A 72,089-nucleotide genomic window follows, 5' to 3' on the forward strand; every position below is an offset into this window, starting at 1 on the left:
CGAAGAGAATGACAGAAATTACAATAACACACCGTGTCAGCACACTTTCAGGACACTGGTATCTATTTAATTTTTATTAATCCACATTTCTCTCACTTGTCAAAGAAATGAATGGGTTAAATATTGCATAATGTCCCCTCTACAGGTTCAAACTCTTTATTCCCCTTTTCAATCTATTGACCCACCACCAGCCCTAAGACTGAAAGCCTTCATTAAAATCTCACACATGGTTGCAGAAAGGGGGCTTTTTCTCATACCCAGAATTCAAATTTTTTTTTAACGTTTATTTATTTTTGAGACAGGGAGAGACAGAGCATGAACAGGGGAGGGGCAGAGAGAGAGGGAGACACAGAATCTGAAACAGGCTCCAGGCTCTGAGCTGTCAGCACAGAGCCCGACGCAGGGCTTGAACTCACGGACCGCGAGATCATGACCTGAGCCGAAGTCGGACGCTTAACCGACTGAGCCACCCAGGCGCCCCTCTCATACCCAGAATTCAAAGACTCAGGAGGAAAGAGTATCAGGGTTTCTTTCCTAACCTTCAAACCTAGCCTTAAAATTATACATGACCAGCTACTGTGCTAGATGTGAATGAGAATATAAATAAATACATAATACCTCAGAGACAATGTTTTAAGTAGCAAGACAAAATAGAAATATTTACAAGAAGACTGATGCAAGATTCCAATACCAACTTACATAGGTGCTACACACACACAGGGTATCAATAGTGTGGTTGTTCATTCATGGGGACAGTAAAGTAATTGAAGTTTTTAGGGCACTGACCTTTGTTTTCAGGAAGAGATACACATAAATAGAGCAGTAATGAGGCAAAGGGCATTTTAGATGGTTGATTTCACTGAAGAAAATCCAAACAGGTTAGACTCCATTCGCAAAATTAGCTAGTATTTTCAATCTGTGTGTTGTGGTGTTGTTTTTTTTTTTTTTTTTTTTTTTTTTAATTTCTTAAAATCTCACCACTCTTCCCTAGAGGTTAGACTGATTACATAGTCCTCTCCACCAGAGCATCCAGGCAGAGCTGTCATGGACGCCTCCCTCCCACTCCACCTCCTCCACTTTGGAAAGAACTGCCTGTGTATTCCCTGGGTGACAGAAAGGATGGCTGAGATGTCACCCATGACAGGCCTAAGTGGATAGTTTCGGACATCAGTCGCTAATACTGATTTCAGCGTCCCACAATTTGATTGCCTGGATGATTAATGGGATTCTCATGACAGTTTTGTAGCACATTTCTTCTTTTTTTCTTTCACTTTAATAAAAATGGGATTACCCATTGTTAGCATGCTGGGTCTGAAGAGGTAGTCAAGTTGACGACCAAAAAAAAAAAAAAAAACACCCACAGGTGAAACATTTTGAAAAAGGGGAAGGCAGAAAAGCCTGAATCAGCTTCATTTTTTAAGGTGCCAAAGTATAGGGTTCTTCCACTGCTTTGTCTAAGGCCTTTAATTACCTGTCTGCATATGGATTCTGAATGGCTCTGTGCATCAGCCTTCTTTTCTACGAAATGAGGCTAATAATACAGATGTAGCCCAGAGCAAAGCTGTAAGGATTAATTAATAAACCATGATTGTTAAGCCCACTGCAAACACAAAGCGTGGTATGAAGATACTTGGTTAGGAAGTAACAAAGTGAGGGCTCCAAGTACTGGGCAGGGATGCTGCAAGCTTAGAGTCCTAACCACTTCTCCTTTAGAGCACTCAGGTCAATGCAGCCTTCTTTGTTCCTTCACCATGGGATTCTCTCCCTAAGCCCAGACCAGGAGTGCCTCCCCTCAGAGGCTCAATATGCTCACATGCTTCTCTATTCTTCCATCTGCACCTGCTGTTTCTCTGTATTTTGGTTCATCTCAGTTGCTAGCTTTTATTCCACCTTTCTTATATTGATATTCCTCTCCCAACGGTTTCAGAAGAGAAAATCTGCTTTCTACACTAGGAAGAATTCTGCAATCATGCTCCTCACCTAGTCAGGTGACAGGACTTGAGGGGGTTTCTCTCCTACCTCCCTTGTGGCCTGTGTATGTATGTGTGGTCTCTCGTTCACTCTCTCACTTACACACACACACACACACACACAGGAGCCTGTGGTGAGATTACAAAGATTAACGGGGTAACCTGAGAGACGAGAGAATACCTTCCCTGGGAAGTCATTAATTTGACTCAATCACAAATTTAATCCAATTAAAACAAGTATTTATCATGCAGGTTTTTCCGAAAAGCAGCCACAGTGCAGTACAAGGCAATAAGCCAAGTCCCTTGTCTTCAAGAGAGATACGTACATAGTAACCCCAACATAAGCAGAGCCATGGTGCTTTAAACAATATATAACCAAAAAGAATGAAAGATTTCAGGTTGGTAAAAAGAAGGATGGGTAGATGGAAAGAACCCATCTTTCCATCTTTCACTCCTGTGAAAGGAGTGAAAAATATAGGTCTACAGAGAAACTGGTCTGTTACCATCAGGATACTAAATGCTTCCATATTAAGTTATCCATTTTAAAATTTCTCTATGGGGTAATATTTTTCCAGATGCTAAAACTGGCAATCAGGCAGGTAATTTTCCCAAGTTGTCACTGTAAGTGGTACAGCATGAAGTGAAGACCATAGTCACCATATAAAATCTGGGAGTTCTAAACACTCTACTCCTTGCAATTATGTAAGAAATGCCACATTACATAAATAGCCATATACAGTACAAATCTTTGAGTGGATTGAGGTGAATACCTTTAGATTAAGTACATTAACTTCATATATGTAGTTGTGTGGTCACAATGGTTACTTGGAAACATGTTGTAAGAATAGTGCGACATGAATCAGAGTCATAATACATATCAGAACAAGTAGTTTAGTATGGCAGCATCCACAAACCAACAATAAAGGCAAGTGGCAAAGTCTCAGTGAAAAACCTTGACCTGTCACTGAAAGCCATTGTCAACATCTAAATGTCAGAACACAACTTTTAAAAGGATTTGAAACTAGAATGTATTAGGAGAATCAGTACAACATAGACAATTTATAAGGTAGGACTCAAAGGTAAAGACAACCTGTTATAAGATATAAGGTCAAGATGTTTGTTTTTAAAGTATTGTTTAGTTAGCTTAATTTTCCATTAAATGTCAAATCATCAGCCTACTATCTATTTTATAGCAGACAGGGCATCTGAGGTTCTTACCAGCTGTGATTTTCCCTAAGGGTTTAATGGGTTTGTATATTTGTACAAAGTAATATTATCATTATCATAAATGTTTTCTAATTATTTCTTGGTATTAATGAAAGCATGTTGTATTATCGATGGATTAAGTACAATATTTATAAAACAGTGATAGGATTAAAGGGAAATAAATATGTATATCTTTCTGCATGTGTAAACAATAAATATTAATTCCCATCATCAATTTTGTGCAAACTGACTTAGTACATACTAATAACTTACTAAATACTTTGGTTAACTATTGTGTATTTGGAGTATAGCTATAGTGTTTGCTTATCTGTAAGGTGAAGGACTAGGGTCAATCAGGTAGGGCCTGAGGCCTGCAGGAAGGACAAGGATCCAGAAAATGGGCCCAAGAATGCTGAATTTTCAGGAAATAAGCAAGATGTACCTAATAAGCTTTAAGATGAAAGGAACATAAACTTTTATCAAGAACAAAAATAAAGATGGGTGCCTGGGTGACTCAGTTGGTAAAGTGTCTGACTCAATCTTAGCTCTTGATCTCGGGTCATGAGTTCAAGCCACACACTGGGCTCCTCACTGGGCATGAAGCCTACTTTAAACAACAACAACAACAACAACAACAACAACAACAACAACAACCACCACCTTCTATCAAAAATAAAAGGAAAAAAAAAACAAAAAGAAGCCTCATGGGGGGTCATAAATCCACACAGTAAACACTTGTGTACACACATATACATAATTTATATTGCAGTGGCTCTCTAGCAACATTCTTTTGATTTTTGATGGGTGTAGGTTTTTTTCTCTGTCCCATTTGTTGTGTAAGCTCCCTGAAGACAGCAATAAAGCACCCACGTGACAAAGTGTAAAACAACCACGATTTGAAGATAGAAGAATGTGGCTTGGAATTTGGACTCTCCAACTCTGCTGAGAGGTATTGGGAGACAGTAATGGTGTGTGTCATTAGCTCATTGTCTTGCCATCATTTTCAATAACTAGGTCAATCTTTTACTGCAACCCAGGACTTGGTTTTGATATAAATGCAAAGCAATTTCTCCTCCCAAACTGAAAAGTATAATACATTTTAAGGCTATGATATGAACCATTCAAGAAACATGTGTCTGCTGATGAGATTTTAAAGAAATTACATCAGTCAACTGATGGAAGTCACTTAAGCAAATAGATTCATAAGACACAACTGAAGTGATGATACAGTTTTAAATCGCAATACTATTTTCAGTCGGCATAGAAAGTTTTTTCTTTGGATTAATGTATTTTAAGTTGAGGGATAACAAGTTGTGAATTGAGAAAATAGGAAAGCTCTCATCTTTCCATTCTAGTCTATGAATAAATAGGAGTGTGAGTAGCATAAACTTCTGAATTTCTCATTTGATTAACTTCATCAATTTGATTTCTATTTTAAATAAGGCTGTTTCTAACATACTATCCCCTTTTCCTAAGGGCAAAATTATTGTCAATAACACTCATGGTTCATTATTCTAGTCCTAATAGATTTGTCAAGAACAGAATAACATCAGATAAGGAAAAATAATTTACAGAATTAAATTGGGGAAGTCTTAGCCTCAGTATCACGGTTGATTTTTACCAGAAAGTAATCCAAATAGTGTGGACTTTTCAGAAGTTTGCCAGGGTGACAGGTGGCTGTGTAATGAAATGCACAGATGTTATGAGTACAGGAGGCATCTCTGGGTCACCCCCACAAGTCTGAGCCCTCACCTCAGGCCTCCCTAATGTGCAAGCAGCCTTTTCAAACCATCACATATCCCAGAGGATCCAGAATGCCCGTGATCTCAAGTTTGCTAAAGCATCTGTAGTTACTATATTGCACCAGAGCTAGCTTAATGAAAACTGATATGTTGCCAGAACAACATGACAATAAATACTGTTTCTTAACGTAAATGATTTGTTAAAGCCTGTCCGAGCAAGAAATGACCACACAGTGTATTTTTGTAATCACTTATGCTTTTTGCTGTTTCTAGGAAATATAGTTCAGGTTAGCGTCCTATTTCTCTTAAGTAATTTTAGGCCCTGTACATGTTTCCAATCTAATTCAGTCCACAGAACTTACTTCTAATCAGCTTATTTGTGTTCCATAGTGCCTTTATTCTCCATTTGAGTGACTAAGCACACAGAATTCCTGCTTAACAGGTACCCAGGCAACAGGAGTGATGAAAACAGGCACAAATCAAATTCAAGAGGCAGAAAATAGAGCAATCTGGGCTGCAGAAGATAGTCAGATAATCTGTGTGCAAGTTGCTTTTGAAAACTTTACTCAACACCAGACTCAACCTATAAATTTAATCATGATTGGTCAAATTTAGAGAAAAATAGTTAGACTTTACCATCTAGAGGCTGGGTCCTTTATTCCCCAAATTTAAGGAAATCTTAGCCACCTGAGAGTCCATGTTAGCTTCACAGGGATCAATATTAGGAAAGGAATAGGATCATAAAAATAAATTACTATAAAGATCTCTAAATAGATCTGCAAATATATTATTGTATTAAAACAACACACTGAAAAAAATGCCCATACAGCTGCTGTAGAATAGTGGTTCTCTGAGTGTAGTCCTCTAACTGGTACCATCAGCATCACCTGGAACTTGTTAGAAGTGAAAATTCTTGGACTCCACCTCACGCTTATTTAATCTAAAGCACAAGGGATGGAGCCCAGTAAACCATGCTTGAATGAGGAGCATCACAGAGGCACATTTATCCCAGACTATTTTCACATAGTAATCAATCAAACCTAAGGTTCACTGGAAAATTAAACTATAATGTTCTCGTCCTTGATCATATTTGATTAAAATAATACAGTTATTTTCTCCACTACAATATTTAAACATTTTATTGACATTAATATTTAGAAAAGCAAAGATTTGGAGTCAGTGGTTTAATTGTGATTACAATGGTAGCAAAATATTTTTCTGAAGTTTATTTATCTATTTTGAGAGACAGAGAGAGAAAGAGAGCGTGAGCAAGCAAGCAGGAGCAAGGGAGGAGCAGAGAGGGAGGAAGAGCGAATCCTAAGCAGGCTCTGCACTGTCAGCACAGAGACAGATACAGGGCTCGAGCTCACAAACTGTGAGATCACGACCTGAGCTGAAATCCAGAGTTGGTCGTTTAACCAACTGAGCCACCCAGGCACACTGGTAGCAAATATTTTAAATAGCAAGCATATAAGGCAGGAGCTTTAATGTTTCTATGTAGCTAAGCCAAAACCACCATATCTTTGTTTTTACATGTATATCCAGTTTTATATCAAAGAACAGAATAAAAATTACAATGTCAAGATTTTGCAATAACAGATTAACTATCCAGGAATATTGAGGGTCTGGTGTGACTTGATAATAAAATAGGGTGTCATTGTTTTTATAAGTCTCCAGTGGAGTTGAGGTGGAAAGCTACAAGGCAGAATAATGTTCTCACTTCTCTTGGGTGTTTTAATTCTTCAGAGCTGCTGAAAACTAGCGTAGAGGCCTCCTGACACTTGCACATTCCCTCCATCTTTCTCTTCTAATTGCCCTTGGCCAAATGAATAACCACTGGGGCATAAAAAGGAGTCCCACCCTCTCCAAGAATGAATGATTTCCAAATCATAGATAACTGTATTCTGAATTTCACAGTGCTGGAGCAGAAAATTGCAGAAGGTGGAAAGTGCAGGATGAAAAGGGTTCATTCAGAAGCTGACAGCTGGTAAAGAGCAGAGATGAGACAATCAGGAACAAGCTAGTCAGATTTGGGAGTAAAGGGTGTAGAGAAATAGGCAAGCAATATCAAGGTAGTCAGGGTTGGTGAGGTCAGGAGCCAAGGGAAATGAAAACTGGGAAGGACAAGCACTGATAAAGGAGGGAGAAACTAATGCCACTTCCTTTAAATTCCACTCTAAGTATATTCTCAAGATTCTAAGTTTAGGTCACTTATAAGATTCTGGTAAGTTAATGAATTTATACTGTAATTCATGTATTAACCTTTATGATTCATGGTACTACCTGGTATGAAGCATTTGGCTACTTTATACCTTTTAGAATACTGGTGTTTACCTGGAACTCATTTTAGCTAGATCACTTGTCTTCCTCCTCCTATCCAGGATGCAAATGAAAGAGGTCAGCTCATAACTTTGGGCCTGAAGGGAAAGACACACTGGTTTGCTGTGGACAAGATTATGAGTTGCCATACCGAAGAATCTTAATGGTATGGTCTCTTCTTCCTTCCCCTACACATCCTGGATAACCTGGAAGGAGTCCAGGCCATCAGGGCTGGCTCTGCTTAGCCCTCTGTCAAAACAGTATAGTCTTGTGATAAGCAATAGATCAGCTATCCAATGGGCAATCTCATCTAGTTATCTTGATGACCAAAACAAGGACGCATTTAGTTCTTTTAGTTACTAAGATCACAAAATCAGATTACTCGTTCTAGAAGTGATAGATAGATTCTGTGATTCCCTAAATCAACTTAATAACAAATATGGGGGAAAGGACAACACAAAACTTACCATTTTAACTATTTTTAAGTATAACATTCAATCAAATATGGCGTGCGCGTGTGTGTGTGTGTGTGTATATATGTATATATATATATATATATATATGTATTTATCATATATTATATATTATATATATTAAGTGTATTTTAAGTGTATTTATATATACATATACATTTTAAGTATACCATTCAATTAAATATGATGAGTGTGTGTGTATATATATACACACATATACACATATATAAACCATATGTGTATACCATATGTATTTTTATATATATGTATACCATATATATTTTTTTATACATATAACTAAACCAAATAGTTGCAGCAATGTAACCCTAATCCAGCCCTAGAACACAATCAGATTGAAGGCAGCCTCAGATATGACCCTTTACGGGACCAGATCCAGAAAGAAAACTCCAGAGATGATAAGCACTTTGCCCAAAGGTCTCACAAACACTAGACCCAAGGCTCCTCAATCTCAGGCCAATCCTCCTTCCTTTTTAACCAACCTGAGTCAGGATAACACAAAATTAAGCTATATGGCAATTATCTGATAAATTTGATGGATGTGTGAGAACAAACAGGGATAATTATGGCCAGAAAATCCAATTTAGGTCCTCAATTACCTAGACTGTCTACATTGACCAAATAAACTGGATAATGGCCAAAAATGCACTCTACATTGTGTTGTACACCCGGAGCCTAAGAAGCATTTCATTGTGCTTTTGTGATTAATAGGAAGACCCACACCACTGAGAGAACTATAAAGTACAAATCTAAATGGATGCCTCTTACATCAATGAAACATATTTGAAAGTTATCCCAAATCTTTTATTTATTGGTAAGTGGAGTGAAAATGCTATAGGAACTAAACATATACACATTATAGAATTTCTCTGAGGTAATCACACTGCTTCTGTCCAGGTCCTTTGTTTCATCAAACATATTATTCCTCCAAATGAGTCAACTATAATTAGGCCAAAGTTGTAAAATGAAAAGAGGACAAAGCCCTCATACTAAAAGCCTTATTCTTGACTTCATTCTAAAAATTATGTAGGTCTCAGTTGTAAACTTAAAATAAACATCAGACTTAGGATGTTTGGTAATGAATGGAAAGCATTAAAGGAAAGGGGCTTTCAGGCAATCCTTGCAAAAACTTTCCTACAAGATTTCATGTGTTGTTTTTTTTAATGTTTATTTATTTTTGAGAGAGAGACACAGAGTGTGAGCAGGGGAGGGACAGAGAGAGAGAGGGAGACACAGAATCTGAAATAGGCTCCAGGCTCTGAGCTGTCAACACAGAGCCCAACGCAGGGCTCAGACTCACAAACCATGAGATCATGACCTGAGCCAAAGTCAACACTCAATTGATGGAGCCACCCAGGTGCCCAAGACTTCATGTTTTAAAGTAAAAATTATGCTACTCAAATTTAGAGTGGTTTTCCCATGCAGTTTCAACAAGAATAGTGTATTTCAAAATTAAGGTGTTTCTGTTTTTAAAAATAATTAGATTCAGAATGTCTTATGCCAGTATCAGGATCAGAAATGACTATGTGTCATGATTAAAGGCTGAGAAGATGGGCCCAGGGTAAGATTAATTAAAAAGCAAGACACAGCATGGTATGAAGGAGAGCCTATTGTAAGGGGAATCAAAAATTGGGTTCTAACTCCCTATCTAGCTATTTGAGTCACCTTCTCTCTGGACTTCAGTTCCCTTATCTCTAAATGAGAAGGTTGACTGGATCAGTTTCCTGCTCCACCTCTGACTTTAAGCCAGGGATCAGCAAACTAAAGATGATAAGCAAAATGTATTCCCCCACTGGCTTTTGTAAATAGTTTAATTGGAACACAGCCACACTCAATCATTTACATATTGTCTGTGGCAGCTTTCATGCTTCAAAAGCAGAGCTGGATAATTGCAACAGAATCTGTATGGCCCACAAAGCCTAAAAGACTTACTCTCTAGCCCTTTACATAAAAAGTTGGCTGACCCTTGCTCTAAGCCATTGACCAGTTTCTGACAAAAGAGAACACCTTGGCATCACTGCTTAACCAAAGTCTAGCTTTTAATGGATTCTAACAATTTCATAGGACACTCATAGATTTTCACTAATCCTGTGCCCAATGCCATGCCAAGTAACAGTTCTTGAGGGATGATACTTCACTGTCCTTTTTCAGTCATTCTGGTCATTGATGTTCTGGTCCTTCACTATAACTTCAATAATAAGCGATGGCAATTAGTAGGGGCACCATCTGGAGGTTTTGCTGATCATTGATAGGGCTGGTGAAGATGGCTTCAGTTTATTCAAAATGGTCCAGTTCCCCCGTTTCAGTGTCAAGCAAAATCCCTTCTCTGTCTCAGAAAGGAGGGCGAGCCAAGAGATTGATACTAGATGAGGAAAAGACGAAAAGCTGTTGAAAGTCTGTAAAACTGAAAAAGAGAATTGAAGACAGGAGCCGTGGAGCTCATGTATCTTTCATCTTTTTGAGAAGCACAATTGATGTTGAAGCTAAAAATCTATACCCAAATTAGTAGGTACAGGATTGCCTCAGACTGAAATTACATAAATGCCTTAAAACTCAAGTGATGCAAGGGAAGGAAACTCATATATGCTCCTTATTATCCAATATTCCTCCTCACCAAACCTCACTATTAATGTGAAGACCTCTCAGAGCGAGAGAGACCTCTAGGGCAACCTTATCTGTATGCTATACTTCTCTGTCATCCAAGGACTCTGCTAGCTATTCATGCACACAGCCATTTCAGAGTTTGCTTCCTCAATGATCTTTCTACGCGCCAAGATACTAAGACCCTGGGAATACTTCCCCTGCAAAACTCAAGCAGTTGGCATAGATATTCAAGAGCGAAATCTCCACTAAATTGTTACTTGTACAATTTTTTTTTAAGAAACTCAATAGAAGCTGCATACCATCTTAAAACATACCCTCATTTCTGGTGCTCTCAAAGCCAACATAAAAAACAAATGGGGTCAAAAATGTCTCCCTTTAAATTAGTATTCAGCTCACTTAGAACTGTATGCAGCTATATTAAAGAATATCTGTTGTTATCTTTTGAGTCATCACTAGTAACCTGGTGCAAATATATTATCTCATTTAATCCTCAAAATATCTTTGTCGAAGTCAGAATCATTAATTCCACTTGACGGAAAAGGAAACTAAAGGCTGAATGAGTTAAGGGACTGGTCAACTGTCACACAACTATTAAACGATATAATAGGTGGTTGAGTCTGAATCCAGTCTATATTCTTTCCTCAAATCCACACTGTCTTCCACTGATGATTTCTTCTGTCCAAAAAGGTTTACTCTAGTTCCTGAGCTGTAATGCTAACTGGGGACAAAGGTACGGAGCACCTCGGCCTCACCATTCAGCAATCATTCATACTCAGTAAGATCCAGAAGGCAATATCCCAAGGCCCTAACCCCAGTACTCTTTGCCCGCTGCTTGCTTTTGCCCAGGAGCTAGGTCTGGATGTCTGGCTCAGCTTTCTACTTAGTTCAGAGGTCTTCCATGCATCTCAGTTCATTCAGTTGAGTCTATATAATCTACTCAGCTCATGTTATTCTTCATCTCCCCCATACTAAAAACAAGCCATGGGGCAAATATCAACGTCTCAGCCCTTAGGTGGAACCTGGCCATAACTAAGGAAGTGCTCGTAAGTGCAGAGATGACACCTACATGGATGAGATACTGGCAGGGCCTCCCCATCCATCAGGTTTCAAGCTGAGATGGCAGCACCTACATGAATCGTGTCCATGCTAAGGTTTAAATCTTGCATGTACATTAAGGACTTAGGGAGTACAAGACTTAGCAAGCAGACACCTCCCTGCCTTTACTTCATCTCCTCCTGGCCAAGCCGCTCACTTTCCCAGGAAGTTTCTCTCTGGTATCTAATCAAGGTCTAGATTGATCTGTCAAAACTAGGTGTTCTGTTCTAGTTCACTAGAACTAGGCTTGTGAGCTCAGTAACCCAGGAGATGTGGATAACTATGCCTTGGTGAAGGGACTTCTGCACACTTGGTCAAGGCAGGCAGCCACCCCAAACCCAGACTGCTGTGGGACTATAGGCCCAAGCTGCTGAATGCATCTGACTAGAAAGTGAATTGAGATTCAAGGGAAAGGAAGAACTGCTGAGTTTGGACCTTTAACAGATTGTGATTTTATATAAGCGCTCTGTTATTTGTCAAAGGGTCTGTTTTCTCTGGCTAAACTGAAATGGGATATGAAAAATCTTTGCTTAAAAAATTTGCATGTTTCCTCTACAAAGCGTATTTCAATCCTTCATTCTAGGATGTTTCTTTATAACTTGGCATAATTTGCTACAGCTCATCATAAATGCTTCTAACATCCCACAGGAAGGACGCAAAGGAGATGCTGGAAATTGTGGAAGAGCTGTGGGGTGATTCTCCTTTCCTTCCCACCAGACTAAGTCTCTTTCCTAGGTCTTTAAAGTAGATACAGCAACAGTAAATAAAAAAATAATAATAATAGGAAAAGATCACCTATTGTTGGCTGTCAACTCCACCTGCTCATATTAGAAGACAAGTTCTAAGTTTGGATCATAAATTGTAAATCCCTGTAGTATAAACTCTTAAATGAATTAAGAAACTTCCAAACATGTGAAAAGCATGAATCTATTCCCTTAAATATTAATAAAACTGAATTTTTCAATCATGATCCTTCAAATATATTAATTTTCTTCTGAACATATTGATTCTTTCACTCTGCATTAGAGCCATTTGTAAACACAGTATCTCACTTATTAGACTGTTGGGTACTTGAGTATAGAATCCATGTCAGATATAGTACCTATATCTGCAGTGTTTGATACATAATAGGTTCTAAAGGGGGGGGGAATTATGAGTGCTCATGATATTTGTATTTAGCCTTTCATGGTAGAGCTGTCATTTAGGGAATGGCTGTCCATCCAGGTACTACATTCTCAAATATATCCTGAATCAACTTTTATTGTATTAAGCCACTGACATAGATGTGTCTATTTGCTATTTCATTTAAAGTAACACTAATACAGTGAACACACAATTAATTAACTGGCTAATACCTGAATATTAATATCAGATATTTAAAATTTCTGATTATTCAAATAAAAGAATGGTGACAGAATCAGATTTATCATGAAGCCAATAAGGCTTAAATTTCAGGGTCCTTCACTAGCACAGCACTGTTCCAAGATCCTGGGGAAATCCCTGCCAATATGTTCAGTTTTTATAAGTGTTTCAAAAGAAAGTTTTTGGTATTTTTTTTTTAGGAAAAGACCCTGAAATTATAAAGGCCTCAGGGTCCACAAAAACAGACTTCAGCTCTGGCTCAAGATAAAAGAACATGGTGGTATACAATGCATAAAGTATGAAATTTGTACTTGTAATGCACAAAGTATGAAATTTGTACTTGTAATGCACAGAAAGTCGATCTCTTCCACTGAAGTTGACTCTTTTATTAATAACAATGTCACATAATTTAAAGTAGACTGCAATTTATTGTCACATTTTCTCTCATTAGTTTTTCTATGATGCCTTATGCAGAGAGAATTGCCTCATTAATAACTTTGACCAATTGCTTTTGCAAGATGTTGATTATTTTTTCCCTTTGCATTTGACAAAGCTTAGAAATAGGGCAAAATGTCTTTCTTATTATAGTGTTAAGTTAGTTTTAATAATTAGTCAACTATGGATGTTTTAAACATTTCCAATAAATTCATCTTTGGGCGTAGATAGACACTGCATCATACCCAACTTAAAACACACACACACACACACACACACACACACACACACACACACACACATATGCACTCACACACACACGGTTATGAAATGCTCAAAAAAGGGAAAAAGTAATCAAACAATGTTTAATTTAATTCAGCTTTCACATATTTAATATTTTGGTGATTGAGATTATAATCAGAAGGGAGAAATGGTTTAGAAATGGAACAACTCATGCCTGTGGGTAGGAGTTTGAGTTTTGAAGGTGAGCACATACAATGGAATATTTTGCCTGAATCTTTGGTTCTAAACATTTGTGTTTGCTGTATTAAGAAAAGTTTTTCCTAGCAAATTTCTTGAATTTGTTATTATTCAATTTGATTTGCTTCTTCCTTTATCTCTGCCTACACTTCTTTCAGACAATCTATAAGGAGAAAGAAAAAAACCATATTTTGCTTCTTTTTGACACAGGCTTTAGTCATTTGTTACCATATTATTGCATATTCACTTATGATATCAGAATAAAAAATTAGATTACTATTTAGGAACAAAATTAATCTTGGAATTTTTAAAAGCAGAATTCTTATTACAGGAAATTCAGGACAGCAAAACAAAAACAAATCAAGGAACCAAAGATTAATTCATGGTTGTTTCTAAGACAACATTCATGCAAGTATTTAAATGCACATAGTAAAAATTGAAGATCGCTCTATGGTTTCTGAAATGAAAGAGTTCCCATAAAAACCAGGAAGCATTCATAGATGTATTCAGAGTACACATTTTAAAGACGGTTTTTTTCAGGAATTGCACAGTAGTGTTGTACTATCCATACATAAGCAACATGGGCAGCAGCTGTAACTTGTTTTCATCCCAAAGAACTCGTTTTAACAGCTGAACATTAAAACATTGAACTTGGCACTGAGGAATCCACACTTACTTTTATTTCCAAGAAATTTCAAGTAAGCTATTACAGAATAAATAATTTGAATCTCTACATTGTGCATCTATGAGTGAAGGTTTTTAATGCTCATACCCATGAAGTACATTTTTATTATGAGTCCAGCACCATTATCTAAATAACAGAAAATATTTCCCCTAAATCTAATTTTGACTCCCTTTCTTTTAGCATAGGCTGTTTGATCATTCAATAATTAACTTTCATCTCAAAGGTGTCTCTTCTTTAATTCTTTACAAGAATACTAAGATACCCTAATTTCACTGGCAGCTTTCAGTTACGTAAACCATTGGATTAAGACCTTAAATGCAATTTGATATTTTCCCTAACTACTTATGAACAGAAGCCAATTGGTGACCATGAACTGTAACATTTACAAGTGCCGCTAGCCTTTTACTGCCCATAGACTCCCCATATCCCTGTAGCCCAGAGATATATCAATTGAAACAGCCAGACAGCGGTCAAGATTGCTTCATAGGCCCCCTGTCTGTAGCACACATTTGTTCTGCGTTCATGAATTTGATGTATAGCTCTGGAATCAAAGACGCACATTCATCATAGAAGAAGCCAGTGTTTTATCTAGGAGCTCTAAGTTTGCTGATAAGTACAAAGAAAAGAACAGCACCCGAGAGAAGAAGGGAAAGAAGAAAGATGGCGAGCTAGCAGTGGGTAAAACTGAACAAAGGATTATGGACTACTACACAGGAGTAATTCATCCAGAATCTGGACTACAACTGTGTTATCTTTCATTATCAAACCTCTCTTTCCCCTCCTTAGAGGCCTACTTGCATGACCTTACAGATAGTAGGTACTCAATCAATATTCACCACCACTAGGTCACACCAACCACCTGTGTCCTTCTCACTTGGGGAATGTGGTGAGAAGAAGGAATGGGTATAAGTGGTCCACATAGGAGAGGCTCTTCCTCTCCACACTGATCTGATTATCTTTCTTGGTGCCCTATCTTCCCTTGGTCCAGACTTTAGTATTTAGCTCAGGCCCATTGAAGTGTCCAGAAAAATTTATTTCCTTTACAGCCCCTGAACAAAACCAGTATTCATTTTCCAAGATGGAATCACAAGAGAAATATGAAAGCTAACTGCACGTAGTATAAATAAACATGGTATGGGAACATGAGAGCAGAACACAACGGCCTGACACAGACGAGAGAGACAATCCAGCATAACAAATAGTAAGTTGTGCTTTGCCCGTGGCATTTTCTGGCTCCATCAATAATTATATAATACAACAGTCACTGATTTCTCAGCCCTGGATCAATAATGGGTTTCACATCCCCTCCAGAGCTGGTTGTTGACCAAGGTGCTTGCTCAGACCCCCACCCCATCCATGGCAAAAATCAATTCTTGCCTAACTGCTTGTGTGCTTGGAATGCGAGCGTCGGAGCAATGTTGAGTTTAATAGCAACTGCAGAATTCACAATGATTTCATATCTGGCTACATAAGCCCGTTCAACTCAACAAGTAGTTTCAAAGGAAAGTCCTCAGCCCAAAAGATAGAATACAGTAGAACCTCATAAACATAGCAGCAACCTCAAGTATGTAGCACACTCATAGGCCCAGAGCACACTGTGGCTAGACGCCAGAAGTTTTATCTGTCCCATGATTAGCCTATCTCATATATTCTATCAGATGAGCTTGTAATGTAGCATTCTACATACTTAGCACAACAGGATGGTAGTGCCACAGTAGTATCTGGGATGCATCCTCTGACTTCTGGTCCCAAAATATTCCACCACATCCCATAGGACATCAAAAGTCAATTACACCACATGATAAAATGTATTTCTCAAAATGTAAAGAAGCTCCATTTCTTTATGCCTACTAATGTATTTTTAAGCACGGGTATACATGAAGAGCAACACTAGTTGTGTATACTCAACATCGAAAAGAGAGATGTAGTAATCATTTTAATCTCATCAAGACAGATGGTCCAACTTGATAATAGAGATGCCAAAGTAGATTTTCAAAATTCAATTACTCGCTTTGGTTGTCTGCCTTGATTTGGTTAACTAGACAATAGCCCTAACTCGTCAAGTCCTAAAATGGTAGCTTATGAATGAGAGGAAAATTGTGAAATGGTTCATTTTAGCTCTTATTCACACTTCTCTGCAGGGCATCCTGGCATGAAGATGTTAGAGAAACGCATCATACACATTAAGAACCTTCGTTTTTCAGTTAAAAAACAAATAAATAAAACCAAAAGAGAATGCGGTGGTAATCCAGGGTCATGAGCAGCCTCAGCATCTCATGGCACAGGGCCTGTATGCTATTCATGGTCCAAGACCTTCTGCTAAGCTGACAAATGTATTCGTGGGTTCTAGAACCATGCCACCAAATTACCCATTCCTGCCCCCTCCCTCCCATTTTTCAAAAGATTTCCCCTTTGTACTTATGAAAATAACTTAAAGAATAAGCCTGATAAATGTATTCACAATATGGGGTTTTCAGGGCAATATCTTCTGATCTTTTCTCCCCTCTCCAACCTCCCCGTCCCCCAAACACTTTCTACCTATAGGTTTATCCTCAACCAGTTAATAGCAACTCCCTTCTTTGAATTCCTCAGACTAAAATCTTTGGACTTCTATTTGACTTCTTCCTTGCCTTAACGGCACATGTAATCCATCATGAAATACTGCCAGCTCTACCTTCAGCAGACATCCGGAACCTGACCATCTCTCACTACTTTCACTCTGGCCCAAGTTACCATCATAACCTACCCCTATCATTGCAACAGTTTCCTCACTATGATTACTGAGGGTGTCAGTGCCTCTACTTTTGCCACTCTCATCCTCCCCCCGCAGGTCATTCTCACCACCACAGCCAAAATCATTCCTTTAAAGCCCCCAAAATGAATATGCCACTTTTCTGCTTAGAACTTTCCAACATCTCTGCCTCTCACTAGAAAAACTAAACCCTGACAAGGTCTCTAAGACCCTACACAACCCACTTCTCTAACTTCATCTTCTCTTCACTCCCTTGCCCACTCTGCACCCACCACACTGGCTTCTTATATGTCCCCTGAATGCTCCAGGCATGCCCTGGCCTCAGCATTTTTGTAATATCTTTCTCTTCTCTCTGGACCACTTTTTGCTCAGATATATCCATGGTTTTCCTTTATCTCCTTCAAGACTCTGCCTAAATGGGGGGGCCTGGGTGGCTCAGTCAGCTAGGAGTCCAACTCTTGACTTTGGCCCAGGTCACGAACTCACGATGCATGGGGTGGAGACCTGTGCATTGGGTTCCATGTTGACAGTGCAGAGCCTGTTTGGGATTCTCTCTCTCCCTCTCTCTCTGCCCTCCCCAAATTAAATAAACTTAAGGAAAAAAAGACTCTGCCCAAATGTCACCTTCCCTAATCATTTGCATTTCTATACACCAATAATGAAATAGAAAGATATCAAGGAATTGATCCCATTTACAATTGCACCAAGAACCATTAAATACCTAGGAATAAACCTAACCAAAGAAGTAAAAGATCTGTACACTGAAAATTATACAAAAGTTATGAAAGAAATTGAAGAAGACACAAAGAAATAGAAAAAACATTTCATGCTCATGGATTGGAAGAACAAATATTGTTAAAATGTCAATAGTACCTAAAGCAATCTACACATTCAATGCAATCCCAATCAAAATAGCACCAGCATTCTTCCCAGAGGTAGAACAAACAATCCTAAAATTTGTAAGGAAGCACAAAAGACCCCGAATAGCCAAAGTAATGTTGAAAAAGAAAACCAAAGTGGGAGGCATCACAATCCCGGACTTTAGCCTGTATTACAAAGCTGTAATCATCAAGACGGTATGGTATTGACACAAAAACAGACACATAGACCAATGGGATAGAATAGAGAAACCAGAATTAGACCCATAAATATTTGGCCAACTAATTTGCGACAAAACAGGGAGGAGTATAGAATGGAAAAAAGTCTCTTTAGCAAATGGTGCTGGGAGAACTGGCGAAACAGGCAGAAGAATGAACCTGGACCACTTTCTTACACCATACACAAAAATAGACTCAAAATGGAACAAAGACCTAAATGTGAGACAGGAAACCATCAAAATCCTCGAGGAGAAAGTAGGCAACAACCTCTTTGACCTTGGCAGCAGCAGTTTCTTACTTGACAGGTCTCCAAAGTCAAGGGAAACAAAAGCAAAAATGAACTACTGGGACCTCATCAAGATAAAAACTTCTGCACAGCAAAGAAAACAATCATCAATACTAAAAGGCAACTGACAGAATGGGAAAAGATATTTGCAAATGACATATTGGGATAAAGGGTTAGTATCCAAAATCTGTAAAGAAGTTACCAAACTCAACACCCCAAAGACAAATAATCTTGTGAAGAAATGGGCAGAAAACACGAATAGACAGTTTTCCAAAGAAGACATCCAGATGGCTGACAGACACATGAAAAGGTACTCAACATCACTCCTCACCAGGAAAATACAAATCAAAACCACACTGAGATATCACCTCCCACTGGTCAGAGTGGCTACAATTAACAACTCAGGAAATAACAGATGTTGACAAGGAGGTGGAGAAAGAGGAACCCTCTTGTACTATCGGTGGGAATGCAAACTGGCACAGCCACTCTGGAAAACAGTGTGGAGGTTCCTCAAAAAATGAAAAATAGAATTACCCTATGACTCAGAAATAGCACTACTAGGAACTTATCCAAAGGATACAGGAATGCTGATTCATAGGGGCACATATACCCCAATGTTTATAGCAGCCCTATCAACAGTAGCCAAATTATGGAAAGAGTCCAAATGTCCATCAACTGATGAATGGATAAAGAAGATGTGGTGTGTGTGTGTGTGTGTGTGTGTGTGTGTGTGTGTGTGTTGGAATACTACTTGGTGATGAAAAAGAATGAAATCTTGCCATTTGCAACAACATGGATGGAACTGGAGGGTATTATGCTAAGTGAAATAAGTCAGTCAGAAAAAGATATCATATGTTTTCACTCATATGTGGAATTTGAGAAACTTAACAGAAGACCATGGGGAAAGGGAAGGAAACAAATAGTTACAGAGAGGGAGGCAAACCTTAAGAGACTTTTAAATACAGAGAACAAACTGATGATGGTTGGGGGTGAGGAGCGGGGAAACTGGGTGATGGGCACTGAGGAGAGAACTTGTTGGGACGAGCACTGGGTGTTGTATGTAAGTGATGAATCACAGAAATCTACTCCGGAAGCCAAGAGTACACTGTATACAGTGTATGTTAGCTAGGTTGCCAATCAATTATATAAAACAATGAAAAATAGCCAGCTAGAGACAAGAGAGGAGAGGAGAGGAGAGGAGGGGAGAGGAGGAGAAGAGAGGAGGAGAAGAGAGGAGGAGAAGAGAGGAGGAGAAGAGAGGAGGAGAAGAGAGGAGGAGAAGAGAGGAGGAGAAGAGAGGAGGAGAAGAGAGGAGGAGAAGAGAGGAGGAGAAGAGAGAAGAGAGAAGAGAGAAGAGAGAAGAGAGGAGAGGAGAAGAGAGGAGAAGAGAGGAGAAGAGAGGAGAAGAGAGGAGAAGAGAGGAGAAGAGAGGAGAAGAGAGGAGAAGAGAGGAGAAGAGAGGAGAAGAGAGAAAAGAAAAAAGAAAACAAACTGAAACTTCCCGGGTGCCTGGGTGGCTCAGTTGAACGTCAGAATCTTGATTTATGCTCAGGTCATGATCTCACATTATGTGAATTTGAGCGCATATTGGGCTCTGTGCTGACAGTGCAGAGCCTGCTTAGGATTCTCAGTCTCCCTCTCTCTTCCCAACCCCTTCTCTCTTGAAATAAATAAATTGTTAAAAATTTTAAAAATATATATGAAACTTCCCCTCACCCCAGTCCAGAATTTCCTAGTTTTTTTCAACACAGTTAACTTCTAATGTACAGTATAATATATTTTTCTATGGTGTACATTCTGTTTTCTCTGATCAGGATGTGAGTTCTAAGAAGTAGTGAGCAGGGGTGTAAGAGAGGTTTGCTTTGTTCACTGCTACAAACCCAGTACCTAGTATAGTGGTACATAGCAAGCATTCAATTCATATTGGTTTGTTAATGAATAAGATAAATATCAGGTTCCAGGGCAGGGAGAAGAAGGGGACAACTTGGGGCAAATAAAGCCTTCTTTGTGTCCTGTTCATCATCTTCAGAGGCACATTCTTTCTGACAGTGCAGAAGGTTGATTCAAGCTACACAAGTGTTCTAGATAATCTGGCTTCTGTCTTAAATAGATGTTGGAGATGACTGTACACTAAATAATGTTCATAGGCAGGAAAATTTTGAGGAATGGCCATGCTGCTGTTTTCCCTGCACTTGTTAGAAATCTATCAATTGCTTTTTACTATGGTGCTGCCATCCAGAAAGCTTGAGTCAGGAGTCAAGTGGTTCCCTTCTGCTCTAGAGACAAGAGTTGGCAAAAGTCAGGAATGAAAGACTGGTGAAATGAGGATAAAGTCTGAAAGCCTCACTGAGAGAGAGGATACCTAATACTGTGACTTCCTGCCTTCTCTTCATGAGTCCCTCCAAGTCTGAGGCTTCTACTTCCCTCCCTTCTCTCCTTGCTTGCTGTCCCTGTGATTAGGGGAGGGTGGGAAGTACACGATATGAATTCAACAGTACATTATACCGGGAATTAGGACGGGATGACACAACTTCAGGGCTTTACCAAAGGGTCCAGGCAAATCTAAAGTTTTTAAAATATTCCCAGTCTGTGTATAAAATTCAAAGAATTCATGATACAAGTACAGCATCTGAGCCATAGTCTTCTACAGCTGGGCTGATAACACAGTCCAAAGAGCAAGGACCAATCACCATAGTTGGTCAACTGGGCAAAGAACAAATGATGAATGTGACCTTCATACTACAAATGCCTGGCCAAGAGGGCTCCTTTTTGAAATATACTCTCAACCTGTTTGCACAAAAGCAGACTGCTAAAACAACTCTAGCTTTTCATTTTCTACTTCAGGCATTTTTTCAGAACAACATCAACAAAAGGAGCCCCAGTAGGAAGAAGCTATGTTCAGTCAACAAAAGTGCTTAGATTTCCGTGTACTCTTTACTTGCTTCCTCAGAGAAAGAGAGTACATGCCATATCTGATCCAAGCAACTCCCTACAAACTTTAATGACAATGCCAAGAAAACCTCTCATGCGTTATAAAGGAACTGTGAGGATGCCTGGCTGGCTCAGTCAGTGGGGCAGGCGACTTTTGATGTTGGGGTTGTGAGTTTGAGCCACACATTGGGTGTAGAGATTATTTCAAAATAAAATCTTTATAGAATAAAAGTTTTTAAAAAAAGGAACTGTTTCCTGGGGAGAGGCTGATGTGAACCGAGGACCTTTTATCCCAGAAAATCCACAAATGATGTCCTTGTCAAGGAACTTGACACATAATAAATAGGAATACTAATATACATCAATACACCTTCTTAATCAGTTGATATATGTAATTCAAAACAATTTTGGCCATTAGGGGATCTCTAGGTCACTGACAAGGCAAAGAAAGCAGTAAGCTGAATAAAGTAATCAAGCATAGCAACTTTTGTCTCAATGTTAGTCATCCTCAGAAGATAAAGAGACCATCTCAAAGTTAAACAGAATGGCCATTATTTTATTTTAGTAGTTTCCCAGGCCACTAGCCATAACATACAGTTTCAAAGTACTCCCTCTTTTAGAGACTACAGTGCTCAAGCAGATAGGCAAGTCTACCCTCATTCCTAGATTTACCCTGAGAGTGTCCATGAAAACTAGGGGGCTAGGCAGTTTCTTTTCAGGGACTTTGGGAGGGCACTTCCTTGTGCACCTTCTGGGTTGAACAACGCGTGCTCTAAGTTCCAGAGACAACAATCCTGCCTTTGCCACTTGGTTTAGGTTTGGACAGGTTTTTCACCCCAAATGTTAGAAAATCTTGACTCTAGCTTGAACAGGACAGTATGGTGAAATCAATTTTCCACGTTTGAGATGAATGAAAGATTCATCTTGAGATGAATGAAAGATTATCTGTCACTATCTAGAAGAGTCTAGAATTGCACAGTTGTGTTCAAATCTACCCCCCACCTCGAAGGCCCAGAGAATGTCCCATGTTCAAGAAGTGGCTTTGGCAAACAATTAGAACTCGTCAATGTTACCTGTTCTGACGTTCATCCAGTTTCCCTTTATACTTTGATATTTGAAAACGTTCGTCACATTTCCTTCATTTTATGTATAATTGTAATTACATTAACTCCATTTGTTCACAGCTTTATCCAAGGCACTTAGAAAATGCCTGACAAACAATACCCCTGATAAAAATAACCAATGGATAGATGAATGGAGAAATGGAAAGCAGAGGCAGCTTCATTCATTCTCTTATTCCCAGTGATAACTGGTTTATCATTTTAGAAACTTTAATAAAATAAAAAGTTGCTGATCCCAGTTCTAAAGCAGGATTACTGTCACCTAAGTCCTTAAGTGTGGAGATAAAAGTTTTTTTCCTCTGTCTGTGCTACTCCTTCTCTGGTTACACAGGTCACACCTAGATTTATGGGTGTAATTATAAAGGCATGTGTCACTATGTGCTGGGAATGCTTACAATAAGCCTCTGATGTTCACACACAGGAGATTCCAGTATTTTCTACTCAAATCATTTGGGCAGCATGATGGAATGCACTATGGTGTTCTTTTGAAACCATGGATTTAAATGCCAAGTTGGTCTTGGTGGGGGTTATAACTTAGTATTTATGAGCCCAGTTTCTAAGGCATCACTGCAGGGTAATGGGGCAGATCAACTGAGATCTTTAAGGAAAAGTTTATAAAATGTCCAATAATTAAGCAAGTATCATCAGCAAGCCATAACAGGATCTTGCCCTCTGCATAAACACAGGGGAGATGGCAACAGCTAGGGTGTGGGTTTTATTTTCCCCATGTGTAACTGAGTACCTTTTGAGTAGCCTCAAAATCAGATAATTTCTGGAGGCAAAAAGTCATTCAAGAAGAAGGCTCAAGAAAACCAATTAAACCTAGGAACTATGAATGTCTCAGGTTCATATTGCTGCAGGAGAGGATCAAAGAGGAGGAGAGATGGACTTGAGTTGCAGGCTGTTTGTAGCACCTACACATGGATCTAGACACTCCACCACCATGCACTCCTACCTTGATAATCTGGCCTCATAATCAGATAAATCACCGCTTCACCACCAATAAGAGGAGGTAGGTCTTGGCCAAAAAAAAAAAAAAAAAATTCAAAGCCCCACAAACCACACATGTACAAAATTTAAGCAAATGATACAATGTTATTTGAAATGCTTATGAGAGGAATCATTCAGGGGCCACTGGCTTAAAAATGATACTGTTTTATACCAGTTTAGTTGGTGAAGAGCTGAATTATCTTCCCTTCCAAAGCAGAATAGTCTGTGAAGTAAGACACAACAAAAATTGAATCCTGGCTCCACCACTTATTGATTGGGTAATGTTGGGCAAATCCCATAACTAATCTAAACTGAATTTCTTCATGTGAAGTAACACAGGAAACAATCATGCTTATTTTGCTGTGCCATGTGAGAAATAAACAGGAAAAGTCCCTACTACATTGAAGGCATTCAATACAGAAATGCAGTTACATTTATTTCTATTCTATATTGTGAAGCTTGACCTGACAGCATGCAGTCGAACAATTTATCAGTTTGTATTTACTGTTTAAATGATGTTCATTTAGGGAATCCTTTTTCTAATAGTGGAGGTTTGCCTTTGCACCCTGGGCTCTCAGAAACTGACCTAGTAGCCCAGCAAAAGCATGCTAACCTTGATGATCAGATGCCTCCATGAGAAGCCATGACGTTTGGCGCCAGGAAGACTTCAGAATCATTTATGGTACCCTTCATTCATAGAAAAGGTGCCCTATGCTACCTTTATTTTTTTTTTAAGTCTATTTATTTTGAGCGAGCGAGAGAGAGAGCGCGAGCGAGCGCGAGAGAGCAAGCGCACATACGCATGCACTCACCCACTAGTTGGGGAGGGGCAAAGAAGGAAACAGAGAAACCCAAGCAGGATCTGGGTTGTCAACATATAGCCTGATGTGGGGCTTGATCCCACAAACCATGGGATTATGACCTTAGCCGAAATCAACAATCAGACCCTTAACCAACTGAGCCACCCAGATGCCCCAACCTATGCTACGTTTAAAAAGGGACACCTAGGGGGTGCCTGAGTGACTCAGTTGGTTAAGGGTCTGACTTTGGCTCAGGTCATGATCTTACCACTTGTCAGTTCAAGCCCTGCATCAGGGCTTACAGCTCAGAATCTGGAGCCTGCTTCAGATATTCTCTCTCTCTCTCTCTCTCTCTCTGCCCTTCCCCTGCTCGCTCGCTCTCTCTCTCTCTCAAAAATAAACAAACATTAAGCAAAAATTAAAAAGGGGCTCCTGGGTGACTCAGTCAGTTAAGTTCAGACTCTTGGTTTTGGCTGGAGTCATGATCTCAAGGTTCATGGGATAGAGCCCTGTCCTTGAGCCAAGCACAGAGCCTGCGTGGGATTTTCTCTTTCTGCCCCTCCCCTGCTCAATAGTGCACGCATTCTCCTTCCCTCTCAAAATAAATAATTTTTTAAAAAAATGCTTAGCAGCCTCTTTCCTGGAAGAGTTTTTGGGGGAGAGGGGTTAATGAATTATGTATATTTAACAGCTAAGAGGAAAGTGTTACTTTAACAGTTTAACACTGGTACAAAACTACAAAATCAAACATAAAATAATGTGTAATAACACAGTGTTTAGTTACCCCAATAAAGTTTGACCTAGAGTTCATATTTTTCTTCATACTTTTTTGTTTATATAAATATTAGCCCAAGATTAGACAAATGTAATTACCTTTTACAAAATGTGCAAAGGGAGAGGAGGTTCAAAGAAAATTTGACACAAAGGAAGAACCAAAATGGGGTGCCTAGGTGGCTCAGTGGGTTAAGCATCAAACTCTTGATTTCATCTCAAGTCATGATCTCACAGTCTGTGAGTTCAAGCCCTGCATGAGGATGCTTGGGATTCTGTCTTTCTGTCTCTCTCTCAAAAAAGAAATAAACAATAAATTTTAAAAACTAAGAAACAAAATACAGTAGTGAAAAAGCTGAGAGAGCAAAGCATTGGCACAGAAAACCATTGTTATGTATCAGCTATACTTATGCTTACAAATACACATGTGTCCATATACCTATATCTAGTATTTTATATATGGAAGTCATAAATAGCCTAAATTATTTAGTATAATAATATACTAAAGTCATTAATACATTTAATAACAGTCATATTGAATATGTCCTATGTTAATATTACATTGTTAAGCTATAATATTTTAAATACAATTAACAACTTTTGAACTCACAACACTTCAAATTAAAAAGGTGTGGTTGTCCTTTCTTGTCCCACTGTTCATCCCTTCTTTCTCCTTATTCTATTAATGTCTGAAGAATGCATTTCTCAGACATTTATAAAAGCCATCTGATAGCTGCACTTGTTTCTAAACATGCTGCTTCACACCTTCCACAGGACAGGTTACTGATTATTTTTGGTTTTAGATGCCATCTGTTATAGCTTCTGCTGGGCCAAAGATCCTGTTTATGTCAACAAATTACTTAATTAAGCAAACGAGGTGACAATGATGAGTTTTTGAAAATGATGTGGATGTTCGTGAAAATGATGTAATTCAATATAATGTTTTATTTGAAACAAGAGCTGAGGTGGGGAGGAGTGTAGTGGGAGAAGGGATACAGATAAGAGGGTGTCAGCAAGGCCCCCCAGAGAATGGGGGAGCGATCGAGTTCACAGGATGAGGGACTGCCTTCAGGTCAAAGGACTTACACACACCCCTTCATCAGACCACAGAGGAAAGAAGGTCTTTCATAGAGTAAAGAGAAGGCTAATGCAGGTCTCCCTGTGCACTAAATACAGTATTGCCAATTGTGTGACAGGCCACAGAGAAAAAAAATGTATCTCAAGGTCTCCGTGCAGCTGCAGAGTGGTTTCTAAAAGTCCGTGTTCACTTGACACTGAACTTGACTTCAGAAAACTCTGCCTCACTCCCAGGATACTGTCTTTCATTTAATTCATGGCTCCATGATGCCCTTGCATACTTAATAAGGACAAGATTCCAAATTAGAGCATTCCTCACATATCCCTTTAAACCACTTTTGTAAAATTATACCCAGAAAATATGATTTTGTCTCAACTGACAAAACTTGCTAATTCTGGAAGCTTTTAAAATAATGCTTCTTGTTTGTAAATTCACAGCTTTCTTGGATTTTCTATAATTCTAATAATATGCAGAGATAGACTTAAACCACTGGTATTATAAATACCACTGGATTTATTATAATTCTGATAATATTGAAGGGATAGATTTAAACCACTGTTACTATCAGGTGGTAAGCCCAGCTATTCACAAAAATCACGCCTCCTATATATGGCAAGGCTACACTTGGTTCAAAACAGGCTTCTAAATATTACTTCTTCAAAAAGTCCACTGTGTTAAATAATGCTTCATTTAGCCAAATGATTCTGTTATAAACACATTTATGGCAATAACATTAATTATAATAATACTTGTAGCTCCATAAAAATCGCCATTGCACCATTTGCCTGAGCAACCCCAGGGAGGAATATCTCATGGGCATCAATACCAAGTAAACACAAAAACAAAGTGTTAATATCCTGACTTATGAAGAGTGAGACTTCCCTCATTGGAAAGTTTAATAAAAATGTGTTGGTTCTATATAAAGTTTATAATGAAAAAGAATGAAATGGTTGGGCCATTATAATTAGAAAGACTAATTTTAATACACTGGGGGAAAACATGGAATAAATACTTATGCTGCCATTCTACTGGGTTAAACTCCTAATGTCTGGAATTCCTAACAACCACCACGAAGCCAGTAGCCTTAGAAGACAGGAGGGAAAGGAATTTAGTGACCATAATGGACTCCACTCCACCCTAATCACCTTCCTTATTATTCCAGAAGCAAATTCTGAGACTCTAATATGTAGGATGATCACACATCTTAGTTTGTCTTGGACAGTTCTAGTTTTTATCTATGGCCCAGTGTAATTATTGATAAAGTTCCCTTTTGTTCTCAGAAGCGCCTCAGCTTGACCGATAAATGATATGGTCAACCCTACCAGGAAGCCATCAGACAAATAACTGAACTCCCTTCAGAGTATTCTGACACTAAAAGGAATGGATCACTTTGTTATCTGTTGCTGTCATTGCTATTATTTAATACCAAGCGAACAGCATTGGGTCGTTGCAGATGGGAATCAATAAAAAGCAATGCTATACGCCTTCAGGAGGTGAACAGAATCTCATTGTGGGGAGAGGATTTCACAAGTGAGCAGCATTTTATGTTCACGAAGACACAGTTGATTGTCCAGACTCCATAGCAATACTGTGGCTCTGGTTTAGTATTTAACTAGTAAGTGCCTACAGAATCCATAGGGCAATGAGAGTCTCCTGCCTCTGCACTGACTCCTTGTACTTCCACAACATGTAGGAATTGTTATTCTTCAATTGTTCAATCGGCAAACTTTTATTAGAAATCGACTATGTTTTAGCCTCCTGTTTATCCCTATATTATATACAAGAAGCTATGGTACTTGCCTTTAAACAGTTCATATTTTAAATGATGATTCAAGACCAAAACCACATGATAACTAAGAGTAAAACTAGGTGGCTCCAACTCTTACAAGTAAATTTAGAGTGACAGAATATTGAGAGAAGGGCTACTGAAGAACAAAGGTGTGAACATAGGCCAAAAGGATGCAGAGAGCTCCTGAAGATGAAGAGGACAAGTATCATGGTGGGAAAGAATATGTGTGCAGAGGGGCAGCGGCTGAGAGTAGGCTTGTTTTGAAAGTTGAATAGATATTGCGGAGCCATATTCCAGATCATTTAGAAAATTTGAGTAGGAGTGTTTAGACTTGATGTAATATATCATAGCAATGTTAAACTTATCTAATGTTCACCATCTCCATTTTCCTCAGGTTTTTCTACACTGCAGTTCAAGACCATGCTGGCACAAGCAAAGGTACCAGATAGGAAAAATATCCAGCCTCTTTTTATTTTCAGTCCTAAAAAACAGCTACAGTGAACAAATACATGTGGCCCAATAAAGTGTGCATTGATTTATAATTAAAATATTTCAGAAGATTGCTTTCACTTCTTTGAATACACCAAAGTAAGATGTGTCCTCAGTCTGGGCTCAAATCTCTCACTTCTTCTCTTACTTTCCAAGGTCAAGTATTAAGGAGACAACTTCAAGATCAGGTGCTTACACCCTTTCAAATATGCAAAGGCTATCATTCTATTCTATGTCTTAACCTTCGTCGAGGTCGCTTTCATCAAGACTCACTTGTTCCATGAAGGTACTTCCAAGTAAACCTCCCTGCTTCCCCTCACCGAAATCACTCCACTAAGATATCTGTCAATCCTTCCTCCCCAGATCGTTGAATACATCGTGTTTTCTGGATCGCAGTAATTAATTGACAACAGGCATATTTTAGTCATGTGAATCTGTCTTCTCTTTCCTCTTTTAGACTGTGATCACTACAAGGGCAGAAAACCGTCTTCTATTTTCTTGCACTGCCATCATTATGTATTATTATTTAGCATTTAATGAGAAACAGTAGTTTATTGTAGAATATGAATCAGTTTCTCACAGCTGAAAGCAGATAATGGCCACAAAAAATAGAAGCATTAGTACTAGCCAAAGGGATTACAAATAATAAGAAAAACTAACTATATGTAAAATTTTGAAGCAAAAAGACAGTAAAAGAAAATACACTCTAAATAAATGGGGCAGACTTGAAATCAATGACTGCTCAACAATGGCTAAAACAGTGAATTCATTTTTCTAGTAGTAAACCAAAGCACAGTGGACAATTAGGAAGTAACGAAGACAGTACTAAAATAGCTATTGATGAAAGGCTGGTATGAAAACCCTTGGAACGACTAAACATTTACAAATAAGGACCCCCCTGCTAGAATTACTGAACACAGCACAATGGGACAAACTAGGGGGAATTGGGTAGGTTTTTGAAAGTGAAATTTGAGGGCTAAGAGAAAGCATAATGTTACAACATTTTCCAAACAGAATTACTGAGCTAGTCTACCAAAGAAATAGTGGTGAGTGCCAGCCCTGTGCAAAGTAAGTCATCTGAAATTGTTTCTCGGATGCCTAATAACATCTCTCCATGGTCATCCTTTGTCCACTGCCCCTTTGACCTGACCCAACACACGGACCACCGCTTTTTAGCTGTCCCAGCTGACAAGGCTACCAAAAGTAAGTATCCCTGCAGGCTCCCGCACCCCCACCCAGACTGTCTTCTGCTAAGACAATAGCTAGCTAGGTATGCTGTTAAACTAATCCTTGAAGATTAATTCAGTTGATGACTACAACATGTCAGGCACTGGGGAGGATGCACAGCTACATACAATAGGAGCACAGCCCCTCAGCATTCAGCAGCTGGATAAAGACACGTGTTCACACTTAGCACAGTCCCCTGAGAAACTGGTTTCAACTCCTCTGTCATATTCAAGGTATTTGCTCCAGATTACTGACCTTCCCCAAATGGCCACTTTTATATAGTCTCGACTAGGGAGACTTTTTTTTTTTTTTAAGCTAGATGGTTAGGCTAACATCTCAGGTTACACCTACGGTTTCTTTGCTTTTCACAAACCTCCCTAAGTGCTCCACTGCTTGTGTCCTTGCATTACACTTCACTGTTGTTATTTTTATCATCTGTATTGATATTATGATCCTGGGTAAAAGAGTCATGACAGCTAAAGAACTTTCAGGGGTATACTTTGATTTTTGTTTGTTGGTTGGTTTTCATTTTTTTTTTTTTAACGTTTATTCATTTTTGAGAGACAAAGAGAGACAGAGCATGAGCGGGAAAGGGGCAGAGAGAGAGGGAGACACAGAATCTGAAGCAGGCTCCAGGCTCTGAGCTGTCAGCACAGAGCCTGACACAGGGCTCAAACTCACAAACTCCGAGATCATGACCTGAGCCGAAGTCAGACGGACGCTCAACTGACCGAGCCACCCAGGCGCCCCTCAGGGGTATACTTTGTAAACAACACCAGGTTTTGTGACAACGGCTTGTCACGACAGGATTTTTCTAGCAAAAAGTCCAAGCTTATTCACAAGTGACCCAAACAAGTCTGAATAGGAGACATGCCAAATGGCAAAATGAATGCCTAAGAAGAAAGCTAGGCATGACAAAGTTAGAAAAACAGCTAAAATTGAAAGTTTTAAGTGGGAAAACTATTTCATTAGTGTAACAGGTATAGATCTCTTTTAGAATTGGAAACCACATCATCAGGGTGTTTGAAGACTTTTTTTTTTTTTTGTGAGAGGTAACTGTCCTTTGAATTTGTGAAATTTCATTTGCAAAGTAAAAGAGAAGATTTTTTAGAAAAACAAAATGCATAGTTATTCCGTACTTCAAAGCAGATGATATATATGTGTTCTCTTTGAAATGACAACTTCAATCTATGAGGCAATCAACCAACCAAAGGTTTTACTACATTTCAGCACTATGAACAAGATAGGTAGAAAAAATTAGAAATCACGGTCCCTTCCCTCCAGTAATTTATAATATATCAACAAACTTTTACCGTGGCAAACCAATGCACAAATAATCCACTGCAAAATTATATGAACTATACATACAATTAATAGATGTATAGAAATAGATAAGCACAATTCCATCAACATATCAGTTTTTTTTCTAAGAAATGGTCAGTTGGACAAATGAACTAATGAATAAATGAACAGATTATGATGACTGGGTTGTCTTGAGGGATGGGTAGACTCTAATGAACTAGAGCTAATGGAGGAGTATATTCACTGTGCATGAATTTATCAGAGCTGAGGCCACAGGCAGGAAAGGGAATGGGAGAGGAAGGTTGTACTTTTTTTCTTTTAATTTTTTTTGACATTTATTTTTTAGACAGAGAGAGAGCACGAGCAGCAGAGGGGCAGAGAGAGAGGGAGACATAGAATCTGAAGCAGGCTCCAAGCTCTGAGCTGTCATCACAGAGCCCGATGCGGGGCTCGAACACACAAACCATGAGATCATGACCTGAGCTGAAGTTGGACGTTTAACCAATTGAGCCACCCAGGCACATCATGGGAGGTTGTACTTTCAAGTGGCCAACATTAATAGAAACAAGCATAAATGGAGAGAAAGGTCAGAGGGCGTGAAGCACACACATACATTTCTTATCATTATTTCTTTACTCCTTAGAAAAGAAACCCTGAGTACAAATTTATGTTATATAGTAAGAATTAAAGTATTCCAGGGTAACAGTTTGCTGAGCTTAAGAGCTTAAGGATAGGAGTACCCACTACAACACAGAAAACATAATAGGACTATGATAGACAATCTCAGTCCTATTTTTTTTTTGATGTTTTTTTGTTTTTAATTTTTTTTTAAGCGAGTGAATGAGTAAGCGGGGGCCAGGGGCAGAGGGCAGAGACAGAGAGAGAATCCCAAGCAGGATCAGTGCAGTCAGTGCAGAGCCCAACATGGAGCTTGAACCCAGGACCTGAGTTCATGACCTGAACCAAAACCAAAAGTCAGATGCGTAACTGACTAAGCCACCCAGTCTTTTGTTTCATACTAATTTTTACTCGTTTACCTTTATTTTTTTAATTTATTTTTATATTTGAGAGAGAGAGTTCAAGCACGGGAGGGACAGAGGGAGACAATATTAATGTGAGACTCAATCCAATGAACTCTGAGAAAAGGACCCAGGCTGAAATCAAGAGTCACTCAACCAAGTGAACCCCCTAAGTGCCCTCATTCACCTTTCTGATCCCCCAGTCTTTCCCTTCATTCTTTTTCCCTCCTTTTACTCTCTTTTACGCTCATCAGCTTTTATCTCTTTGGGTTATTTCTTGGTTCACCTTCAAGTTTGTTTTTGAACTCCATATTCTTAACCACCATCTACTCTATCTGCTGAGATTTTCCATGCTCATTCTTTTCTGATCTACAGACCCTTCACCCATTTATGGCCAAAATGCATAACTTCAAGAGTTCCACTATGCAACAGTCACGCATAATGCTAACTAGGAAACAGGCAGATGTTCCACCATTTTAGGGTGCCCAGAGTTGTAGCCTTCTTGTTTCTTTGCTTCTGCCAGTATAATGTAGTCCTAAAGTGGTATTTGACCTACACATTGTTGGTGACGGCCTAGAAGATACCCAGATACTCATGACTTTCCAAGGCCACATACTAGAGGAAGGAAGAAAGGAAGGGAGGGGAGGGAGGAAAAGGAAGTGAAAAGAGAGAAAGAGAAAAATAGAGAAAAGAGGGAAAAGAGAGAGAAAGAAAGACAGACAGACATGGAAAGAGATACTTTACTTCCTGGTATGTGTGTATCTTCATTACTCTCATCCATGGTTTATATAACAACCCATTATCCATCCACTCAGAACCTGTTTACATTTCCAAGCTTTCTACTCTTGGATGTAACAAGTTTCTCCAATTCACGTATTGGTAAGTAAAGCCTTGTGATGCTATAGAAAAGGAACAGAACTTGGAGTCAAAAACCCATGCTTCAATCTTGACCTTCCATTATATTACCAACTCAGGAAAGCCATTCAAATTACCTTAGCCTCTGAGTCCTCATCTATAAAACAAGAAAAAAATGTATACACTTCTACCTCATACATAATTGCAATAGCAAATAAGTTAAAGGAAAATTCTTAGAACATTCAAAAAATTGTATGAACACATTTGCGCTTCTTTTAAGTTTTGATAGTTGCTACCTAATTTGTAGTCTATCGTCACTGGCTTTTTAAAGTATTTTAAATACTTTTGTCTCTATTTGCGTTTTGAGATGCAATGGCCAGACTTCAATACCCAGAAGACAGTTTGATACATACTCAGAACACCATCAGAATTATTTGACAAATGAACTAAATATCCCATATTATGACACATCATTTAATTCAAGATTCATGTTTGTGTTTTTATTTTCAATTCCCTTCTTGATTAGTCAATATACTCAAGGGTTACTTCAAACAACAGTCTATAAAAATGTCTATCTTTTATAGGACTAACAGATAACTAGATTTATTTTTCGATAGGCATGGCTTTAATTATTTTTTCCTAAGTGAATTACCTTTCATTGCCCACATTGAATATCATCTAGCACTTTTCTGCCCACTCATGCAGGCTGGCAAGTTTTCCCTGCAGTTTATCTCCATCTGCTTGGCATTTCACTACCTGGAAGAGCTTAGTGTCATCTGCAAACTTGGATAATTCACCATGCATTCCCTCTTCCAAATCATTTATGAAAATGTTAAATAAGACAGGTTCCAGGGCCAATCCCTAAGAAACCAAACTGTTTTTCACTTCTCCATTCGGAAGAACTCTCATTTATCTCTAGATTTTTTTTTCTTTCATCTTGTTAAAATAAGCTTTGTACAATCACTATATAATGATATATGTATATGATTCTTATGGGTTCTAAAGCTACTTGAGGTTTGGGGATACAAAATTATCCAAAATGTGTTTTTTCCATAAAAATCTTAAGGGACAGCCAACTTGAATACCAATGAGGAAGCTGAGCAGATAGGACTCAGGACGCTTCGGACTCAACTTGCAAAAACAAAACAAAACAAAAAAATCTTTGTTTTTATGTACTTTATATGGCAAGACACCAATTTGTGAGCAAAACGAAAAATCATTAAAAAGAAAAAATATATATACATGTATATAGCTTTAAAAAACCACTAGTTCAGAGGAAAAGCTTTAGAGTCAGGATCCCAAGATTTGTCTTTGCCCTGTATTCCTCTATGTGACACCACTGTATTCTTAGATGAGTGACCTAACCTTACTGATATTCTTGTTCAGCTATAGAGCAGGAAAAATAGCCTCTAACTTGTCTCTCTTGCATACACTGTGGGGATGAAGTGCTATTGTGTATTTTGAAGTAGATTACAGCATTCATAAGGAAGGAAGGTTTTATAAATGGACACAGTAGAAGGTGCAAGGATAACAGCACTATTAGAGGTAGTGTAGTTAAAATATTCAAAGGGTGTTAGCTGGAAAGGGAAAATAGAAACATCAGGAGGCAGCTAATATAATGAGGAAGTGAATATAGTGAGGTACTTTGTCTATAAGATGAAATAGAGAAAATGGGAGCGAAAGAGACAAAAGGACAGTACGGTCAGAGTAGAATACTGGAGATTAATATTTCTGAGCAAGGGACCTAGGAGTGGGTGGCTGTATTGAAGTTGAGGTCAAGGATGTAGGATTGAGGAAACCCAAGTCTTATAAACTAGTATATTGTAAATATTGTTCAAAAATACACGTATCTCCTCAATGGAGGTGGAAAAGAAAACAGTGAGTTTGGTCCCAAGGTCTTCATGACAGCCATCATGACAGCCATGGATGGGGGACAGCCATCATGACAGCCATGGATGGGGGACAGCCATCATGACAGCCATGGATGGGGGACAGCCATCATGACAGCCATGGATGGGGGACAGCCATCATGACAGCCATGGATGGGGGACAGCCATCATGACAGCCATGGATGGGGGACAGCCATCATGACAGCCATGGATGGGGGACAGCCATCATGACAGCCATCATGACAGCCATGGATGGGGGACAGCCATCATGACAGCCATGGATGGGGGGCAGCCATCATGACAGCCATGGATGGGGGGCAGCCATCATGACAGCCATGGATGGGGGGCAGCCATCATGACAGCCATGGATGGCTGTGCCAAAGACAGTACAAAGTAATGGCAGTTGAACTTCAAAGGAAGACCTCAAACAGGATGGAGACAGCAGCCTGAGCCAGAAGATCACCCATCCTACCCTGCCCACGGTTCACAGACTCCTAGGGAAGGGGGTAGGGGTGAGTTCTGTACTCACAGGAGTGCCTAGATTCAAGCATGGAGATTCAGGTGTACAAATATTCTGTTTAAAGAATATTTGACCACACAGGAGATTCCATTTACAAGAGCATAAAGTTTTCAGAGGACCTAAGCAAAAAAAAAAAAAAAAAAAAAAAAAGAAGAAGAAGAAGAAAGAAAGAAAGAAAAAAGAAAAAGAAAAGAAAAAAGGAAAAAAAATCTCACCTCTAGTCACAGGGGGTTTGATTGTGGCCCAGAATGAGAACCCTAGATACCATGTCCCTTTGTCTCAGTAGAGACAGCTGCTTCAAAGTTCACAAAGGGTCCTACTGTTCTAGAAAGAAGTGGTCTACATCTAACCCAGGTTTATTAAATGCTGTTGGACAATACTAATGTCCAAGTCAGAGATACCTTCTGATATGGGCAATCCACACATTGTAATTCAATTCAAAGAAGTCCAAACCACCCCCAATGTTTTGGTTATCCTATGTACATGAAGTACCAGGATCCCTATTAACTCATCAGCTTTATCTAGTCTAGCTTTGTTATATGGTTGTACTAAAATCTTTTGTTTTTTAATTTTTGAAGACAGAAATTTGCGTTTTAAGTTTTGATATTTTCAAATTGTCTTTTAAAGCCTCTGAAACTCTATCTCAATCCCTATTTCCCATCACTTCACAGATTTCACCCAGAACAAAGTGCTCTACAAATAAGAAATGCTATTTCCCACATTATTCTATAATAAAGTGTTGACACACCCTGAAAATATGTCCAGGACATTTTGCCTTCTTATAACAGGAAAAATAATTCAATTTAAATGTTATCTCTAAAATTCCATTTAAAGTGAATATTAAAGAAAAAATTCCACTCTCCTATTATATTTAGAAATAACCTAGCTTGGGGCACCTAGGTGGCTCAGTCAGTTGAGCATCCGACTCTTGGTTCATGATCTCACGGTTCATGAGTTCGACTTCATTTAAAATAAAATAGGTATTTTCTGATTGCTTTGTAATTAATAACCATGTTTGTAGTATTTATTACTTATTTGGCGATATTTAGCAAAATGTCATCGGAAAAAATCAGCAATGAATCCATTGAAATATTTGTTAAAGTGTGTTCTAAGAAACATCAGTCCCTCGGGACGCTTTGGAAAATTTTCTTATGGTTTAAGAAGTTTGGGAAATACTATATAATGCATGGTCCCATTGGGGATTTAAATAGATACATTAATATTATTCAAGGCTTTAAGAATCCTCACCTCTAAGAAGACTAACACTTGGCTTCACCCAAAGCCCAGAATTGTTCCAAATGTCTTTGACCATGAAAGCTATTCTCCTAGTAATACCTATTAACCTCCTACACAAAGAGTGTTGTTTGAAACACACTTCAGAAATTGCTGATCTCTGGTATACAGTGTGGTGGCCATATAATATAATTATAGTGATACCTATAAAAGCAAGAGTAATGGGAAACATATTCTGCTGTCCATTCAGTCTGTCCACACACTCAGATGTATAATTAAGCTGAGCTAGAGGGCTCACATACAACCAGATAAAAAGGGAGAGAGACTGATATCACAATGTTCTGTTCAGCCCCAGATTTTTACACCCTATTGATTTAACTGTGTTACTTGGAGAAAAGTATCAGCACACATATATAGGTACATACATATACATAAACCATTTAGGGGTCTAGAAAACAGGCAACACTAAATTACTTCACATATCTTTGAGAACCTTCTCCCTGCTAGGAATTCCACTGATAAGAGAATAGAACATAACATCTTTGGTGTTTCAGAGTCCAGTGTCCAAGAGAAGCTTGGTGAGAAAGAACTTCCCAAAAACATGCTTCTCCTGAAATCTAACAACCTCTCAAATAAATTACGAACACCAAGATGGAATCTTTAACATAATCAGAAGTGACTGGGTGTGATTTCAATTATTCTTTGAAGGCTACATTTCATCTGACATTTTGCAAAGAAGGGTATGGTAAAGGAAGAGAATACATTTGGAGAGACTACTGAAATGGCTAAGTAAATTTTGGTGTGGAACACCAGCTATAACATTGTTCAACATAAAGATTTTGATTTTATTATTTGATATGAAGTTATGCAAATAATTATATGTGGATTTTCTACTGTGGGTCAAAAAGTAAGTGAGATATTAGGAGATTTTTTTTTTAAGGAAAAGATTATCATTATTTCATGGGAGTTTGTAATCTAGTTAGAAAAACAAGATATATGTCCATAAAACAGGTAACAACACAAGGGAGACGTGATTAACTGCCATGATAAATGACAGGTGATAAAGATAGCAGGTGCTATAAGAGGATTAGAGAAAAAGAAATCAAGTTTCTCTATTTTCATGGATATAAAACATCCTAAATTATAAAATCAACCTGATTTAAGTGGATTTAACTTGTCATTTTGATTTTAAATGTTTAAGGTTTTACAGAATTGGGACCTCTCACCAGGTAGCCAGATAGAGAAAAGAAAATGCAGTTCTGTCCCTACCATCTGCCAGTGACTCTTGCTGAAAATCAGGTGACTGCATGTATGTGTATGTACGTGTATATATGCGTGCGCACACACACACACACACACATACATACACACACACCACCTGATTTGAATCTCTGTAAATGCTACACAATTTGTATTTGCACTGGGGCTGAATATTTTGAGAGTCTCAAATGCAAGTAACTGTGAAAATACCTGGTCTCATTATCTAAACTTTCAGTCTGAGGTTTAGCCATCCCTGAACAATCATGGCCCAGCGCTGAAAGTAAAGATGTATCTACATAAGCACAAATTGTAACAATAACACTTTGCATTTCTGAAACACCTTCTATTGAAATGGCTCTTTCTCAGCACTGTTTACAAGCATTAATTTAACCTCACAAAAGAAAGATAATTTGCAAGGAATAGGTTAACTGTCTGGTTTGAGAAAGCACAGCTCCTAAAGTCTGTATTAAGCACAGCCTTTCTCACTGCCACCCAGGGACTTGGCACAAGCAAAAACTACTTGAATTCCTTTTAAAATTTCACTTTCAAATACTGCCACACCACCCTAATAAATTAGAACATGCGGTCAGTATAGACACAGAAAAATACTCCCAGAAATCCTTTCTTATGTGATTCTGTCTTTGTTGTTACTATCATTCACCATCTTCCCCGGGCCTAATAAAGTTTTTGTTTGTTTGTTTGCTTTTTTCTGTGGGTCTGGACCCACTGACAGGAAAAATCACTATATAGAAGAGAATAATGTTCCAATGTGAAAAAGTAGGTTCAATTACAGGATAAAAACAAAAATGAAGAAAGTCTGAAACCTCACAGGTAAACTTCTTCATTAGAATTTGTCTGCCAGCTTGTTAATGAAAGTAGTGATTATCAGCGTATGGTAGGTCAGAACAACAACAACAACAACAACAACAACAACAACAACAACAGTGGTGGAACAGAAATATTTGTTAACAGTGTCCCTATCACCAGTGTCCCTGCTGGAAGTCAAGGGAATTAAAAATCAGAATGTCCTGAAGCAGACAGAGAAGAATAGTTCTGTGGAAAAGACCAGCAAAGGAGACAATTCTCCTCAACACTTGGAAAACTTCATCATTCACTTCTTTTGTTCAATTGATAAGTAGTTGAGCATTTTACATAATCAAGGTGCATTACTAGGTGTAGAGGCACAAGTCCTCAAAAACAGATAATACAGCAAAAACAAAAAGATCCAAAAAATAAAAACCAATAACAATGAGAATATGAATATATTCATTCATGCAATATATTTATCCAGGATAGGCATGGCCAGAAATTCTTATAAGTGGTGATGCTTTGGAGGTACCCTGGGGAACTTCAGAATTTAGCTGGGCTGGCTTCTGGCTGTCACAATAATTGGAGGATCTCCTAGTATTAACTGTTCAGTATCCAGAGACACCTGACATACGTCAAGATTCAGGACAGTCGGATTAAAGAGTAACTGTCCCAATCCTGCATGACTTTCAAATATCTCATTGTAAGTTCACATGGGTAAGAAGTTGTTTCATAATGCTTTGAGGTTAGAACCTATCTCCATATGGTACCACTGTACAAAGAAGGATGTACAGTTTTAATAGAAATGGAATTCTGAGTGCAAATATCCTATTAATCAAAGAAATATTTCATACTACTTGGTTGAAAACTTCCCAACAGCTCAACTCGGTTTTGGAAAATCACGTGATCAATGGCTATGCCATGGCGCTTGAGCCAACTAAACAATGTGCTGTGTGTGCTACAGCCATGGCCAAGTGATGCCATGAATACATGTATGCATCTGCTGATGCAGCCAGTAAGTCATACCAGAGCATTTACATATTGAAAAACATGATGCTTGATGCGATTAATTTTCCTTTATATCTTCTATTATAGCTAACCATCTCGTGAATTTTTAAATATTATGTGTATAGGTAGGTTACATTTTAGATTAATTTCAGCTCAGGATAATAAAAGTATATTACACATTAGCTGTTATAAATAATACCCCAGAGTATTTATAATAAACAGTATTGTATATTTTTGTATAAATAATAGTGAATATTATTAAAAAGGAGGTGAGCCTATGGTATACGCTGGTGACAGGGGCAGAGGGAGGATCTTTGCAATCACAATGCCAACAGTCTGGTTCAAAAAACAGGCGTGAGGCCAATAAGCACACAGGTAAATGTAAAATCGCAAACAGTTCTAAGTGTTAAAAAGGAAAAGACGGCCACGAATTGAAAGGGAATAGCAGATAACATAATTTGAATGGTACAGGGCCAGCAAAGGCTTAACCAAAAAGAAAGACCTACAAGATGTCTAGGAGTTATCAAATGGAGAGGGGGTACACAGGAAGCAGAGGGCAGAGCATGTACAAATACAACCACAATGTAGACAAGAAAGGAGTTAAGCCAGGGTGAAAAATCAGGACAAACACATAGGAAGAAACAGCTTTTCCACATCCCCCATTTTTCCGTGTATTATTCTCCCACACTGCTAAGTGCATTTTCCTTTAAAAGGGATTCAGATCTCTGCTCAGAATCTGTTTAATGGACCCCAAATTTCTTCTGAGGAGGAAAAAATATAAAGTGTCACTAGAGTGTATGTATCCTGCTTAAATGCCTTGAGATAGATTAAAGTATTCCAATATTTTCTCTGGGTGAATGCCATCTGAATTGACAAATTGGGATTTCCACTCTGTTCTCCACATTTAGCATGGTATTGCCTAAATGTTGAAGCAAATGGCTTCTTGCCTAAGGGTCTGAAAATAACAAAGCCAGGAATACGCACCCAGGGCTCCCTTTAGATCACTCAATCAAAGAAAATATTAAGTAGCACTGTTTTCATAACTACCATTGTGGGGAAACTTTGGTGTTGAGAACGAGGCTAATTCCCATTCTCATAATGCAATGCAGGGGAGAAAATGCACTGAAGAGGATTTGTCTGATAAACTACAAATATACAGTAGGTGAGTCCAATCAAACATCACAAGGCTTCTTTACAAGAAGTGTTTACATAAAAGAAAACCATTGACTTTTTGAGGACAGTTATCTCCTCCTTTTTCAATCTCTCACCCACTTGGGATAGAGGCATGGGGAAAGTACAGTCAAATGAGAACTTGGCTATGAATCTCCTTTCTGACTGTAGAGTACTGCAGAAAAGCTGGGAAGAGGGGAAATTCTCAAGGTGTCCTCTGATAGGTTCCCCCCTTTTTTTACTTTCTATTTTTATTATAATAGAACCAGAAGGAAATGCATCCTTATCTGAGTAAGGGTTGGAAAGAATATTTAGAAAAAAAGACTTGATTATGGGGCACCTGGGTGGCTCTGTTGGTTAAGCCTCTAACTTCAGCTCAGGTCATGATCTCACAGATTGTGAGCCGGAGCCCTGCATCAGGCTCTGTGCTGACAGCTCAGAGCCTGGAACCTGCTTCAGATTCTGTGTCTCCCTCTCTCTCTCTCTCTCTCTCTGCCCCTCCCCCCACTCTTGTGCTCTGTCTCTGTCTCTCAAAAATAAATAAATGTAAAAAAAGATTTTTTTTTTAAATAAAAAGACTTGATTAGTTATGGCACATCTGACACATAGGCTAATGGGGACATGGATGGGTAGGTATTTCCTATGCACATACCCCCGACAGCCTTTGCTGCCACTCTCCTCCCTTGTAGGTCAGTTTCTCTGCCCCATTCAGTTTGTCAGTTACATTCCTGTTCTAATAGGTCAGGAAAACAAGAATTAGGACCTTGACCTATTTCTTTGGAAAGGCTAAAAATCTTTGCTTCCAAAATTAATCCTATGAGACATGGAATTGCTATCATACTTTTCAACTTGGAGAGAGGCTTCATGGTTAACATTTTTTAAAAAATGGTTTTGAGCTGTATATGATATAGGTCTTGGAAAATCTTTAAGTTGACTGCAATTTCAGGTCATGAATGTGTTTTTGGGTTTTTTGTTTCTTTGTTGTTTGTTTTCAAAGTTTCATTTATTTTTGAGAGAGAGCCAAGATGGCCATGAGTGGGGAAGGGGCAGAGGGAGAGGGAGGGAGAGACATTCCTAAGTAGGCTCCACCCTCAGCATGGAGCCCAGTGTGGGGCTGGGTCTCATGAACTATGAGATCATGATCTGAGCTGAAATCAAGAATAGGACACTTAACAGACTGAGCCACCCAGGCAATGTGTTTTTGAAAACAAGAACAAAAACTTAAATCCTTCTGTTTCAACAGAACCTCCATAATATAGGTAGATACAGATATTTTCAGAAGCATCATTGCTTTGTATTTAATATTTGTGAAATAAGAAGTATAAATTCCAAAGTTCTAGTCTATAATCTCAACATGGGATCCAGTCATATCAATAAAATAGCATACATCTACAGATGAGGAGGGAGGGATTAATTACACTAAACTTAAAGAGGTTCTATGATCTTCTTGAAAATAAAAACGGGTGTACAAATCTATGTGTGATATGCCAGGGTCAGCCTACAGCTGCCTGGAAAGACTTCGGGATGGGAAGCTTCTGTTCTCCAGGTAGAACCTTAATACTATTTTTTTTAAGTCCTGGGTTGCAACGTGCTTAGAGTCTGAGGTGGAAATTCTACATTCAGATTCCAGATATATCTGATGACATGGATGTTAGGATGCCCATTTTGAGGATTAAGATGAAGATTATGTGGTCCACAGGTTGATAATGAATAAAAGCCAAGAGTGAAGAGAATTCATGTTTCATGTTAACAGGACTTCCCACCCATGCTTCCTAACTGCTGACTTAGAGCACTTCTTTGGGAGGAGTACAATGGAAATTGAGGTATCTGTCTGCTGTGCCTCCTGATGTTTCCTTTGCCACTTATGAATCCACTACAAGTAAAACCTAACACCATGACTACCAGCCCAAATTGTTCTTATCTGCTGTCCTATGAACCTATTAGAAGTCTTGGTTTCTCACATCACGAATGCACATTATTCCAGAGTCCTAATACTAGTCACATTATTGGGGGAGGGACATCACCCTAAGAGAGGTTAAAATAAAATGCTCTATAAAATGTAGCTTCACTTGGCCATTCTATTTCATATTAGAAATCCCCTCATTAACACTGGCAAAGTAAGTATAGACCTCTGTTTCCATGTATGTTCATTCATGTTCTAGCATATAATCATCATCATGCACTCATACAAACACCTGGTCAATCTAAAAATTCTAAGTGGAACCCCACATCCAAGGCCCATCAACACAACGGACAATATTCTTTGAGAGGCTCTGTTAATGCATATTTCTGTACCTGGTTCTTCATTTGATGATCCTAGGAACTTTCTGCACTAGCTCCAGGCAGTTATATCTGAGTTGCCTACAATGCAAGCATATCCTTAAGGCTAACTAAAACTGAAAAGCAGCAACTCAAAATTTTCCAAAATGTCACAAAAATGCCTATACAATTCATTTCTGAAAATAAGTACATAAAAACCCGTTGTTAATGTTTACCAAAGAAATCCATCAAAGCACCATCTCTTTGGTCACATTACACTCTGAATTTCAATACAAAGCCCATATATTTGCTTTAGATGGACATATTTTTATAATCTTCCGATTGATCTGATACTTAGGAGAGACATTAATAATGCTTAAAGACCCCTCCCACAAGGATTAACTTTATGACATCTGGACAATGATGATATATGGCTTTAAAGCAAAAATCTTGCCCAGTGCTTCAAATTTGCAGAAATCACTATCGAGAGCACAGTCGAAAAGGTGAAATTGCTTTATCTGCTGGGATACTTGGACAAGAAAATGGAACACCGACTAGTATTAGCATTACAACATGTTTCTTCTTCAGTATTTAAAGATTTCTAAAGGGAAGGAGAGAAAAATTAAATTTCTGAGTTCCTAAGTAAAACTGACATATATGCAGTTGTGGCTAATATATTTTTAATAAGATAATGTAAAAAATAATCAGTTAACCCCTTCTGTAACAACAAAGTACAGTTGGTTACTTTATGATAGAAACAATTAAGAAAAATATCCTAAGATCCATGTCTTCATATTAAAATCAGATTTGTCAATTCCTAAATAAGTACCACAGAGTTCTACAGAATGTCCGTTTCTAGTTTCTAAGAATAACATGGCTTGTTGTCATGGAATTGATGGAGCCCTATCTAGGGACCAATTTTATTCAATATTTTCAGTGATCATCCTGGGAAATCAAGAAAGAACCTTGAAGAAGTTATTAAATACATTCTGATGTCCTGAAATACTATCCCTGTTCAACAGATGGTAAATGTGTTCGAAGGTCCTAGTTGCAGCCATTCAGGAATTGCCGTATGCCAATCATTCTGCTCCAGGAACAACTATACTGTTAAGATATGCAGGAGATCATGGGCCTCAGTTCAGCCTGCACAATCATCTAGACTGACAGTCAGCCTAGAGGCACTTAGGTCTGTAGGAAATCTAGGGAAAGAGAAACTGCAAGGGGCACATATTGAAAGCTATCTTGAATTCAGCTACAGTCTAAAAGGACAGTTAGCGGCATTATATTAAAAGAACAAACAAAGTATGCACATTTTTGAAAAGGATGCAACTGGGCACTATGCACTATTATTTTATACATATGCAGTACAGCAACAGTGTACAAGTTGCCTCACAGTGATGCGACTCTAACTCTACAACAAGTAGAACACATCCTGCTTCGAGAACATATTTGTCAGCATTGTTTCTCAAAGAATTAAGATCAATATTAATGAGTTCTCAGCATAGAAATTCCAAAGGCATCAAAGCTCTTATTCCTGAACTTCAGCTTAGCATCTGAACAAAGACAGAGGGAAACCTACAGGCAATTGTTCCAAGTTTTTTGTGTATGTGTGGCAGGAAGAGCAAACATTAGCCAGAAGGGGGAGAATATGCAAAGCAAGAATGAAACTGAGTAACAGGGCTCTTAGGGGGCAGGGGGAGTAACAAAGATTCATTCCTTTAAAAACAATGAATTCTGATGGACTTTTTTGCTTATTTGTTGTTTGTTTAGCAAAGGCAGCATATAGGACATGAAAGAAAAATGAAGCAAGGACGAATGAAGATATATCCATCTAGTCTTTGCTGCTTTTACATGCCTTCATCCACACTGCAACACTGGAGGAAGGAGCTGTGGGGAAGGGCCTGCTTATAAAAGAAAGAATTTTAGGATTTAAGTAAATTGGCGAAAGACCACACCTGGAGAACAGTTTATCAAAGGATGTGGTTCTTTGAAGTCAACTCTTACACATGACCCCCTCCTCCCACCCTGCCATGCTTCCTCTCAATAGCACTGGTGAAAGCAACAATTCTTGTGGGAATTCATCATCACTGGTAAATAAACCAAGTGTTGAAGTCTGGAACACCTCTTTCAGGCCTCTTCCTTGACCCCAGTCCTACCCTCTTAAAGCAGTCACCAAGCCATCATCAACTAATGCCTTGGATCTTTAGAAATGTGCTTGAAAATCACTGATCTAGGGACACCTGGAAGGCTCAATTGGTAAAGCGTTCTGTCTTGAGGTTTGTGGGTTCAAGCTCCACATCCTGCTCTGTGCTGATGGCTGAGAGCCTGGAGCCTGCTTTGGATTCTGTGTCTTCCTCTCTTTCTGCTCCTCCCCCACCCGCTGTCTCTCTCCCTCTCTCAACAATAAACATGAAAAAAAAATTAAAAAAAAAAAAAAAAAAAAAACAGAACATCACTGATCTAATCTAATCCAATCAGATGCAAGACAATCTAATCCAGAGTTGAGGTGTGGATGTACTCAGCCAATACTCAGCCAGTAACAGAGCGCTAACGTTTATGGCCAGGTCTCCCAGTTACTGTTGTTTTTTTTTTCTACACCTCAAATTAAAGAGGATTAGATGCTGTGTCCGGATAGGGGTGTGTGGCAGCACTAAGAAACGGAGCAGAGCCATAGATTTGATTTGTTATGGTTCACATTAGGAGGACAATGAAATAAAGTTCAAGGACGAGTTGGTGGCAGCTGACTCCAAAGCCCATGCTTGAAAGGTCATACTACCACATCACACTAGGAGCCCTAAATTAAACAGTAACTTTAATCCTTACCAGTTTGGGGAGTTCATTTATTTTTCTTTACTAGCCAAATTTAAATTTTTTAAGCCTGCTATTATTGGTCTACATTTGTTTTTTTAAATCTATTAGTCTTTTGCATTTTTTTATTACAGGATTTAAATACATGTGTGTAATATTCACAGTTTGTTTTTTAATTCTGAATGGTTGCATATTTTATGATAATAAATTTTTTTCTTCTTCAACTTTAATCTTTCTTTTTCCTATTTTTAATGCTTTGGAAATCTTTCCAAATCATGAAAGCCTATATTTTTTTCTCGTAATCTTTTTTTTTTTTTTTAAATGTTTAAATCCCTGCTTTATTTGAAATATATTTGCTATGAAATGGGGGGCTAACTTCATTTTTTTTTCTAACAGTTACCTGAGAACTGAATGATCTTTCCTTTCCCCATTGATTTGTAATGCCTGTTACATAATCTTGGGCAAATCATAGAATGCTCAGTTTCCTCAGCTATAAATGGGAATTAACAAAAGTCTCTCTCATAGTTTCTGGGAGGAGTAAATGCATTAATACACATAAAGTTTAGAAAATATTTTAAGTAATATATGAGTGTTAGCTATCATTAATTATTCTCACCTATTTATTAACTTCAGAATAACTGGAAAGTTTGAGCTATTACTTGTAAATTCGGTAGGAAAAGGCATACGGGTTGCCAAGTAAGTAGGAAAGAACATTTATAATAGGAGATAAGGGACATGTCTCCAGTTATGAAAAGAGAAACTTATGTCTTACAATTTGTAATTCTTCATGTAAATAATGCTAATCCTCATTAAAGTCTGTTACCATAGGCAAAAATATATTTTGTTTTTCTTTATACTTTTTGTTTTGTTACCTGTTTTTTGTTATGTAGAAAAAGTATTCATTTTTGTAAGTAGCCAAATAACAACAACAACAAAACTTTTGTTACTAGTTCTAATGATATATTTATTTTTTTGTAACTGTTGACTCTCTCAGGTTTTCCATGTACCATCTTTTATGTAAAAAGAGATCATTTTGTCTCTCCCATCCAGCAGCTGTTTCATAGCTCATTAGCTTAAATTTTCTGGAATACATCAAACAATATTTCTCACAGCAAATGTCTTTACCTTCTCATTTAATAAAAATGCTTCTAGGTTTGTATTGAGTGACACTATTCATTGATTTCCCTTAACTTGCAAGAAAATTTAAAGTTTAACAAGATATTTTAAATGTCATCAAGTATCATTTTGAGATCTGGTAAAGTGAACATAAAGTTTTTTCCTTTAGCTAACAGTGGATTCAAGAAAAAAATCTGTATTAAATTATGTATTCCTAGAATAAACTCCTCTTTATATATTTATTCGATTTAGTATTGTTTTATTCAGAATTGTTGTATCTTTACAGAGCTTTCTTGATGTTGTTTTGTCAAGTTTTGGTATCATGATTATGTAGCTCTATAAAAGTAGACAGACATTTGTTTTACCCATAATTTTACTTTTCTGTGCTTTTAAAAAATAGATTTAACTATACCTTAGCATTTTCAAATAAACTGCCTATAAAACCATGCAGAACAAGGACCTCTTAAATAATTCTTTGGTATTTCAGTTTTTATTTTCAATATTCATAAATTTAATCTTTGAGTTTTGACAATTACAATTTCCTAAGAAACTCACCCCATGGGATTTCAGATATATTCTACATTGTCTGTTATTTCATTCATCAGTAATATTCAAAGGATCTCATTATTTTGACATTTATTATGCAGACTTCTAAGTAACAAAGTTTACATAATACTAAAAACACTATTTCATTTTTCAACAAAAATGGCAGCTAAAAGGCATCAGAAGACATTATTTTCTGAAATTTTACTGGGTTACTTCCTTAGATTCACTGGTGGAGCCTACAGTCTTTTGAAACCTATTTATGAAACATTTTGAATGTTCTATGGCTGGTTTTTTTTTTTTTCAAATACTAAATGAACTAGAAATTACAATTCATATATAATGGCAATACTGGAATTTTAACATATTTTAAATTAAAATGATTTATATTCATTTTAAAACCAAATTCAATTAAAATGAAATAGCTGAGTAATGTTACTTTCATAAAAATGCATTAAATCATATTCTTTCATTAAAATATTTTATACATTTTGAATACAAAGTGAAAAACAGAAGAGATAATAAAATGACAGCAGAAATTAATTAACTAAAAACAAATACTACAGAAAATCTTTGGATAAAAATCAACATAGACAAATGTCTAAAATTTTCAATTAAAAACAGCAAACAAAATATATTTAACATTATGAACGATAAGGGGGCTACAATTATTGATAAGGAGATTAAAAACTTTGTAAAGTCCCTTTGGATACATTTTAAATCTTAAACTGGATGAGTTTCTTAGGAAATTATAATTATCAAAATTCACTTAAATTGATAAATATTGAAAAAAAAATTGAAATTAAAATAAAGAATTAGGGGCACCTGGCTGGCTTGGTCAGGCAAGTGTCCAACTCTTGATTTTGGCTCAGGTTATGATCTCAGGGTTCATGGGTTCAAGCCCAGTGTGGGGCTCTGCACTGACAGCAGAGGCTGCTTGGGATTCTCTCTCTCTCTCTGTCCCTCCCCCACTCACGTAGTACTCTCTCTCAAATGAACTTTAAAATTTTTTTTTAATTTTTTTAAGTTTATTTACTTTGAGAGAGACAGAGACACAATGCAAGCAGGGGGAGGGGCAGAGAGAAAGGGAGAGAGAGAATCCCATGCAGGCCCCATGCTGTCAGCACAAAGCCCAACCTGGGGCTCAAACCCATAAACCAAAAGATCATGACCTGCGATGAAACCAAGAGTCAGACATTTAACCTACTGAGCCACCCAGGCTCCCCTAAAAAATAAATAAATAAATAAATAAATAAATAAATAAATAAATAATTTTTTTTTTAAATATCAAAGAATTAGCTCTTAAAATAGTCTTGCTCTACATGGTTGTATAGGTGGCTTATTTGAAAATGTTCAAGTTGTAAGGCCTTAGTACTCGTTTCTTCAATCTCTTCATTTTTTGAATGAAGAAGTTGTAGCATAATTAATTAAAGGTCTTAACCATTCATCCAGATATATTTGGTGTGGCCAATGTGTTGGATGCCGTGTTAATATTAGGACAGGGAGGCTGTAAAGGCTAAGATGAATAGCACATGGCGATTGTATTCCAAGTAAGTGCATTATGGTGAATCTAGCAGAGCTACAGGCAGAGTCCTGTGAGCACACTTATCACTCGTTAGAAATAGACACAATGAAGAAAACCTATCTGAAATTGTTACTCATTTGCTCATCTGTGCATTGTCATCTATCTCCCAACATTTTATGGTGAGCTGCACAAAAAAACCCAGAGCCTCTTTCACTACCAAATGCCCATGAGTAGAACATTTCCTGGCATATAGCAACAGCTCAATGAATGTGTGCTGAATTAATGCATGAGGTGATTGGTTGGCCTTAAAGGCTACATGGAGGCCAGTTGTACTACTGAGGTAGGCCTTGAAGATAAAATATTTCATCCAAAGAGGATGGGGCCATATAGACTTCAAGACTGAAAAATGATGGAGCAAGGGGTGTCATTGGAATGGGAGATCTTCATTACTGCTGTAGTTTAAATGGTGTAAGAGTAGAAATAACGAGGCTGAAAGAGAAGGGGGTCTTCTTGACAAACCTCAGAGTGTTGACTTTACCCTCCCATCTATTCAGGAAAGAGTGAAACAGATGTATGGGAGTTTTAGAAAACTCACTTGGGTAGCTGTTGAGGGAATGAACTATGGAGACCTTATAAGGTCACACTGATGGTTACCAGTGGAGCTGCCATTGGAATAGCTTTTCCTGGTGCATTGTCTCATTTCAGAGAGGCACACTTTTCAATTAAGACCGAAAAAGGGAGAAAGCCATTCATTTGGTCAATTGAGGGCCTAATTTTGTAAGATTCCTGGAGGTTTATCTATCATTTTGTTTAGAAAGGTAAAAAGAAATCACTGCAATAATCGGTGTCAATGCTCAGGTCCCAGATGTTTAGGGTCTTCAAAGATAAAAGGCTTGAGAGGTGCCTGGGTGGCCCAGGTGGTTGAGCATCCGACTTTGGCTCAGGTCATTATCCTGAGTTGCAGTTTTTAAGTTTTAGTCCCGCATGGGGCTTGCTGCTGTCAGCTCAGAGCCTGCTTGGGATCCTCTGTCTCACTCTATATATCTGCCCCTCCCCCTGCACTTGTAGGCATGCACTTACATGTGTGCTATCTCGAAAGTGAACATTTAAAAAAAAAAAGAAAAAGAAAAAGATAAAAGGCTTTTTAACAGGAAGGTATGGGGATTCCAGATAGCAGACTGATCAGTCCTATTGTCTCTGCATGAGACTTTATTTTACTCTTACTTTGTGATAATTGGACTTACTTTTGAAAAAAAGAAAAAAGACAACATATATAAACTGTTTTTTAGAAGTTGAAATAATTTTTATGTCTAGAGTTTGTTTGGCAGGAGTTTGGGTGGAAAGACAAAGGGATATCTTCTAATACACCACAACAATGTATAACCCATTGAATTGGAGATGGTGTCTTTATAAGCCTCTGTTTTAATTAGTTTTTAATTTATACCCACCCTCATCTGAAAGAATTTACAAAGCTTTAGATGTCAATTAGTTTTGGTAGCTAAAAAATAATCAATATTCATTCAGTTTTCTATTGCAGTTGTAAATTGCTTCTGAGAACTTATCAGCATCCATATAAAGCAGAAAAATCTTACAATATGAATCTCTATAAATCCTATTTGGGTGTCTTCTAAACTTTCTTTTCTGCTGTAGCCAGTTAAAATTAACCCAAATGCAGTAGCTGGGCTTCACTGCAGTTAACTTAGGGTTGATTTTTTTTTTTTAATGGTATTATAGAATTTCTTCAAGAATTATTGTTCAGTATACTGGAGTTTTGAGAAAAAATGTATTGGATTATGTTCTCACATATACTAGTAACTTATGTCAGTGAATCACTTTACTAAGAAAAGGGTATTTGAAATATGGACAAGAAAAAAATTAACTCCAAGATTTTCATTAATGGACATCATCAATTTCTTCCACATCCTGAATTTTATTTTACTGAATCAGTGTATTAAAATGTACAAATCAACTTAGGTATTGCATTGCTTGATAATTATCTAATATATCTGTCTCCTTCACCAATAGAGCATGAGTTCCTTGAGGGCACAAGTTTCAAACAGTGTTTTGTCAAGCACTCAGTGCAATATCTTGGATAGAGTTGGCACTCAGTAATTTCAGTAAATAATTTCAGGCAGAGAAAATACATATGCCCTCATTTTAATATTTTAGCACTGGAAGAGACCATCAGAATCATGCAGTCTAATTCCATTCCACCATTTTAATGAGAAAGAAATTCCTGCTCGAAGAAGACAGGTACTTTCTGATGAGCACAAAGCTCCCCAGGTCTTCTGACTCCTATTCCAATTGTTATGGCTTAAAAATTGAGGTTTCTGAGTATTTTGACCCTGATATCTAGAAATAAGTTTCAATATGTGATATATATCAATTCAATGTAAGTTCAGGAATCCAGGTACCAGGAATCCAAATGACAGACATATAGAGAAATGACCACCAAGTCAGTGACACATGTGCTGCTCTTGATCACCACCATTGTGTTTCGCCACAAGACCGTAGCCTCTAAGTCACCTTCAAAACTATGGAGATAACACAATGAAAACACTATTTTTCACAGACTTCTTATATAGTATTGTAACTTGAGAATAAACTTTCCCTTTGAATGAAAACATGAAAGATACATGAAAAATAGATGTGTGCTGTGGCAGAAACCGTTATTTACCAAAATGTGTTTCCTGCTCTTCCTAGAACACAGCTGGCCACATTTCCCAGTGTTCACTGCACTGAGGTGTAACCACATGATTAGGTCTACTGGATGGAATGTGTTCAAGGGACATGAAGCACTTCCAAGATTCTCCCTCAAATAAGTCTTTGCCAACTATTCTTATTTTTTATGGATACAACCCCGAGGGCAAACTTCTAAGTCAAGTGTTGAGGCTGTCAGAAATACCAGCAAACTGAGTCCTGAATAACTGAGGATCAGAGGCTGCCTGTTGACCTGAAATTCCCTTGGGCTATGACAGACATACTAGTCTTGTACTCAACCTCCAGGTATCCTGGGGGGAAGGAGACTACTTGTTACAGCAGCTAGTGTTACTTTATTTTTCATTTTTTGTCATTGTGTTATTTTTATCTCAAATTTCTGTGATGGAGAAAAACACATCATTCCAATTATCTAGGAAACTTCCTAATCTGGACTATGCAGTGAAAAAAGGAAGACTGATACATACTTTCCCATTTTCAGCACATATATAAAAATCAAACATAGTACAGTCTTCATTGAGTATTGTCACGATGAGCTAATTAAGGTCTGATTGTGCCTCCTCCCATGAGGCAGTCGTTCTCAAACGTTAGTCTTCAGCAAAGTCACCTTGAGAGCCTATCAAACCAAGTAAGTGGGACTACTGGGGCTTTCATCTAGAGTTTGATTTTATTAGGACTTGGATAGAGGCCAATAATTTGCAACAGGTTCCCAGATGATGCCTTTGCATCTGGTGTAAACACCACACTTTGAGAACCATAGCCATAAGGCTTCTAAATTAGTCCAAGACCTATTTTACCCTTTATTTTCACACTCTTGTCATAAATAACCAATGAGTGCCCTCTAAAAGTTGTACACCTGCTTAGCAATACACCTGATGCAACACTACAATGCAAACAACAGCATCTCAAAGCAGCTGCTTAGCTAACAGGAGGGTATTTCTCATTGTCAAAATTGTTGAAAATAGCACTCTTCTTCCCATAATCTGTCTTGGGGTAGAAAAATTAGCTTACGTGTATATGAAGTCCTCTTTATGGAACAAAAGGTAAGGTGAAAACTCATTTGAAGATGAGAGGAGTTATTAAGAGGAAAAAAATATTTGTAAGCCATAGTCCTATGTGCTGGCTGAAGAATAAGGCATCATTGTTAAAGATTTACTGGAGGGATAAATAGAATCTCACCCTAGCATGAGAGGAAGCGGCCAGCCAATTCCCCAGCAGAAAATCCATCAAAAGTTGTTACCAAAAAAAAAAAAAAAAAATGAACTTCAGCCAAAAGTGAAAGGCATCTTTCTACTGTCAAGCACAACTTTGCCTTCCAAAATCACTGAGCTTACTTTACTCCACTTTGGCAGCAACTTTCAGAGCACTCCCATTTGTTGATACTTTGTCTGCAAGGCAGTGGTACCAGCCCTGAAGTGATGCTCCCAGCCACACAGCTGTGCGGGGCAGGGCATGCACAGAGAATGACAGCAAGATGCCAGAGCAGTAGCTATGCTAGGAGGTGGAGTGGGACCTACACAAGCCAGCAGGATGAAGTCGGCCTTCAAAGATCCACTGAAGCCAAACTTCAAACACAGTGGCAGAGCTGAGGGTTGCTGGGGAAAATACACCGACAGACAGGGAAGTCTTGTTTACAAGGATCTGGGAAAGGGAAGCCTTTTAAAGCAGAAGCTTGGGGAGACACGGATTCTAAGAAGCAGAGCTGAATCAACACTGACAGGGCTCTAAACAAGCAAGCACATCTTTATTTGGGAAGGCAAGGGAAGGTGACACGTCAGTCTCTTTAGCTGAATTAATGGAGAGGAATTCTTGTCCGCAACAATGCTCCAAGAATCACAAATTGTAAATTTAAAAACGAAAATACTGTTAAATGGATGTTGTACCAAAAATGATGGGGATGTTCAATAAGGGCCTAAATGTATATGGTGCTTGATGGCTTTTCAAATGATACGTTATCGTATTAAATATTCCTAACAACGCTGTGCCATAGGCAGAATTTGCCCTCTTTTGCATATGATAAAACTGATATTCATATCCAAAATTTCCAACTTCACTCACTTCTTTCCACTTCTGAAATCTTTACATCCTAATCCAAATTCTGTATCTAATTTAATCTCAACCACACATTGTCCAAGGAAAGTGAATTTTGCTACAACACATAAAAGGGGGCGGGGCTTTATTCCCCACAGTATCATCTGAAATCTTCTCACTTTAGATGGAAAACTTTGGACAATTTCTTGGCTCTAGCAGAAAAATAGTATCTGTTGGGCTGAATGCTGCCTGGAAGACTGACCCTATTCTCTCTCTCTCTCTCTCTCTCTCTCTCTCTCTCTCTATATATATATATATATATATATATATGTGTGTGTGTGTGTGTGTGTGTGTGTGTGTGTGTGTGTTTCCTTTCTCTCACACACAATGTCAAATACTCTCTGCTATAGCAGGTGGTATGAAAAGCTGAGCCCTTGAATTAAAAAGCTACCTTTCCAGAGCTTTGCTCTATAAATGTTGCATACCTTGCCTCACAGGGTCTATACTACCACACTGCACTAGCCTCTCCAGCATCAGCACCCCTGCCACCTCTGTCATTATCGTCACCATTCTCTCCCATACGTCTCTGCAAACAGCTTAACATCTACCAGAGTTCATTTAAGACAGAGCCGCCCCCCAGCACAGGTGTGTTGGTTAACCTAGCACACAAAAACCACTTAGAACCATAAACGAAGATCTAGAAAGTCTCAAAGTCTTCTGAAACCCTCATTAGTAAATAATGATTACATGTGGGGATTCTTAGAAAGATGGACAGGTAATCATTATCTCTTTACAAAATCATTCCCTTATGAACAACATTCTTTATCCCAAAGCAGTGTAGAAGAGTTAAGTGTGTTGACTCTGGAGCCAGACTACCTAAGTTCAAAACCCGGCTCTGCTACCTTTGAGCTGTGTGACATTAGGCAACTTACACTTCACTTTACCTCATGTTCTTTATCTATAATATGCAAATGATGATAATAGTATTACTATTAGAATTAAATGAGTTAGGTTTAAACCACTATTATTATTATAAGCCATTATTATTATCATAAAAAAATGCAACCCCACTTTGCAGAAACTTTCAGGACTTTCAGATATCATGAAGCCTCTGCCCTCAATCTGTTATTCCATTCCCAGCAACTGTAGTCCAAGTAGACTGGTCTTGTGCTATTAGAATTCTGTTCTGATTTTAAGAGTCCACTGCAGTGAGACCATTCCAAACCCTTTTCTCACATGGGGATGAAGAGTGAATTTCTAACTAGAAATCAAAGACAGTATTTAAAAAAAAAATGTCACTATCTCCTTTGATCTATGAAAAGACAAATTCTGAGCTCTCATTTTGTCTCAGACATCATTTTTGAAATTTCCCACTGTATTAATGTCTTCTAGAAGGGAGGCCTGATGCTTGGTAATGGGACATCTGGAGGGGCCTATTTCCAGGAGTAACTGAAAAGTTACAAGAAATTTAACCATTAAGAGAGGATTCAGATCATAAACCTGAGTTAACCTAAATCTAATAGTGAGGATTTGGGGGGTAGTAGCACTTGGGGGGGAAAGCTAGGATTTTGATGACAGATGATGAAATCTTTTTCAACCCAGTTCCTTAAATTCATATTTGAGTCTTTGGAGTTCTGAGATGTTGATGGAAGTTTGGAGAGGGGGTATTTTTGTTTTGTAATTTTTAAGCCACATTATTGAAGCATAACTGATGTGCAAAAACACTGCACATGTTTAATGTATACAGTGTGGGGAGTCTGAACACACGCATTACACCTCTGCATCAGCATGATCAAGACAACAATCCATCACCTCCAAAACTTTGCTTGTGTTTCTTTGGGTCTTTTTGTTTTGTGGGAAGACACTTACCATGACATCTACACTCTCAATCCTATTTTAGAAGCACAATAGAGTATTGTTAACTACAGGCACTATGTTGTATAGATCTGTAGAACATACGTATCTTGCCTAGCTGAAACTTTATACTTACTGAACAACTCCTCATTTGCAAATGGGGCACTTCAATAGAGGAATGAGTTTTGAAAAATTGAACACAGAATATTGAAAGGCCACTACAGCATCTGGTCTAATCCCAAACACGGCTCAGATAGAAGGTACTCTGCCTAATTCAACAATGTGACAAATTATTGGAACACGTATGGGTCGAACATGAAGCAGAAGGAACTGTAGAGGTAACAACAGGAGTGACCTGGAGACCATGGACAGGAACAAGCAGAGTAGAACCAATGATAGTGAGAAGGACTGCAGTAGGGAACATGCACAGATCAGGCTATGTAACTTCTTCTACCATGCTCATGAACCAATCACCCAACTCTGTCTGACTGAGTCCAAAGCAAGCCACAAAATCCTTAAGATATAGTTCTCCTTGAGTTGCACTGACCACTCTGGAATATTATGTAAGATGAAATCTATAAAGCCATATCTTCTCTGGGGATCTCCTATAATATAGGAGAGGGATTTGAAGATTAGAGGTATCCTAAATCTGAAGACAGAACCAGAACAAACATTGTTTACTACTATTATAACTTGAAAAGTCATAAAGGGGTGGCAGATTTTATAAGACATTCCTATTCTCACCTTCCCACTCCTTTTGTGGACAGCCATAAACACTGAAGAATGCTTCAATCAAATCACCATAGGAATCAGTGGCAACTGGACTAGGTTTTCCTGTAGATAATTATATTGCCCTCATAGGACTTAGATGCCATTGTTTAATGTTATCATTAAGTCCACCTTGCCAATTAGTGGGTTCTGTGAAATTACTATATATTATAATTTAAAATATACCTGGATTTCAATGTATATAAGCATTATAGAAAAAAATACAGACAAAAACTTAGCTGTATTTGAAAAGCACTAAAAAACAAACAAACAAACAAACAAAACCAGCATTGGAAAAAACTGGTTAAAGTCTCCTCCAATTCCTTCTCACAGGTAAAACTGAGTCTCAGTGATGCTAATTAACTTTCCTAAATAACACGTGTGGCAGAGCAGAAGCTGGAAGCTTGATAACTCAGTTTTTCCTTAATACCATATGGACCTAGGAGTTAGTGACAGGACCTTAAGGGTCACCCTGACTAAAGGTAGGGAATCAATTGCTAGGAGCCCATGTAGGATTCTGGAGCAATCCCTTAGAACAGGAGACAGTAGTAGTTGCAGTAGGAGTAGTGATAATGAGAATATAGAGAATTAGACATTCTAAAAATATTCATGGGTGCTCGAGGAAGGAGAACTCATGAACAGAAGATACAGCATGTGAAATAAGAAGATAAAGTATCCTAGGGTTAAAAACATGAACATACTGACTTTATTAGAGGTTTGTAGCTGAGAATTCTAAACCTAAATAATTAAAATGTTGCAACTAGCAGATACAAAAATCTGCCTTATGACAATGAAATTAATTTGGAAATGAAAACCAAAGCAGATATTAACAATAAGAGGTTTTTTTTTTATTGTTTAATGTAGACTACAAGGAAAACCACAGGATTTTAAAAATGTGTGAGGGTGGGGGTGTTTAATAGGCCATATAACTGCTCCCTAGGACAGGTAATTCTAGAACGAATAGGAAGAAAGGGGGTGGGGAGCAGGACTATACAAAGCAGCTTCAGGAATCAGCTGAAGCTAAGCTACCTATAACAAAACTCAACCCCACATTTTAGTGGTAGTGGGAAACCCCAAGAAAAATCACAATATTTAATTTTAGAAAAGAAAACAGGGACAAAATGACATCAGCACAGAAAAACTACAAGTAAAAATGACCTCACAAGAGGTCATAAAAGCTGTTTAGAAACGTTATAACACCTAGAGTAAACGTAGGTCCAGGGGAATAAAAAAGAAAAAAAAAAAGAGCTTGGAAAAGTCCTTTATTACCAACTGGCTAAGTACCAGAGATATTAAAAGGCAGAGGAAAAACATAAAAATAAATATATAGAAAATATAAATAGATTTAAGAAAAACAAGGAAGGCAGAAAAAGTGTGGTAGTTCAAGTACAACTTAGGAATTATGGGAGTCCAAAAAAAAAAAAAAAAAAGAAACTAAGGAATAGCACAAAACACTGTCTATAGAACCTATTGTAAGTTTTCAAGTGCAGCAAATGGAGGAGATAGGGTGGAGAATTACACAAACCACCTTACCACAGGAATGAGAAAGCAGACCCAGAGTAATCAGGCAAAGGCCAGGAAACCAGATATTCTGCCTCAGACTGTCTCAAAAGTGTTACCTGTTTCAAATTGTAAAAGGACAATCAGATCAAAGGATGCGGATATGTGACCTTTGAAAACAATTTGACAAAGCAGATGTAGATGAGTCATCCTTGCTGGATGGCATCCATGTATAAATTCTAAAAGGAACTCAAAGGTGGGACCTTGAGATTGTAGATCAATGTAGATAGGCTTTTAAACTGCAACATTTTAGATATTTGAGATTTGCCAAGAGACATCCCCACAACCAGTCATCAAAGAGGAGCCAGGGGGAACTCCCTTTCAGGATCAAGTGATATCCCAGTGAAAAGTATTGAACAACTGATTCTCTGTCCCTGCCAGAGAAGTCACAGAGAAGAGCACAGGGCCAGGAGAGAGATGATCATGGCTTGCTATACTGTTGACTAGCATTTTATTTCACTTAAATTCCTGAACCTTCTAAGGTCTCAGTCTCTTCATCCTTAAAAGGAATATAATAAACCCTACCAAAAAAATTAACATAAAATAAAATACAAGTTATTTTCAAGGAGATAACATGAGCACAACTGTCAAAATACAGCAGCAACTAGTATTTTTAGAGCTTTCACTACAGTGCCAGGCACTGGACTAGATGTTACATATGCCATCTTCCTACTGCAGGTGCTCAGTACTCTGAACTTGCTTTCTTCCCCACAGAGTACCCTTGGGGCCCAGGTAAATTAATGTACGTGAAGAAAAAAAAAACTGCATACAGTTTAATCATTGTGAGCATACAGGTACCTATGAAGAAATCATGAGATTAACAAGCATGTATCCATGAACGAGCAACCCAAGATAAAATACTGGAGGAAAACCAACAAGGTTTCTGAAAAATGCACTCACACTGGATTAATACGCTAGTCCATGTCCTAGGGTTGCTAAAATACGCTATGTTCATGAAGCAAGAAAAAGTTAATTGTGGATGGCATCATATAGTATCTTCCTTATTTTAAAAATAAAACCACTCACCAAAAAAGTATATTCAATAGGGCACTGATGAATAAGTAATGGTATGGGACACTATGCAACCATTAACGAAGATGTTGTAGGTGAATATTTAATAGAGAATGACATTTCATGATAGGCTATTAAAAGAAAAGAGTAAATCACAAGGTATATGTAAAACCATGATCCTAATTTTCTAACCTGAATATAGATGCCTGGGGTGGGAGGGAGTCTGTAATGGTATACAAAAAGGAAAGCTAATAGAGGTTCTCCAGCATTGAGCATATGATTGATCTTTCATTTCCTTCCTGTGCTTTTCTAGGTTTTCTCAGTTTTCTACAATGAGCCCATTTATTTGTAAGGAGAAACTTTTAAAAACACAAATGATTCTTTAAGCCGTATCAGAGAAAACTGTAGTTTCACTCATTCTAAGAATATAAAAAAAAAGCAAGCTTTGCTTTGGAATGCAATGGGAAGTACTTCAAAGTTCCTTCAGTGTTGCCAAGGTTTATTTAACAATATTTTCTCACCATATATTATACAAGAACAGAACTAAACAGATGGTCTACATCGGAAACCCAGCAATCTAGGAAAAGCTACCCTCACTACCTACTCATCATATATTATACACTATATATTATACACACAAGCCCTTATTGCCTTATCAATAACATACATGCTTAAGTCTTATATAGACCCCATATGTCTAAGTCATCCTACAGGACACACACACATATATCTATGTGGAGCTCTACAAAATGTGACGGGAGAGATATTTACACTCAGAGGACCCTACGGACTTTAAAAATTAAATCCCTGCCTCACCTATTTGTACATTTAACACAAGAAAAAACAAATAGCTTGGAATTTGCAGCAAACAAAAGCAAGGCTTGAATTTGACTCTGTATTATGTATGCAAATGGCATCTTGGCATCAATTTAGTCTTCCAGAAGCAACATTTCCCTTATGTCACTTCCTTCCTGGACCAATCAATGGCCCTTTATTTCTCTCAGGATCAAGTACAAATGGCTCAGCCTGGCATCCAAGGTTCACCCTGAGTCTTCAGGCTTCTTTGTCAATACTTTCCAACATGAACCCCTTAACTCCACTCAGGCTGAAGTCCATACTATAACCCAAACACAGTACAAACACCCCTTCCTCAGTTGCTTTGTTTGTATTCTTTTCCTCAGAGGAAGCATCCTTCATCTTTTCCCTTACCCCTATAAATCCTCCTATCCTTCATTATTGTCTTAAGGCCACATCAGTGATACATTCTCATCCTCTGCTTTTCAGTGATTTTTTGAGTCTGTTTTCTACCTTATCATATTTCATGTATTACTCTTTAGCAAAGTATTTAAGAATACTAGATTCCCATTAAATACATACTGAATTATGCTCAAATGTCCAGTGTTCTGAAGTTTCATAGAAATATGGAATAAAATGTACCCCCCCCCAAAGAGCTAGGATTAGGACTTTAGTCATGACCTCTATGTAAACAAATGGTGCTACCACCAATTATAGAAAAGTTTGGTTCTTTTTTTAATATGGCCATACAATTAGGTCAGCAAGACCCTCTCCTTGAAAAGACTGTTGGGAACTATTTTTTTGTATGTGTTCAAATGAAATAAAGCTGCATTCTTTAAAAGACATATTTAATTCATCTATCTTGCTAATTAAGACTATACTTCTCCCCAATCAGAATAAAATCATAGACTTGTCTAATTCTTTGAGTTCAGAGAGACCTTAGATATTATTTCCAGAATCAGAGAGTAACTTCCCCAAGGCCACAAAGATGGTCAGTCAACAATTTTTTTTTTAATTCTATAAGTTATTCCCATTTATACCACTACTTAGGGTAAGAACCTGGATTTGGAGACAAAAGCCAGGCTTAGAAGACAAGCCCAGCTGTACTTGGTTTAAGCCTCTTTCCTCAGTTGTAGAGTGGAAATAAGAGCATATGACCTCCCAAGGTTGTCAGTAATAAGCGATAGGTAATACACACACATGGCCATTTTAAAATGTCCACTTTTTATCCTCAGCATAACTGCCATGATTTGTTTGCACACTTGTGTGCCAGAGAACCTCACTCCATCAAGCCCTGAGGATTCTGCCCTGAATCTCCCAATGTATTCACTCTCAAAGCCACCACCTTAGGTAAACCATTATCTCTATTCCCATATACTAGAAGCCTCTGAACTGGCATCTCCCCACCACCCATTCTTTTCCTTTTATCGTACTACAGCCAGAGTCCTACTTTAAAAACTCACACCTCTTGTGGCACATTCCTCCTTTAAAATACTTCATTGCCTTCCCTAAGTTTTACACCTTAGACTAAAGCCCACATTCTTGCAACTCTCCTTAGGCTCCACAGTGTTAGGCTTAGTTCACCTATCCAGGTTTACCCTCTGGCATTTTCCTCTTTGGTCTTTGCACCCTTTCCATTCCTTCAGTTCCTGGAATATGTTCTCCTTCATACCTCAAACCAGGCAAGACTCCTCTTTGCTGTGAAAGCACGCTCCACCCCTCACTCCCATAGCTAATTCCTACTGGTCACTCAAATTCAATTACATATCAATTCCTCAAGAAAGCCCTTCCTAGCTCCCCCAGAGTAAGGCAAGTCTCCCATATAGTCCCATAGTACCCTAAACTCTCCTTTATTGTATATTACAATGGTAATTAATTTGTTATCCTTTAAGTGTCTACCTCCTTTGCTATAAGGTTCATAAGAGTGCTTGCTTAGGCTTAATAAATATTTATGGAAGGAACAAAGAGAGAGGGGGAGGACTATTAGTAGTTTCCTGCATATCCACTCACTTTCTTACACACTGTACCTTGTATAAACCCAAACCAGCGGACATGCCTACCCATTCTTCATACTGCACACATCATACAAACAAAAATAACTTTAAACCCACAGAATGCCCACTCTTCTCCTTCCTCCTCAGCCCGAACCACATTATTACCTAACGGGAAAGATAGGAAATTAAAATTTCAGTAACAAAACCATAGTTGTTACCAGGAGCAGTTTCAAGCTTGCATCTGATACGCTAGCACAGGTTTGGATCAGGTCAGTGGAATTTATCTTATCTCACTGTAAGAGGCAGAAATCAGTTTCTCTCCGTTCCTGTTTAGATGGAGGGTCCCCAGTGGAAAGCCAGCCTGGTCACTGGCTGCCTGGACCCGCCTGACCCAGCCAGAATTCCTCTGATAATTGGTTAGGGACAGCAAATCGGGGTTTCCTCCCAGCATCTTGCTGCCTCTCCTCAGGAGACAGAATCACGTATCTCCTCTCCTGGGAGGAGGATACAGCTTCTGGGGCTGCAGGGTAGGAGGAAGGAGAGATGACAGCAGGGGGAGAGGTAAACACTCTTCCTGCCACCCCTGGGAGTACACAGCTGCCTTCTCAAGGAGAGAAAAGGGGGCAGGTCCCTGAATCAGGGAAGACATTTGTATAAATTCTTCTTGCTCCCTCAATACTCAGCATTCACTCCATGTAAAAACTAAGTTGTATTGTTGATTTAAATGTACCTAACCCTGCACTTGAAATAAGGCTATAAAAACAGCCCTATAAATGGTGCCCATAGATAATCTCTTAATATCATTGATATTTCAGTGAAAGACAAATAGTAATATACACACCAACAATGCCAGTATATTTCCCTGTATAACTTCCTTTTTTCCTGGCTTTTTTCACACTGAAATAGGAAAGGAGGAACACAGGAAAAGAGAAGGGATGGAGGTTATTTGAGCAGCAGAGTTCTGGTCTGCTGACACCCTCAGCAAGATCATTAATCTTGGAGATTCTCACTCTCATTTACTAAACAACAGTGATTCACACAGAGTTACACAGCCACAGTAGCAAAGTTAATTGGAATCTAGATCCCCTAACATTTCTTCCTTCCTTCAGCAATTCCTCAGTACTGCAAGCTAAAATATTAAGTGGGATTGTTGTAGGCTTATGAAAATGGGAAACAAACAAAGGGTGGTTAGCATGGAATTAAAAGTGGACACATGTTTTCCCTCAATTTTTGTTTTGCTTTGTTTTGTGTTTTGGCTTAAGCCCTTCGAGCAAAGTGAGAAGAAGGCAGAAGCAGCTTATGCAACCCTATATCAATACTGGTATCTCTCCTCAGCATTAAATTAGCACTGGGAGCTCAATATGGCTCTCACCCAAGTCCAGAGAAAGAAAGGATGGAGGCAGGGAGAAAGAGATAGCTATGAACACTGGCAAATTCTGTTCAGTCAGTGGCAAGCAGCCAGATCATTCCTTTTAATTTAACTCTTTATCTTCTCCGGCAGAAACAAATAATGCATTTGCTTAAAGCCTTATAACTTTCAAGCATGTGAATGACATCCCACAGGCACCATTTTCCCAATTCAATAAATTAGGAAACTGAGACTTACGTGAGATTATGGTCACATTTTATCAGGAAATTATTAGCAGATTCAGAATCAGAATCTAGATTTTTCTACTGTGTATCTCAGTGTTCTTTTCATTCAACCATCTTCCCTACTAACACTGTCCAGACTAACACTGCTTATGTTGGCAGTATTGAGGTTTTTAAAGAATAAAAAATGAAAGAGAATAAAAGGAAGTCATAGGTGGTGGAGGGGTAATGGTATGAAGGGAAGCATCAGATAAGGAAAAAATATATATTTTAGGTTATTTCAAATACATCAGGCATGGTAGAAAGGTATATGATGAAGAAAATTTACTATGTAGGAAAATATGATAAATACAATCTTCACAGTACAAACATTGTTATGTGTTCAAAGACATGTTTGGCCTCAGGATCTGACCACAATTCTGTAAAATGAATTATAGTCTTCTGGGGTTAACCTGTGGACAGTTATAAAATGAAATAAGAAGAGAAATCCTAAGACTTTCTGGTCAATTACTTTACTTCTAGACTGTACTGTGCCTTTCTCGATTAATAAACTACTCACAAAGAACTCCCAAAAGAAGATATTGTATACATTTTTCACCAATCATCATGGTAATGTGAGCCAAGGGTTTGTATCATTATTAATAATCATCATTGAAAGCTTTGACAAGGTATATTCAAACACCTATAATATCTAGAGAAAGGTAACTTTCAATAAAAGGGTAGAGTCTAAGTTCCTCAGAATGTTAAGATAGATATATAGATATATAGGTAGATAGGTAGATAGGTAGATAGGTAGGTAGGTAGGTAGATAGATAGACTTAATGCGTGAGGTCACACATTTCCTTGGAATGCAAGTGTCTTAAGAAAAAAAAAAAAAAAAAAACTATTTCTCCTGTATCTCAGAGGGACCTCACAGCAGTCAATGGTCCAGGAATCTCTGCTAGGATAATGATTGTGGCAAGGATATACCATCAGCATTCCTATCTAGCAGAAACTCAGAACTGATGTACGGTGCTTTAACTCTTTTTAAGTTACTTGGGTGAAATTTGAACTTCACATTTTTACTTCCTAACCACTTGTTATTACCTAATATCAACACAACACATAACTTGAACTCAAAAAAAAGTCATTTCTTGAAGGGTCTCATTTTTACTCCTTGTCAAAGGGAGCGGGGAAACACCACTGGAGAAGTTTGCCAAGACATTTGCATTAGAACTGCTTGGGAAGGGGGTGGGGAGAGTCCCTGGGAGCAATTTAGACCCAGCTCACAAAAGATGTTCTTTAAAGGGAGCCTCATAACAATGAGATAGAATGATCACAACCTAGGCATTTCTGCTGGTCTCTCACTGAGCAGCTGCTGCTAGGCTCCCCTTAGGGGTTGGCCATGCAGCCTCTGATGCCCTGTTACTACACTCTTCTCCTGGCCACTCAGCAGCCCAAACCTGGCTGCAGGCGGAAGCCAAGTCGACCTTCATGCCCAAATGAACCAGAGATGGGGTGGGTGGGCCAAGTGGAGTCCATCTCTTCTGCAATCCCCAGAGGGCACACAGCTACTGCCATTCCAGATGCCAAAGGTAGGAAACAGAGCCAACCTCAGGGAAAAGTAGTGGCTGCTCTCTGGCTGTGGAGCTTGAGAAAGAAGGGACAGATGCCACATGACAAGGACACCCAGCCAGATCCGAGCCAATGGAACAGGGGCCTTAAATTAAACCAAGCCCAAGACAGAGAGTTCTGAGTTTTTGTTCTTGCTTGTTTGCTTGCTTCCCTTTGCCTTTAAAAAATTCCACCTGAACTCTTTTTTCCTCTGCTTTCTCACGGGTACAAGGAAATGTGATTATAGTGTAGTCATGTGCTAGAAAACTTTCTTCTGAGAACCTATAGCCTTTACCTAAAGAGCTGTCATTAACATAAAATACATTTACTAATGTATCAAGGATAAAATCCAGCTGGGCCACTAACCATGTAGACTTCTCACCATTTTCTCATTGCTTAGAAGTTATAAATTACACCGACCAATATCGGAAAGATGAGGCACGGAGCGCTATAATCAACTACAGCAAAGTACTCTAGGATATTTGGATAAAAAGTACAAGAAAAATTATAGGTCTTTATTCATATGTAAATAAATCTTGACTAACATTTTATATCCTCTGTTTCAAAATGTTAATGATCCTTACATCATTACCAAGAAACAGAGCCTAATTATTACTGAGAACACACCAATATAGGGATCTGACTTGCCCACGGTCACAAAGTAAGGGCATAGACTGCACAAGTCCAGCTGGACTCACAAGTCCAGCCCAAGTTATTCAAATACCCATCCACACAGCCTCAGACACTCACATTAGAAATTTCTAAACAAATCAAGTGTACTTAAAAATGAACAACAGCATCATCTGTGGATCCATGAACATATCCATCCATGAAAACAACAGAAGTAACTATGCTGCAGGAGGGAGATAGTAGTCAAGAGAAGGAGCTGAATCAAGAGAGTCGTGGGCTCTGACATTGAATAACCCATGTAAGAGAGGGAACATGTTGTGAGGCAGCCAGTCCAACCTGCCGTGATGAAGACAGAAGAGTCGTATTTGGCAACTGTGATTGATGGCGGTGTTTCCTGGCCTCGTCAGACCACAGTACCTTCTCCTCCTACCCCATTACCCAAAGCTACTGCTTCCTGGTCTGTGCCAAACATCGAGGGACCCCAGAGCTTAAGAATTGGGGCCACCTCCCATGATTCACCAAACTCTACTGAGCAAACTCCTAAAAACTCCTCTTTGGAAAAAAAATAATATATATTCTCTAGGAAGAAAAACCACTTACTTTGTCCAAATGATACCAGATACTCTATTTCAAAGAGTTACCATTATAGTTAACTTTGCTATTTCTAAGAAGCCTATAGAGCTTTATTCGTTTTTAGGTGGAAGATCTTCTGAAATCTAGAGATCTGGTTTGATGCTTCATCAGACCTTTCCCATCCTTCAGAAGTACCATCTGACATCAGCCCAGCACTGTGATCTGCCCTTCACTCGTATGACCCCCATGACTGCGTTATGAATATTCTACAGTTTTATTCAAACCTAAGAGAAGCCTGTATTAGTGACTTCATTCTTAGCATTTTATCTGAAGAGCTAAGTTCCTAGAGCTAAATGGAATAGGAAGGGATTAACCTCTGCTGCTGGCACAGTACAGTCACGATGCTAATGTCTCTGTATGAAAAAGCTGAATTGCAGTAATATCTGAAATCACAGAGAAAGTCCTGAGAGCTCTGGAGGAAAAAAAATTCGAAGGAATAAAATATTAAAAGCCAAACCTGGTTTGGGATTCTATTTTTCATGTAGGCATTTTTAGTAGAGGAATTATGTATTACAAGAGCCCACAATTTAGATGGCAGAGGAACGGGTCAGTGAGTTCTAAGATGAAGTTTTAGGACCTGTAACTTGTAATTGTGTTATGGGTGAGTTCCATCCGCTCCCCAAAGCTTAGTTCAAAATTTAACTTCAACATAGTGTTTATTCACTTGAGATGCTTCATCTAGTAAATAGGCAGGGAGTCTATTCTCTTTTCATTTGGCAAGAGGGTTCTACAGCTACACAAAATATCCCCCAGCAATGAAAAATGAAACCCACAAATGTAACATTAGCAACCAGCTGTCAGAAGAAAATCAGGAGTAGGATCGTCAGTCTGGTCATTTCAAGTCAGTGTGCTCATGAGAGGGTCTGTGCCTGTGTATGTGTGCATGCACATGTGTGTGTGTGTGTGTGTGTGCGCGCGTGTGTGCGTGTGTGTGTGTCAAAGAATAGACTCACACGGGCAGTAGCATGAGAAATGTGCGCGGGAGCTGGTCCCAATGATGGCAGAATGCCCCAAACATGAAGATGTAGTAGAACCATCAGTGGTAGAGCAATATAGCACACATGCTCTGTGGCTAATTGTGCAAGGCTCCTCTCAGGGAAGAGTAGGAGACAGGTGGATTAAAGAGAATATATTTTTTATGTTAGAATTACTTCATGTATTGGAGGTACGTTCATGTATGGAGCTCTGGATGCCAGCTTGTAAGTGAAATGCACACTATGTGTTTTCATTTTTAACCTTCATGAATTCATTTCACAACCTCCCAAAACGTAGAGACCTAAACCCTCTTCAAAGTAAACACCCAGCACCAGCAATTTAGTCCTCCAAGCATGAAACATTGACCATTCCGAGTCAGCATAGCTATTAACCCGTAAATTCATATTCTTTCTCTCATTTTCTCCTCCACCCCAGTATCTCCCCTCCACCCGCTTCCCTCCCTCACCTCGGGCAGAATCTGTAAGGGGTATTTTACATAGAGATACAAGTACCAGGTGGAGAGCGGATACCCAGCCTCCTTCTAAACTTAATGCCAATTCCCTCCTCAAAGAGAAGGAATGCAGTTGTATCAGCACCGGGGACACGGGGACAGCGAACACCGCGATGGCACTTGGAGTTTACAGAGGAGCAACCCCAGCTCCGCCGTCGCCACCCCTCGCACCAGCCCCCACCCCCGCCAACACACACGCGCGCGCGCACACACACACACGCACGCTCCACTCTGCTCCCCCCCCCCCCCCGCACACACACACCGGTTCCAAATCTCCCCACCAACAGCGATAATGCACCAAGTCTGTCTGCACACTCCTGCACGCCTCAGGACCCAGCCTGGGCGCAGAGCCGGGAAGGCAGAGAGCGCACCGCAGGACTTGTCAATAAACCGCGTTCCGTCCATATTCCGAGCGCTCCTCACTCCAGCGACCACCCCGAGGCCGGCGGCGGGAAGGACTGGACGCGAGGGGCCAGGGAATCCTCCCCTTACCTTGCAGCGAGAAGAGGGACAGGAAGAAGCCCAGCACCCAGACGCTGTGCAGCCAGTAGGTCCTCATGTCTCCGCCGCGCTCGGTGCTCCGTCGCGCGTCCTGCTCTCGCCTCTTCCGCTCGCGCTCTCTCTAGTAAAACGCGCGGCTCGCTTCCCTCGATTTCCCTCTGGGCTCTCCCGGCTCCGGCAACCCGTACAGACCTGCCGCACGACGGCCAGACCCAAACAGCTTCGCTCTCCTCCGCAAGAGCGCGAGCCAGGCCCCGGGAGGGACGCTCGAAGCCTGTGCCTGGTGGAAACACAGCGAGCCCCCTTCTCCCTCAAGCTCTCCCGCTGCCTCCTTCCTACCCTCCTCTCCCTCACTCCCCTGCAGCTCCAACTAAATGCGACTGTACTTAAACAAGCAGCGTCTTATAGGACAGCGAACCCAGCCGAAAGGGCCCCGCTACTGCCATCTAGTGCGCACATTCCGGTATCGCCGCAGCTCTGCGTTTGCTTGTGTGTGTGCGCCAGGGCCAGTCAATGCCACCAATTCCCCTTGGCTCTCCGCAAACGCAGGTGAAGCTCCTGCCCTCCTGAGTCCTTGATTTGACCTTGTTATATCCCATAGGTCCTGATTATCTCTTTTTCACGAGGAAACTCTTGGCAGTTACTACCCACGTTTCTTCATTATCCCATTGCTCCTTCTCTCCCTCTTTGAAATTTCCTTTATTTCCCCAACTGGATGGAACAGCTCCTCCAAATGTCACCTTGACCTCCACCTCAGGAGTCTAATGACTGTTTGAAGCTTCATCCTATCTGATTTTATGCTGTATTTCACAGTGTTGGCCATTCCTTTTTACTTGAGTCCAAAGTCCCTGAATCAGAACAGATCTCCTGGTGTTTCTGACCTTCCCTTCCAAGAGCCCTCTGGGTCCTCAGCAATTCTTTGTTTACATTTTCTATTATATTTTCTTGTTTCTCTCCATATTTAAGTTATTTGAAAATCAAACATCTGTACTGGTTACTCTAAGATGGAGATCTCCACCACTAACCTCCTACTTAGCCCTCAAATCAGACTTCCCAGGTGGGTGGGTACCGAGCATATCCAGTTGAATGCCCCTGGCCCATATATCAATTGAGTGAGAGGTCAGATAGGTTCTCACTAATGAGCACTGGACACTCAGGAGAACTGGATTTCAGTTCTGTCACGGTGGCGCCCACTCACTCAGGACCTTAACCCAGTCATTTAATCTCTGAACTTCGTTTTACCCTATGGTGAAACTAAAACATGGAACTGAATCATGATGTATTTGGCCCTTTCCAACTCTATCTGTAATGTCTCTATCAAGTTTCTCAACTTTGGCACTATTGACATATTTGATCAGATAATTCTTTGCTGTGGGAGGCTGTCGTGTGCACTATATGATTTTTAGCAGCATCCCTGGCTTCTGCCTACTGTTTAACAGTAGCACCCACACACACAAATCATGACAAGCAGAAAGTCTCCAGGCAATGCTGAATGCCTTCTAGGGAACAAAATTGCCCCCAGCTGAGAACCTCTGATCCACACCTACTGCCATTTTCCTTTAGGAATCATTCCCGATTCCCAACTTCCCCATTTCTGTTAGATTCCAATTCTAACAGAATTGGTATAAAGGCTTATACCTTTAGAATATCTTTCAACCCTTCTGTAACTTCAGTTGGTCACCAGTCTCACCAATGTGAACACATCTAGGCTGCCTCTAGGGTTTTCCAGCTCCACTACCATCATTTTCAACATATATTGAACATGTGCATAACTATCCAAAATATCTAATTTTCAGTTATCTAGTTTGAATCTCATAACAATGCTGTCATATCTTCAGGGACAGTGTTAGCTCTTTTGAGTTAGTGAGAAATGCAGACAAAGAAATGTGACTTCTCCCATGGCCACACAACAGGTCAGTGACAGCAGGGTCAGAAGAGCTAAGGGAGGTCTCTTCACTGCTGTTTCTAACCCATCTCCTTAGTCTAGGTCTTTATCTCCACACACCCGGGTTCCTACAATAGCCTCCCAGCTGATCCCTTTCTTCCATTTCTCAGGCTCTAATCTAGTTTATACATTTCCACCAGGTTAATCCTCCTCAACATTTTCTTAAAGACTCTCACCTGTTTATGGATTATAGCGTGGCTCCCTGTGGTCTTCTGGGTACAGATTAGAATCCCCTGGGGCTTTTAAAACCTCCTGATGCATGATCCCACCCCAGACCAATTAGATCAGAATCTCTGGGGTGGGGCCCTGGCATCAATATTTTTTAAAAGATCCCAAGTGATTCTAATCTGTAACTAGAGCTGCGAAACACTGGCCTAACAGATTGAATTATATTCATTTTCTCATTCAAGGTCCTTTGCAACTCTCATTTTACCTTTAACCATTCACATTCCCTTTTTCTATTACCAGTGGAAATACTCTCTTCCAGACTTCCGATCTCCTTTTAGCCTTGTTTGCCTTCTTCATCTACAGCTTGTTTGTCTTTCAGAGACTGCATTACTCTCAGAAGGAGTTTGCATAGTGACAAGAGTATGGGCTTCAGAGCTAGAACTGGGTGGATTCTGGTGCCATCTTGCTTCTAACAAGCTGTGAGACTTTGTATAAGTCTTCAAGTGTGGTTGTATGACTCATGACCAAATTAATTTAAAAATGTCAACAGTATCATTTTTCAAGAATCAACCGAGATTTCTTCAGTGTCAATGTGTATCTTAGTAAGGTTTATCAAAATATAATCTGAGGACTCATATGCAACAGAATCACTTAGTGTGCATACTAAAATTCCAGATTCAGTCACATACCAAACCTGACGTATTAATATATTTGGATGTCAGGGGGTCTAGTAATCTGTTAAACTAATTTCTCTAGGTGACTTGAGCTTTCTAATGATCGAGAAACATTAACTAAGAACCACAAAGTATTAAGAGCTGTGAGAAATCTTTAAGCTCAATTTCAGTCCTAATGGCATTTTGAGGCAGGTAATTCTTAGCTGTGTAGGACTGTCCCATGCACTGTAACATGTTCAGCATCCCTGACCTCTACCCACTACATGCCATTAGCATTGTCCCTCCACCTCACGACCCTCCCACCAAGAATATCTTTAGACATTCCACATGTCCTCTAGGAAAATAATCTCCTCACCTGCCACTCCTGGGGAGGTCACTTATCTAGTGCAAGCATCTTTATTAGGTAAGGAAACTGAGTCTCAAGGAAACCACATGACTCGCTAAGGTCAGTTTAGATTTCGATTTGCCAAAGCCAAGAAGTGTGTCACATCAGATGTTTTGATCTCCCTACGCTATGCTTGGAATGGCTTCCAACAAGTGTTTAGAAGTTATCTCAAAAAAAAAAAAATTGGATGCCTAAGTTAGACATTTGCCTGAAACATATACTGTACCAGCTGTAATATCTATTTGTTTCTGTATTGCTTTAAAGAATCAATCCCTAATTTCTACGGCAGCATCATGTTTTCCAAGTTGGTTGTAAAAACAGCTTCCAGTTATCTTGTATCCTTTAAGGAACTTAGCACAGTGTGAGATGCAGGGGCAAGCATTTCCTGACTGTAGTTAGCAATTGAATAATTAATTTGTGTGGGGCCAGAGAGCACTTATGTATTCATATATCAATTGTCCAGATATTTTTATTAGAGATTTCTTAAGTTATACTATATGCATAGAGGCATTTCTTTTTCTTACAAATACTCTTTTTCTAGGGAAAAACAAGGATCCCAATCTATAAGTGCCCATACCCTCCACTTTAGTTCAGGAACACTCTTTAATACATAGAAAAGTTGTTCTCAAATTGACTGGATAAAGTCAATTGTAGAAATTTTATAAATATCAGATACCACCCACATGTCTTCATTTAGGTGTGAATAGGGCCACAGGTCA

At 38.8% G+C, this 72,089-nt stretch overlaps 1 long non-coding RNA gene across 4 annotated transcripts; it reads left to right on the plus strand.

Moving 5' to 3' along the window:
- The first annotated feature begins 2,875 nt into the window (after positions 1–2,875).
- LOC122198504 lies at positions 2,876–28,527 on the plus strand. 4 transcript variants are annotated; one of them, XR_006193023.1, is made up of 4 exons: positions 2,876–3,036; positions 7,300–7,403; positions 15,436–15,590; positions 28,399–28,527. It is a non-coding gene; the product is annotated as an uncharacterized LOC122198504 (long non-coding RNA). The 4 variants fall into 4 exon arrangements; XR_006193024.1 differs by lacking the exon at positions 28,399–28,527 and adding an exon at positions 16,531–16,643; XR_006193021.1 differs by lacking the exon at positions 15,436–15,590.
- Positions 28,528–72,089: the final 43,562 nt, after the last annotated feature.

This window comes from Panthera leo, chromosome C2 (genome assembly GCF_018350215.1).
Source record: "Panthera leo isolate Ple1 chromosome C2, P.leo_Ple1_pat1.1, whole genome shotgun sequence".
NCBI lineage: Eukaryota > Metazoa > Chordata > Mammalia > Carnivora > Felidae > Panthera > Panthera leo.